At 38.8% G+C, this 51881-nt stretch overlaps 5 protein-coding genes across 6 annotated transcripts; 3 read left to right on the top strand and 2 right to left on the bottom strand.

The window, feature by feature from the left end:
• Nucleotides 1-6154: 6154 nt before the first annotated feature.
• Nucleotides 6155-8490, top strand: LOC133740936 (uncharacterized). Its single transcript, XM_062168870.1, has 6 exons — nucleotides 6155-6372; nucleotides 6459-6563; nucleotides 6669-6700; nucleotides 7638-7723; nucleotides 7810-7841; nucleotides 7927-8490. Exons 1-6 carry the CDS (start codon nucleotides 6271-6273, stop codon nucleotides 8008-8010), a joined length of 441 nt encoding a protein of 146 aa, XP_062024854.1. The 5' UTR covers nucleotides 6155-6270; the 3' UTR covers nucleotides 8011-8490.
• Nucleotides 8491-22062: 13572 nt separating this feature from the next.
• LOC133736221 (protein transport protein Sec61 subunit beta-like) lies at nucleotides 22063-22431 on the bottom strand. Its single transcript, XM_062163664.1, has one exon. It carries the CDS (start codon nucleotides 22402-22404, stop codon nucleotides 22063-22065), a length of 342 nt encoding a protein of 113 aa, XP_062019648.1. The 5' UTR covers nucleotides 22405-22431.
• A 5462-nt stretch (nucleotides 22432-27893) lies between these two features.
• On the top strand, nucleotides 27894-28490 carry LOC133737440 (uncharacterized). Its single transcript, XM_062164988.1, has one exon. It carries the CDS (start codon nucleotides 27894-27896, stop codon nucleotides 28488-28490), a length of 597 nt encoding a protein of 198 aa, XP_062020972.1.
• A 2531-nt stretch (nucleotides 28491-31021) lies between these two features.
• On the top strand, nucleotides 31022-33408 carry LOC133740556 (uncharacterized protein C6C3.02c). The gene is made up of 5 exons (XM_062168512.1): nucleotides 31022-31172; nucleotides 31954-32001; nucleotides 32108-32191; nucleotides 32282-32445; nucleotides 33064-33408. Exons 1-5 carry the CDS (start codon nucleotides 31151-31153, stop codon nucleotides 33157-33159), a joined length of 414 nt encoding a protein of 137 aa, XP_062024496.1. The 5' UTR covers nucleotides 31022-31150; the 3' UTR covers nucleotides 33160-33408.
• Nucleotides 33409-36188: 2780 nt separating this feature from the next.
• On the bottom strand, nucleotides 36189-40686 carry LOC133735430 (uncharacterized). 2 transcript variants are annotated; one of them, XR_009859010.1, is made up of 5 exons: nucleotides 40162-40686; nucleotides 39955-40073; nucleotides 38232-39258; nucleotides 37442-37504; nucleotides 36189-37096 (listed from the first exon to the last, which is right to left on the bottom strand). XR_009859010.1 is itself a non-coding variant. In XM_062162837.1 (5 exons), exons 3-5 carry the CDS (start codon nucleotides 39243-39245, stop codon nucleotides 36785-36787), a joined length of 462 nt encoding a protein of 153 aa, XP_062018821.1. In that variant the 5' UTR covers nucleotides 39246-39258; nucleotides 39955-40073; nucleotides 40162-40686; the 3' UTR covers nucleotides 36189-36784. The 2 variants fall into 2 exon arrangements, 1 of the variants encoding a protein (XP_062018821.1); XM_062162837.1 differs by having other exon boundaries at nucleotides 39159-39258.
• Nucleotides 40687-51881: the final 11195 nt, after the last annotated feature.

Raw genomic sequence — 51881 nt, 5'->3', positions numbered from 1 at the left:
GATCTTGGCCGTGTCGGCGTTGAACGGGCCGATCCTCCCCATTTTTGTGATCTCCTCATCCCCCTGATCATCCCCATGTAAGTCTTTCATCACGATTTTGAGTGTAGAACACTAGATCAAGGTTTGACTGTTTCGACGTCCCTGATTTAATCTGAAATCTGATCGGACGCACAGGATTAATCCGACTTCCAAGCTTGATCTAGGACGATCTAGACCGAATCTCGCTTAGCTCCAGGTATGAAAGTCGATCAACCCTTCATTTTGAACCCGTTTGTAGTTGGTCACTTTGCCATCTGAGGTTGTTGACCGGCGTTGACCGCCGTCTGACCTCCGGGTGTGGCGGCGCGTCGGACCCTTTTTTGAGTTTTCATTATCTAGGCAATGATCTACGCATCCATACGAGCGTTTTGATATATAACAAGGTTATGTTAGAAAAAGTTGATAAATAGTAGACTTACGTTTTTATGTTACTATTTAACGTATTTACGTTTTATCTTCAGTTTACGATCTGCGAAGATCTGACCATCGGTTTTACTTCAAATTTAGATATGTTGATCGTATGACTGTCCCGATGACTTTGTGTGGTCACGGGCGAAGATCTGACCGTTGGATCTTCGTATAATTGAGAAATGGTGATTCGGAAGGCGATTCGTGAGAATCCGACCGTCAGATTTTCGTATAATTTTGAGGAGATGTTTGTTAGAGTGATTCAAGAAGATCTAACCGTTGGATCTTCGTGATAATTTTGGAGGATGATCCTAAGGGCGATCCGTGAGGATCCGACCGTTGGATCATCATATAAATTCGATCTGACCGTTGGATCATCATTAAATTAGAATCCGACCGTTGGATTTCCGTATATGTGTGGTTTATGAATGATTGCTAAGTTAAGATCGTATCTGACTAGGTGATTGACGGTTTGAGTTGGTGGACGATTGTGGATCGTATTTTGAGCTGTTAAGAAGACGCAGCGGGATTAGAGGTGAGTAAATCTCACATGGTTCATATTACGAACCAAATGTCGTTAATTTCTTTATTTATATTGTGATTGAAGTGAAAATGTGTTGGAATTACATTATATCATGTAATTGTTGTTTTTTTTGTGAGAAAACATAAGTGAGTTGAAGTGTAACATTTGAGTCAGATAAGACATTTTTTTTAAATGTTTTGATCTACGGATCTTGTCACAAGTGGTGACTGAGACAAGATTTTCGTAAGCGTGAACCTTGGCCAAGGTGACACATTACGTAAAATTCAGTTAGAGCTCTAGTCTGTCTGCCATAGTATGACATGAATCAGCGAGTTGGACTACTCGGGATTTCATGAATACAGTATGACATGAAAGTAGAGAGTTGAATTACTCTTGATCATGAATACATTTTTGAAAATTTATAGTATGACATGAATCAGCGAGTTGGACTACTCGGGATTTCATGAATACAGTATGACATGAAAGTAGAGAGTTGAATTACTCTTGATCATGAATACATTTTTGAAAATTTCTAGTATGACATGAATCAGCGAGTTGGACTACTCGGGATTTCATGAATACAGTATGACATGAAAGTAGAGAGTTGAATTACTCTTGATCATGAATACATTTTTGAAAATTTCTAGTATGACATGAATCAGCGAGTTGGACTACTCGTGATCATGAATACAGTATGACATGAAAGTAGAGAGTTGAATTACTCTTGATCATGAATACACCTTTATTATTTAAAATGTGTCGAGTGGTGAGTGATGAGATTTGTTGGAAAATGGTTTGGAAATGGAGGTGGAATGATTTGTTTTGAGTTGGGTTGAGTGGTAAGGATTGAGGTTGGGGGTGTTTACTTGAGTTAAAGTATTTGTGAGATAATAAAATCAACCTTTCCTTCTTGTTTACTCATACGAGCTTTGCAAAAAGCTTACCGGGTTTTGTGTTGTTGCAATCCCGGTACACTATTCAAACGGTGTAGCGGGTAATCCTACAGGTCAGGAAAATCAGGAAGGTGATCGAGCTGCGTAGAGTAGCTGCATTTGTGTGAATCTGACTTTCTTTTGTGAGGTGTGTTATGCTCATTTGAGCTACATTTATATTTGGAGAGAGTGTGCTGAAATCAATAAACTCCTTGAGGATTTGGTTATGTAATATTGGGTGGTGTGAGGTGTGTTTGTTCTGAGAAAAAAATTCAGAACGTTATTGTAATAATTATTATTCATGTTTCGGATTTGAATTTGTTATTCAAAATTCGGGGCGTGACATAAACTATCGTTCTCCTCCTCAAATATCTTCTTTAGTGATCATAGTCTCTTCCACACTCTTTTTCTGCCATTTTGGCAAGTGAAAATATGGAGCTGGCTTCACATTCCTACCAACACAACACCTCTAACCCTACCATGATGCTTGGGATTCCCCAATGCGATAGTCAGCACATCATCAGACCCAAATGTGGTGATCTCCCCTTCAACCTCCCTTTTCTTTAAGTTTTCCTAATTGAAAATAATATCATTATACAAACATCTCAATAAGTTTTTAAGAATCAATGAAAAGTTGTAGCAAAGTACAGTTAACCAACTCCAGGAATCAAATATAAAATATTGAATTGATATATTAGATGAACATTCAGTACACATAAATAGTCCAGTAGCATTACATCTCCAACTATATGAGTCACAAAAATAGGTTCACATAAGTGGACTTGTAAATCATAACGTGTAGAAAAAAGTTGTTGTTGTCCTATATGTACTTACAATTTTTTTTGCTGTCTCCTCTACCTCATCTTGTTAGAACTGACCATTCTTATCTTGCCTTGCCTTAATCCACATTATAGCTCTATCCAGTTGTTCTAAAGGAACACTTTCAGACTAAATGGCCACACAAAAAAAAAACCATCAATTAGCTAATCAACTATAGATATATCTACTGATCGATCAAGATGCTCATTAAAAATATTTAGCAAGTTAGTTAGCCATCCAACTAAAACTCACCAGTTCTTCCTGCAAATTTGCACACCTTTTACGTGCCATACGGTGAGGGTATTTATTCTCCTTTCGCTTTATAATTTGGGCCTCACGTACTTCCTGCAAACCAAACCAAAAGTAAATTACGTATTGCAGTGACTTATTGTAGGATTTTAACAACTTACACCAACAAACAGAATTCATTTCATGAACAACAAACCAGAAAACCAGCTGAAAGCCTGTCAACAACAAAGGTTTGCCAATTGTCCTTCGTTATGCTTTGATAATCATACGGTGGAAATTCCAAGAGATCAGATTCATTCATGTAAGGGATAATGTATAACTTGGTCAACTTACTCTTGAACTCTCTCCATTTATTTGCAGCCGATGTGATCACCATTTTCCGACATTCTTTAGGTATGACAAATGCATCCTAAACACAGCAAAAATCATTTTCAAATAAGAGTAAAGGTAGTGGTTCAATAACATTACAACCATGTGTTTTTTAATGTAATTTCTAAAAATTGTGTTATATGATGAGTATAAGTTCCATTATTGATTCCCAGATTTTTTTCTTTTCATTTGGATCGACATCTCTCCAATCCGATATTGAGATTGAGATTTTTGTACGAGCCAACACTCCTATGTAAGACTGCATTTCCTTTGCCACCTTACCAACAGGTTCCCATTTATCATTGATCTTGACAATTAGCTTATTTCCTCGAATAAGTCTATTTGTGATGCGGCTCATAGTTACCATTCATCGCTTCAGCAGCTTTAATCCGCTGGTTTTGTTTTCATCCTCATCATCATGAGCAGGGGCCTTGATTTTTGTGGAAATTGAATTTTTGGACGACTTACTAGATGACACACCTTTCTTCAACTCAGCAATCTTGCTCAGCTTCACTTTTCTTGATGTAGTTTGACGCTTCTTGGGGGAGGAAGCTTTTCTAGTAGTTTTAGACTTCTTAGGGCATGTAGCTTTTTTTGGTGGTGTCACAAACTTCTCGAAAGAGGCAGCTACTTCTGAAACACTTGCATTTGTTGGTGTGGTAGATGTTGACCTTGACCGTTTCATCGTTGCAGTCTTAATGCTTAGTGCTATGGATCTTGCAGATGCTGATGATCTTGTAGACGGTGACATTATCTGAAACACATAGAGCAAATATAGTTAGCTACATGTTAAATAACATGACAAGTATTGTATCAAATCAACAGAAATTAATAGTTAAACAAGAAACAAATACTTGGGGAAAATATAACAAAAGCAATAGTAAAGCAGGAAAGGTAAGAATGAAAGTGGTCTTTATATAACAAAAACTTGATTGCAACTTAACAAACTAAACAAACCTAAACAAAAAAACCCAACCTATAGTAATATGCATACATATCAGATCAATCATCTTTTCCTAATCACTAATCCACCCATATTCCTTCATCGCCATCTCGAATGTAGGAGCTTGGCTCATCACCAACTACATCATCAAATGTCTCGATTGATGGCATTATGGGAATAAATGGATGCTGCGCCACTTCAATATCTTCTACCTCTTCATTGTTAGCCCCTTGGGTCTCGATTGATGGCATTATGGGAATAAATGGGTGCTGCGCCACTTCAATATCTTCTACCTCTTCATTGTTAGCCCCTTGGTACTCTCTATCCGGGCACCGTACTACCACTGACCATTGATCATCAAGGGGGTCTTCTATGTAGAAAATTTGTTTGGCATGCGTGGCTAAGACAAATGGATCATTTAAATGCCCTATCCTATTCAGTTTAACCAAAGTAAAGCCAAGTTCATCTAATTTGTTTGGTATCCTAAACTTGTAGTAGTCACTTCCCAGATTTGTTGTATCATGCCGTAGAAGTCCATATCATTAGTTTTGGGGTTATTATCCTTTGCACTAACAACTTGCATTGCATCTGCAACCAAAAAAATCCCACTGTTTTGAACTGATCTGACTTTGTCCCATGCAATAGTGTTGAAATCAACCCCATTAACATGATATCCACTAAAAGTAGGGACCTCCTTTTCATTTTATCGTTAAAATTATTCAGACAACAGAAAACAACCATTCTGTCATCTGATGAGTTTATTGACATAGTGGGTTGTTATATAAAAGATTGATGCATGTCCGAATGATTGTATGTTGTATTGCAAAGAGCATGGAAATGATATTAGTTGTCACGTTTATGGTACTAGCTGATGGAAAAAGAAGAAGAATGACACTGAAGCTAGTGGAAAATCAAAAGTAGCTAAGATTTTACGTTATTTTCCATTGGGTTCTAGATTGCGATGTTTATATATCTCTCGCCATACTGCAGATTCGATGTCTTTGTTGAGCAAAAATAGTAAATAAATATACTCAACACAATCTCACTCTATTTCATTAACAGAAATAGAGTTTTTATTATGTTAAGTTCGGACCCATTCGAGATAAAGAACATCCCTTAATTACAATCCCTTGCTTCAAGGGAAGACCCTTTGATTCCAAATACGAAGACAGAATTCCATGGAGAGGAGTGTGTTTGTTTTATTTTGCGGCTGCACCCGGAGTGTTTATCAGGCTGCCTACGTACCCCAGAAGGGATCAAGCCACTCGTAGTTCAAATTTTTGGGAAGGTTTGGATGCTTTGATAGGTAAATGACCCACCAAAGAATTTTGGCTAAGTGTTTGGGTGACTTTAGGGTCATTTGAATAAGGAAATTTGGATGACTTTTGTGGTCACAAGGATTTGGTGAATTTGGTCTAGAGAAAACCAGGGATTCGGTTAAGGTCGCGGTTGCATCAAGATTTAAATCTAGACTGCCTACATACCCCGTGAAGGGATCGAACCACTGTAGTTCAACAGGAATTGGTTTTTCGGTTTTGTACCAATTTTTACTCAACGGGTATGTATTTTGAACTCGCCGAGAAAACATATTTTGGTGAACACCCAATTTTAGTAGAGTGTCCACTGATTTGAAATGGGCACCCGAATGTGCCGAGCTTCATAATGGGCCATGGACTCTGCAATGGGCTTTATGCCACCATCTCCTCCTTTCTCTTTACTTCCTGAGGAGCAAATTTAAACGAGCCCAAACTCTTGTCAAGCTGTGCCCCTAACATTCCAGAGTGGGTCTTGCACTACTCGAAATTTAGCTGGTAGGAGATATGAGCCCAAAGGCTTGCAACTCATAGACCTGGACACCCACGAATCTTATATCTGCACCCAGCTCATGTCTTCAAGAATATGAACCCCAACACAAGACGTCATCTCCATTCGATAAGCATCAAATCTCTTTGGCGTGGACATCAGCTTTGACAGAGGTTGAGTTGGAGATGGAGATTACTTCGGTCAGCTTGTTTCGGAGATGGCCCTGTATAGATAAAAGCGATTCCCCTCTTGAATCTGCACTTCACTCAATTGGAGATGTGTACTGGGTAATGACTTCTTGCTCTTGAGCTTCTTTAATTCGAAGAGACAAAAAAAGTCTTGCAACTGATCTTGATTTGCTTTCAATTGCTAGCACTCTTCATTAAAATTTCTGGGCATTTCTGGGGCCTATGTATTTCGTGCCTCTGAACACCTGGTAAGCTGGGATTTCCGTTTGTGCTACTTTCCCGAACACCTGGTGAGTATTAGAATGGGCAATTGTTACCTCATTGCGATTTATGGTCTTGTAGCTACCACATGAGTCTCGAGTGCTTAATTAACAATTTTTGTTCTTTGTGTGCAGGTATATCCAGCTGAACGTGGCTCCTCCAAAAGGTGAGTCGAAATTCAACTCATTATGCTTGTCAGCAGCTCCACCGCTTCGAGGCATATTGACTGCTTTACGTTTCTTTTTCTTAGACAAAGATTTTTGTCATTTTGCCATTTAACTCCCCCTTTCAAAATGAAGCTGCAGCATGCCATAGTTTATAGATTATGCCTTAATTATACATAGCATTTTGTCTTCATATGTCTTGATGACTTTCCACCGCCAAAATCTGTCAACAAAAGATAAGACCGAGAGGAAATGACTTTGTTGTTGCAAGTCTGAAACACCACCACTCGTCTTCTTTTACTTTCTGCCAGGATTTGATTATTACAACATGCAGAGTTCATTTCATGCCACACAATGAGCACTAGAGGAATCTTGTAGCCTTTGAATATTGTTTCTTCTCTTCTTTTGATTGACACGTAGCTGGACTTTGACCCTCTGATTTCAAAAAGAAGCTTGCTGCACATTTGCTTAATTGGATATTTTGAAAGTTTTTGTCTTTAGTCCAAAGGTACAGCAACATCACGGTTTGACAATCATGCTTAATTGCAAATAAATTTTGTCTTGATGTGTGTTAATCATTTCATCAGCATTTAACCGCCAAGCAACATGAATTCTTCACTTTTTCATGGCCTCTTGTATTATTAAACCACTGCCCCATGATCAAAGTTTCATTAAACTCGTTGTTTCATGGTCCTTGTTGCCTGGCTTTTATTCAAGGCAAGCATGTGGCAAACATTTCCTGCTCGGCTTCATTATATATATGTTGTGTTCCTTCCAGCATCTGGGAGCAAGTTTGCAGCAACACACTATGATAATTGTTGTTTCAAGGAGTGTAAAGCTTCGTCTCTGTCATTTTCATGAATGTCTTCTTCTTCTTTAGACCGGGAACAATAAAGTGTCCATGGTCAATCGATCATTCTTTCCGCCATTTTTTGACAGGGCCTTTGCATGTGTACGTGCCGCAGGTGCAAGTGAAGACAGGAACTCTAACATGGCCATTTCCTTGCTGGGATTTGGTGGAGGAAGTGAGTCCGGATTCACATAGAAGTGAAGAGACTTCTGCTTCACGGCTTGGTCTCAGTTTTCTGATTCCTTTCCTTCTCGCCTACAGGTTGTTGGAAGCACTCCAAGAGAACATCGAGGGTAAATTCTTTTCTCCAGACACCAATTTTATGTTTTGTGTGGTTGATGTTCTGGCTGGTGTGTTCTTTGCGTGGCTTATTTTGAGGCCATTTGTTGTGCTGCGGTGGAGAGGAAAGCAGGAGGTAGGAAGCTGCTGGTGGGGACTGCTGTTGAATTTCAGAGTAGATGACATTGTACTCCACCGATTGGTCATACACTCGTTGATACACATGTATCGTATACGAGATTGCGACCGCTCGGGGACCTCCACAGCTCCATGGCGGCACAGGTAAAAGAGACACTGCAAAAAAAAAACAAGAAGTAGCACTGGAGGGTCAAGGAGGTATCAACCTTTTAGCGTCTGTTTCCGGGCTTCTCCTTCGAACAAAGATTGCTGAAAACCTCTTCTCTCCTTTGCAGCAGGGCTTCGCCTTTCCTCTTGATGTCTTTTCTCCGTGTCCCCTAACTCTGGCATTATGCTTGCTTTTATAGGGAGTCTTCGAGATAGGATTGAGTCTTGATTTTGAATTTGAATAAACTTATCTCGAGATAGCCGGTTGTGCATGGCAGTGAGTTTGTTACAATCAAATTGAGTCAAGCCCGCATAATCTGTATCAATTTGGATAACATGACTTGAATTTGAATTTGAATGTTTTGATGTGCTACCATATCACCTTCTGGTTTTACACGGATAATATCTACCGTGTTCAAACTTTTGACAAGCATTTACTTTGACCTTTGTTTGTTACCATTTGAATTTGATGGTTATCTGGAAGCTACTCCCGCTGAAATATCATGGCTTGTATTTTTTTTTTTTTAAAAACAGTTTTGGCATTCAAAACTAAGGACTAAAGATGGGGTATTCCGACATTCTGCTGATTCTCCAGCTTGGGCAAAGTTGGATGAAAAGTATCCAGATTTTGGTAACGAATGTCGTAATGTTTTCCTGGGGTTGGCTACTGACAGATTTAACCCTTTTGGAATGATGAGCTATTCACATAGTACATGGCCTGTTGTGATGTCTGTTTATAATCTACCTCCTTGGTTATGCATGAAGAAACCATACTTTTTCTTGTCATTGCTTTTAACAGGCCCAAAGAGACCCGGTAGCAATATTAATGTGTATTTATAACCATTACTGGAAGAGCTAAAGATGTTGTGGAATGAAGGGATTGAGACATATGATGCATTCAAGAAAGAGACTATGCGAGCTGCTGTGTTGTGGACTATTAATTATTTTCCTGCATATGCTATGTTATTCGGCTATAGCATAAAATGTTACAAAACTTATCCGATGTGTGCTGAAGATACAGAGTCTGTTAGGCTGGTGAATTGTCAAAAGGAATGTTTTATAGGCCATCATCGGTGGTTGAATGATGATCATCGGTACCGTAGATGGAAAAATAATTTTAATGGCGCTGCTGACCAAAGGCCTCGCTTAAAGCCTACGACAGATTCAGAATGTCTAAAAGCAACACATGGTTTGATAATTCAATTTAGGAATGGAAAAAACGATTAAAATTCCTCGAAAACGTAAGCGAACATCTGAATGACCACCCGAGCAGGACTTTGGCAATTGGAGGAAGAGAAGTATATTTTTTGAACTGCCTTACTGGGAGCATCTTTTATTGCGCCATAATCTGGATGTTATACATATCGAGAAGAATGTCATCGATAGTGTTGTTGGCACTTTACTTGGAGTCAAAGGGAAAAACGTAAAAATGCTCGAAACGACATGGTTCTTCTCAATATTAAGCATGATCTTCATCCTGTACCCGTAGGTGATGGCCTAAGATATTGTCATACCCCGTACCCAAAATCTTAACTTGTTACTAATTACTGTTAGTAAAAGACGTTTTTACTTCTTGGGTTTATGTTTTACCGTTTAGAGGATGAAGAGTTGACTTTTTCTTTGACCCAATAATTTAAGAAAATCTTCTTGTGGATGTTATAGAATATGTTAAATCGAGTTTGTAGACACGTAGTTTGCTTAAATCGGAGTTCAGACCGAAAAGTTGTGACCAAAAACCCTAAGTTACTATTCCTAGATGTTGAGTTAAAGTTGGGCTTCTGTTTTTGGGAAGCGGAAAGAAGAGAGAGAAAGTCCTTGGCAGAAAAGTCGGGAAACCCGATCCCTTTTCTTTTCTCCTTCATTTTCGCCGCACGGACTGATTTCCGGCGATTTCTTCGCCGCCAAACCATTGCCGGACTCGCCACCAGCCATAGAAGGATCCTCTCTTCCTCTTCTTTCAATCCATGTAAGTATTTCATGTTGGGTAGCCGTGTTTTGAGCAAATCGAAGTGAGAAAGTCAAATCGAAGTTTTCGCATTTTTGGTTGGGTTTTCGATTTCCGGCGGTTTCCGGCCGGGTTTGGTTGCCTAAGAGATGCTGATAACATTACTAATCATTTTGTAGCTCCATTTGGCCCGAGAAGGAAGAATCGAAGGTGAATAGTAGCTCGCCGGATTTACTTGTTTTCTTGTCGATTTCCTGCCAATTTGTTTGGAATTGATTGTTGGTGCAGGTACAAAAGTTGTTGGGCTTGTTGTGGAGATTATTTTGGTGTAAGGAGGTGGCCAGATTTGGATGTTGGGGATAGGGGAAATTATAAGTAAATTGAGTTGTTACTATTTTGAGGAAGTAATTATTTATTTTACATTGTTCCCCTATTATTATTTATACGTTGTCAAATTGTACAGGACGTACTGAGCCCTCGAGCGAGGAGGACCCCGGCAGGCAGCAGGCATAACTGTGAGGCTTACCAGTGAGTGGACCTTCATTTATGATTTCAACTTGAGATTTAAATTATTTAAGTTGGGGCTTGATAAGGATGCTATCATGGTCGCATGCATGCATTACCTGGTCGGCAGTCCCCTCCAGGTGATAGTCTGGTCAGTAGTCCCCTCCAGACTATATTCCGGTCGACAGTACCCTCCGATGCGTCATCTGGTTGGCAGTCCCCTTCAAATGGCATGTGATAGTTAGTCAACAGTACCTTCTAACATCTGTGGTTAGTCAGCAGCACCCTCTAACCACCGCCTCCTACATTCCGGTCGGTAGCTAGTACCCTCCGATGTGTCATCTGGTCAGCAGTCTCCTCCAGATGGCATGACATCTAGTCAGCAACACCCTCTAGTCATCGAACGTTTTTCACTAAAAGATTGGTTTTAAAGAAGCGGATTTAGAATGTTTCTTAAATTGTGCTGCGATTTAAAGAAGAAAATATTTGTCACGCCCCGAATTTTGAATAAATAAATTCAAATCCGAAACGCGAAAACTTAACAAGCACAAGAAACACCCAAAAAATTTTTCATTTAAACTAAGCAACAAACAAACCAAGCTCACCAATGTCAATACCGACTCGTTCTTTAGAGTCACATATTACATTACAAAGAGTTTACAAATTAAACTGAATAATAATTTAATAAGTAAACGCACCCACAACACTCACTACACAGTGGAAGACTAACAAGTGCATACAATAATTAAGTTCCTAAAATCACGACTGCAACGGCAAGGGACCACTGCACCATCACGTTCACCCTAACCTGCAGGATAGACCCCCTACACCATTGAATAGTGCACCAGGTTGAAACAACAAACCTGGTAAGCTTTTGCAAGCTCGTGTGAGTAAACTCAAAACAAACAACATAAGTACATGCTTAAACCATCTCAACCTTACAAAATCGATATGCAATTATCACAACAAAGATCATCAAGTTCACATCCTAATATCATGCTCACGTAAGTTAACTCATATCTAAAATCCACATTCTCTGACTCTCGACTCATGCCTCCAACTTCATAAAGCTTCAACTAAACAATCAAACTCAAGTGACGTTTATAAATCATTTTTAGTCTGAACGACACAACCACGAAATCACACTCATTTCCTCTCAACATAAAGTATTTGCCAAAATCATGACATCACAACTCATTTCCCACTCACTACAGATCACAAACCACAACTGTACTCACAATAAGAATTAAGCAAAATCAGTAATCTCTGCGTAGAAACTTAGTTCAGGAGATCACCTAAAATCACACAATTCAAACCATAGTAATCCCTGCATATAGTTTAGTTCAGGAGATTACTTAAAAATCAACAATAGAAATGAAAAAGCAAAATAAATAGGGAAATGAACAACTTCCGCCAAAACCAAGAAATCACCCTTCAACTCCAAATAAACGAATCCCACAATGACTCGTTTTCAAAACTCGACAACCTTACCTCATAAAGGTAACATACATCACTAAAGTGACAAAATCATATTAATTTTCAACTCACAATTTAATATGACATCAAGTCCCTCCTCGGACAATTAAAAGAATAATACACCCCAAATTCTCTTTTAAAAACACGTACTCATGAGTCACAAGTAACCTGCTTGTTACCCCTATGACATACAATGGCAGATAGACTAGAGCTCTAACTGAGTCGTAACCATACCCCGGCCAAGGGCATGGTTCCGATAACTACCCTCGATCGCTACTGTGACCCTCGATCCGTAGACCCTCGATCGTAGACCAAAACATTTAAAAAGTCACTCAAGACTCAAAATGTTACATAACCTCAACACTTACTAAAACAACATAATTGACTGCAACAATATTGTTTTCCAAAGTTCAACTCTCAACTCAAAAACAATATAGACATCAATTTTGAAATATTATTTTCACACCACAACCCACCAACACAATTTAACAAGTAACTCTCAATTACGAAACGTCAATAATATAAGTGTTTCCATTCAAAAGAACCAAAACTCATTCATTTCCTTGGACAATTAAATCACAACAATAGCAACATCGAACTCACAAAACATGTTAATTCCGGAAAATTCTAGAATATGTTAACGTATGACATGTATACAATTGCCTTAAAGTGGTAAAATGAGTCCTCAAAATAGTAATATTAGTCCTCAAAGTGGTAACATGAGTCCTTAAAGCGATAAAATTTCTTAGTTACGACATGAGTCCTCAAGTGGTAAAATGAGTCCTTAAAGTGGTAAAATGAGTCCTCAAAGTGATAAAAATAGTTGATGTATGAGAAACATTAACATACCATCGCCTTACCCGTTAATTCCACCTCATTACACAACTGCACCAATATATATTCTACGTAAATATATATATATATATATATATATATATATATATATATATACACACACATAGTCATCCGCTCATGAATGCTACTAATACCAACTATAGTTCACGATCGCAAAACTCGAGAAAATCATTTTTATATTTGAAAACTTATTTTACCATACCTGTGAACCGCAGTCCTATGAACCGTAGTCGATCAAGTTCATATCATTTGAAAACAAATCTTCATTTACGAAAACGATTTCACAATTCATCACATAATTCCGACTATTAAGTAAATCCGTTTATAAATGAACCACGTGAGATTTACCCACCTCAAAATCCCGCTGCGTCTTCTCTTACCGCATAGATAAGGTATCGACAACTCTCCGTCAATCACCTAAGGAATGTACGTCACACTTAGTACACGAATAAAAAACGATTAAGTTTCGAACCCCCGTTTGCACTAAAATGCCGAAAGTCATGCCAATTGAGGCGAAACTATATCTGAGACCACCCGAGGTCTCCGGAATACTTATACGAACAATATATCAAAACTACAAGTCGATCGGACGGTCGAATCTTCACGGATCGAAAACCGATCGAACCGAAAACCCTAAAAATCATAACTTGCTCATACGATCTCCAAAAATTATGTATTGTACATCGATACGAACACATCGATGTGTAGATCGAAAAGAGTAATAGAAACTGTTCCTGAGGTGGCCGGAAGTGACCAGAAACGGCCGCCACATACTGTGGCAGAGCTGCCGTCAACCACCGTGGATGACGGTGAAACCAGGCTGCACCTCTTCGTCTCAACATGGTGAACAACTTTCATAACTAGCACGAAGCCTGAAAACGAAAAGAAGTGATCGAAAAGTACCTTGGAAGCTTCGGGTTTGCCGAAATTTTCCCAGTTTCCGGCGAGCTTGAGTTTTCCGGTCAAAGCTTCACTTCAGGTATGATTCTTCTTGGAGCTTGTTCAGCATTTGGAGGCGAGTTCAGAGAGCCAAGATTCTCAAGAAAAGGTGGCCGGAGTTGAGAGAAAACGCTGTTGACTCGAAAATGAGCTCACATCGGGTTTTGCTTGGTTCTCCGTGTAGCGGCGGAGATAGGCCGCAATGCCACCGCTAGTAGCTGCACAAGGAAGAGGCGAAGCTAACCCAAGAAGTCTTACGTCCAACAGTGGCGGGAGGAGGAAGAAATGGCCGGAAAACCAGAGAGAGAGAGTTTCGAGCTCGGGGAGGAAGAGAGAGAAAAAGTTTCCCTTTTTGGAAACTTTGAAATTTCTGATTTTTTTTTTCCAGATTTTCCCAATATAACCAAAATGGAAACTTTTTACAATGGCCATAACTTCTTCATACGAACTCCGATTGTCACGTTCTGCATGTCCACGAACTCGTATCGACGCGCTCTACAACTTTTGTGAAGGAAGTTTTCATAGAATCCAAACATATAAAAAGTCAACCCTTGAATCGAAGCTTTCCGAGCGAATTATTGTTCAAACTAATTTCTGCTCCATCCTCGAACCACGAAATCGCACTAACGAATACATTATTAATTCCCGGAAATCATTAGGAATTAATAACGAATTTCTGGGGTATTACAATATTGGGAAAGCATTCACTCAGTTTATTTTACTAAATTATTTTATTTTGTCCACTCACTCTAACGGTTTTCAATGCTTTTCCCTGGGCCCTTCGGTTTCTAACTGCCCAAATTTCAGATTGCTGAGGTCGTGCGTTCAGGAACTTAGGGTTTAGGATCCACCGCTTCCGTTTTGACAATAGGTTATTACTTAACCTACCTATGTAAGATATCGGCTTAATTTCTGTAGAATTGCTCTGATAACCAACTTAAGCTGGAGGAACATTTAACGTTTGAGAATTTAGATGTTATGGTTGTGCTAAGGTGAATTTGTATCCAAAATGTAATTTATACCTGGAATGTAAATATTCGGAATGTATATATGGTTGTGAGATTAGTTTAAGTTTCATGTCCAAGTGGGTAGTCCTTTTTAACGGAAGTTCTGCCGAATTTTCGGTAAAATTTTACCGAATGTGGGTCCCATAGGCCCGGTTCGGGTTTCAGGGTGAAAATTTTGGAATCAAAGTATAGACATCGATCAACATTAACAAATAAAAATCAGATTTTCAAAAACCGATGTTAGAATATTTTTTTAAATCGCTTGGAATCTGGACCGATTTAAATGACGTGATGTCTATTAACATTATTCTAGTAGTGTATTAGGACTTAGATTAATTTGCTCATTATTCACATTGGTTAATTTCCTCATTATTCACATGGGTTAGTTCCTCATTATTCACAGGCAAAGTGTTGTATTATTTATACTTGACCCTCTCAATGTAATACTTTGATTCAAGCTACTGTATTCTGATAAAAAAAATTATGGGATCTGAGATGTGTGCTAAATAATTATCTGTCCAATCGAAGATGATTTCCAGTTGAATGATGATGCCTTACCATCACTGCATGACAACGTCCAATTTGATGATAGTGAAACCCAAGATGTTGGCCGTTTGTTTGTGCATGATCCAACAGTTCGTATTGAAAACAGAAACAGTAGAGCTAATGAGGGTAATAAAATAAAAGGAAGAGGGAAAACTGTAATTAAATGGGGCAGGGTGGAATGCGAGAAAGAGTTAAGTGGGAAAAACATGGGGTATCGGTGTCTCTAAGGGAAAATGTGCACAATATTCCCTTTTCATTGGTAGTCTGGCGGCTGACCCTGGATTGTACTCTATTGACGTCAAGGATTAGCGACACTTTGAGGAGGACGACAACCATCGAAGGGCATGAGGACGTATTGAGATATGAAAGCTGATAAGCTAGAATTATATGGATAGGAATATACATATCAGGTTTATTCTAGCTTCTCTCACATTTTCATTTATATGTTTACTTTTATTTCTTTACAACTCATAATCAGAATGTGGTTTTTCTTATTTGTTTAAGTAAGGGAGATATCAGTTGTTACATAATATGACTTATATATCATACGTTGAATGGTTTTGTCATAACCTAGTACCATGAATACAATTGATCTAATACTATATGTTCAGTTCAGTTAGTCCTCTCTTAGGAATACACCCTAATAGATATCTCACCAATAATTTGTTATAGTATACATTCACAAAGCACATATCTAATATGTCATAACATATCTAATTTGGTATAGGGGACAATTGATTGGTTTGATGAAGCAACTGCTGCTAAAAAATTTTGAAATCAAGAAATATGCCTTCGAAAGACTTTCAGATCGCTAGAAGCATCACAAGTCAGACTTGAAGAAATTGTATTGGTTACCCAATCAGGTGACTGATGAACGTTTTCAGAGCCTTGATAATGCCATTGACAGAGATCAATGGATAAGATTTGTTACTCACTTGGATGATGAGGATATTAAGGTAATGGAAAATGTGTGTACATTATATTAAGGGTTAAATACTGTTTACTCCCTGAACTTTTACCCAAAAAACACTTCAGTCCTTGTCATTCTAATTTCACACGTTTACTCCTTGTACTCTCAATTTTAGACCAATAGGTCCATTCCGTTACTCTCCGTCCAAAACTCTGTTAAATAGTTGACGTGGTAGTCCTGCTACAGTAAAATGTCTATTATATCCTCACTTCCTTTTTCTTTTTTTTTTGTACATACCTCCAACAATATGGAGTATTTACTACATCACGAAGCATAAGTAACACCCACTTTGGGACACCCACGAGACATGGCAAGGCCCAACCGCGACATCCATCTTGTAGCCCTATGTTCAAGCTACGCAACGGTATCCGGAAGAGGCAAATCCGTCGCCGGGAAGCCACGTTCCCGCCCTTGCCAAGATGCCCTCACAACTAGGCATTTCTATACTAGAATAGTTGTTTGCTTGTCCCACATCGAAAACCATGTAATGGAGATGGCTTCCTTCACCTATAAAAGGAATGCCTCCTCCCACTTAAACACCATTTCCATTACAACCAATCCCATTATATCTTTTGTAATCCCCTTGGGCCGCAAGGCTCAACACACTAGTGTAACATTCAAGTGGACGTAGTTTCCCGCTAAAGCGGGAGATGAACCACTATACATCTCGTGTCACACACTCTCTCTCTCTCTCTAAAGCTAACTAGAGACCCCTCGGTCACTAACGTTAACATTGGCGCCGTCTGTGGGAAGCCAACACAAAGGCTTCGTCACGTACCATGAACTTTGGCCCGTTGGCATTAGGTCAACGCCCATAAAGCATAGTCAACGCTGATCAAACACCGATCAGCGCCGACCAACTCTAGTCAACATCAGTCAACAGAACAGCATGTCCAGCGGCGACATTTTCCGCTAGCGGGTCCAGGGGCGACATTTTCCGCTAGCGAGTCCGCGGTGACATATTCCTCCAGCGAGGCTAGCATGTCCGGCGGTGACATCTTCCGCTAAGCAAGTCCGGCGGCGACAGCTTCCGCCAGCGTGTCCGCGGCGACATATTCCTCCAGCAAGGCAAGCGAGTCCGCGGCGACATATTCCTCCAGCGAGGCTAGCATGTCCAGTGGCAACATTTTCCGCTAGCGGGTCCAGCGGCGACATTTTCCGCTAGTGAGTCCGCGGCGACATATTCCTCCAGCGAGGCTAGCATGTTCGGCGGTGACATCTTCCGCTAAGCAAGTCCGGCGGCAATAGCTTCCGCCAGCGAGTCCGCGGCGACATATTCCTCTGCTAGCGCGGCTAGGACAACTCCAACATAATTTGAGCACTTAATCAATTCCAACTCCAACTCGCTCCAAATCGATATAAGATAAGTAACTATATCTTCCTTTACGCTCTTTCAATTTGAGCTAGTGCCATGCCAATGCCATGCTTTTACTACTTCTATGCATGCCAACAATATATCACACTTGATATGCTTTTACATGCTTCCATAAACTTTTGAGCATGCCAACAACATTTTGTAGATTTGGCAACACTTTCTAGATCTCACATACTAGATATGCCATGCTTCACATACCGATCTCAAACCATCTCTAGGCATGCCTACAAAAATGCAAAAATCATATTAGCATCCACATTACAAGTACATGCTATACAAAATATGCCATGCTTCTATTTTTAATTGCAACTCAATTAAATAAACATGGGACACTCAAACAAAATATTATTACTTGCTCTATGTGTTTATCATTTTTCATTCAGACCAACCGCCAAGCGGTAAGGCAACGCCTCATAATGACAATGACCGCTACGCGGCATTGCAGTCAAGTTTCTCCTCTGAGAAATAGCAAAGGGACTAGTTAACACAGCCCACGGCAGCCATTGATCCGGCAGTTAACCCCGACGCTTGGGTACCAAAGATTGGGCTCGCTACCCAACACCCTCTGCTCCGCGCAGCTCCCCTCATCAAACAATTTTCCGACCATCCGGAGGTCTATAGCCAGGAATGGGGGACTCCTCGCAGGGCCTAGCAGGGGCCCACCCGAAAGGGCAAAAGCGTTCGCTCCGACCAATTCTAGATGGACGACGCACTCGCACTAATTATGCTAGATATACGGCACAAAGCTACGCTTTGGTATCAACCCGCAAGAACACCCTCCTTGACTAGGGACTTCGGGGACTTGTACATACAGCCCAACATAATTAGCAACGGTCACGCTCATGCCTCAGGGCATCACCTCGAGCTACCCGTTAATGCCTCAGCGGCACCGCCAAGCTTTCGCGTTTGTGTCTCAGCGGCACCGCCGCGCTTTCGCGCTCGTGCCTCAGCAGCACCGCCGCGCTTTCGCGCTCGTGCCTCAGCAGCACCGCCGAGCTTTTCGCGCTCGTGCCTCAGCGGCAACCTTTGAGCTTTTCCGCTCGTGCCTCAGCGGCACCGCCAGGCTTTCGCTCTCGTGCCTCAGCAGCAACCTTTGAGCTTTTCCGCTCGTGCCTCAGCGGCACCGCCAGACTTTCACGCTCGTGCCTCAGCGGCAACCCTTGAGCTTTTCGCGCTCGTGCCTCAGCGGCACCGCCAGGCTTTCGCCCTCGTGACTTCCCGCCACCACGAGCTTCCACTCACGAGCTTACCGCTCACGCCTTCGCGGCACCCCCGAGCTTCTGCTCACGCCTTCGCGGCACCCCCGAGTTCCCGCTCACGAGCTCACCGCTCATGCCTTCTCGGCACCACGAGCTTACCGCTCATGCCTTCGCGGCACCCCGAGCTTCCGCTCATGTCTTCGCCGCAACCTTGAGCTTCCGCTCATGCCTTCCCGGCACCACGAGCTTCCGCTCACGAGCTTACCGCTCATGCCTTCCCGGCAACCCTTGAGCTTCCGCTCAAGAGCTTCCGCTCAAGAGCTTCCCGCTCATGCCTTCCCGGCACCACGAGCTTCCGCTCACGAGCTTACCGCTCATACCTTCGCGGCACCCCGAGCTTCCGCTCATACCTTCCCGGCAACCCTTGAGCTTCCGCTCACGAGCTTACCGCTCATGCCTTCACGGCACCCCGAGCTTCCGCTCATACCTTCCCGGCAACCCTTGAGCTTCCGCTCACGAGCTTACCGCTCATGCCTTCGCGGCACCCCGAGCTTCCGCTCATACCTTCCCGGCAACCCTTGAGCTTCCGCTCACGAGCTTCCCGCTCATGCCTTCCCGGCACCCCGAGCTCCCGCTCATGCCTTCCCAGCAACCCTTGAGCTTCCGCTCACGAGCTTCCCTCTCATGCCTTCCCGGCACCCCGAGCTTCCGCTCATGCCTTCCCGGCACCCCGAGCTTCCGCTCATGCCTTCCCGGCACTCACGAGCTTCCCGCTCATGCCTCCCCGGCAACCCTTGAGCCTCCGCTCATGCCTCCCCGGCAACCCACGAGCTTCCGCTCATGCCTTCCCGGCACCCCGAGCTCCCACTCATGCCTTCCCGGCAACCCTTGAGCTCCCGCTCACGAGCTTCCCGTTCATGCCTTCCCGGCATCCCGAGCTTCCGCTCATGCCTTCCCGGCACCCCGAGCTTCCACTCATGCCTTCCCGGCACCCACGAGCTTCCCGGCACCCCGAGCTTCCGCTCATGCCTTCCCGGCACCCCGAGCTTCCACTCATGCCTTCTCGGCACCCACGAGCTTCCGCTTCATGCCTTCCCGGCACCCCGAGCTTCCGCTCATGCCTTCCCGGCACCCCGAGCTTCCGCTCATGCCTTCCCGGCACCCACGAGCTTCCCGCTCATGCCTCCCCGGCAACCCTTGAGCCTCCGCTCATGCCTCCCCGGCAACCCACGAGCTTCCGCTCATGCCTCCCCGGCAACCCACGAGTTTCCGCTCATGCCTCCCCGGCAACCCTTGAGCTTCCCGCTCATGCCTTCCCGGCAACCCCGAGTTTCCCGCTCACGAGCTTTCCGCTCATGCCTTCCCGGAAATCCTCGAGCTTTACGCTCATGTCTACTCGACACACCACACGTTAATGGAACATTGAATTTTTCTACCATTTGTCGTTTACTGACCGCGACAAATCAAATTCTTTTCGCGTTCCATTAATACGACCGAAAACCAAACAGACACAAACCGTACCCGCGATCATCGTTCATGAGTTACAAATGCATACCTTCGCGGCACTCATGCAACTTACATATCACGAGCGTAACCCCGTCAAACTCGACCTCGTTCGTCTCCTTGCGCGCGTCACACATTTATCATATGCAATCCATATGCTCACACAACCATGTATCACGCACTTCATACATTCGTATATGCCAACGCATATCCATGCAACGAGCATTCTACATATCCGTGTTTTTATCTTTGTTGTGCAGGTTACCGAGTCCCTTCTTGCTTACGGAGTTCGGGGACTTGTGGGGGCTCCGTGCCGCCCGCTTACTTATGCTTGGTGACTTCATGTTTATAACTCCCCAACCAAGAAGCTTCTCTTACTTGGGGACTTCGGGGACTTGTACATACCTCCAACAATATGGAGTATTTACTACATCACCAAGCATAAGTAACACCCACTTTGGGACACCCATGAGACATGGCAAGGCCCAACCGCGACATCCATCTTGTAGCCCTATGTTCAAGCTACGCAACGGTATCCGGAAGAAGCAAATCCGTCGCTGGGAAGCCACGTTCCCGCCCTTGCCAAGATGCCCTCACAACTAGGCATTTCTATACTAGAATAGTTGTTTGCTTGTCCCACATCGAAAACCATGTAATGAAGATGACTTCCTTCACCTATAAAAGGAATGCCTCCTCCCACTTAAACACCATTTCCATTACAACCAATCCCATTACATCTTTTGTAATCCCCTTGGGCCGCAAGGCTCAACACACTAGTGTAACATTCAAGTGGACGTAGTTTCCCGCTAAGGCGGGAGATGAACCACTATACATCTCGTGTCACACACTCTCTCTCTCTCTAAAGCTAACTAGAGACCCCTCGGTCACTAACGTTAACAGTTTTTTTTAATCTATTCTCTCCCCAAACTCAACTCCGATAACTCCATCACCAAACCGACTCCATCTCATCGTTTGTCCCTCAATCTCATCATACTCATTGAACTCAAACACCTCCAAATTAGTTCTCCTTCCTCCACCATCATCCAAATAATTTGTACCAATCATACCATCCTCATTCCGCCTACCATGCTCCAGTCTCTCCCTCTTCGGAACCATTCTGCCCCCTTCCACAATGCCCTTGTCCAAACCATTACAAACCCGAATAGTCTCCGGCCCAACTTTCCTCCTCGGCATCAATAGCTCATCACTCGACCCTGAATCACTCATCACCAACCTCGACCTCTTCTTCTCCTTCTTCAATTCGAAAACCTTCCGAGAACTCGAAGAACCAACACCTCCACTAACCCCATCAGGCTTCTTCCTCACAAAATTAAACACCCCGAAGAATTCCTATTCTTCACCAACACCCCAGAAGGGCCAACAGATCTCACACCTTCGTCCATCTACATCCACCACTCTAAAAAACCCCCAAATTCCAAACCCCACCCTTCAATTCATCCCCAATTCACCAAATCCGACCCGTAGACAAATCCGATCGGATCTTTTAGGAGCTAAAACGAATTATGAAAATCAACAAAAAGAAGATCAAAGCCTCCAAATAGTCGATTGAAATGACTGATTACTCTCCAAATACCTCTAGATCCAGAACGATCCGTGTTAAGATCCGAAATTTAAGCTCCGCCGGTGGATAGGTGGAGGTAGTAGAGCCTGCCGAAGACGTGGAGGGTAGTGATGAAGCCGATGAAGCAGAGGCTCATGACGAGCATGACGGTGGGGGAGATCTTCAAGCCAGGAGCGTCGTCGGTGTAGAACCTGAACCTGAGTATGTTGTTTCCGGCACCAAAGCCACCGCCACTGCCGGCCATGCCTCTAGAGCTAGAGTTGCCGCCTCCACCGATACGACGGCTGCGCATTCCAGCTGTGGCAGCAGCTGAACCACGAGGAGCCATGACGCCGGGGCGTGAGGTCGTGGAAGACGACGTCGCTTGGGACTGAGATGAGCCTCGAGCCATTGTTCCGAATAGGGAGGGAGAGAGAGAGAGAGGAGGTGGAGATAAACAGAAGACAAAAAAAAAAAAAAAAGCATAACTTAAAAAAAAGATAAAAATATAAATTAAGAAAAAGAAAAAAATGAACTGAGGGTATAATAGACATTTTAATGGGATAGGGATTGCCACGTCATCTAGTTAACGAGGCTTTTTGACTGAAAGTAACGAAATGGACCTATTGGTCCAAAATTGAGAGTACAAGGAGTAAATGTGTGAAATTAGAAGGACAAAGACTGAAGTGATTTTTGGGTAAAAGTTCAGGGAGTAAACAGTATTTAACCCTTATATTAAACAATAAAGATGTGAATAGAATCCATATGAACTAGCAAAATATATATATATATATATATATATATATATATATATATATATATATATATATATATATATGTATGTGTTCTTAATAGATCAAGGCTGCCATAAATGTAAGTAATTGATCGCAAAGGGTGATGCATCACAGTACAGGCACAATCAGGACTTTTCCAGCAGTTATTTATCAATGGATGAGTATTGTATTTGTTACAAATTGCCTACTTTGTAATGTTCATTTACCTGTTATGGGGTTGAGGAAGAACCTGATAGGTTGGAAATCTTCAAGTTGACACACCGTAAGAAGAGCAAACAAAATGAGTATGTTGATGTTGCATCTACCAAACCAGTGGTGAGTATTGAAATTGGGATATTTCTATTGTGGTTATGCCTAGTTTTGAATCAAATTATATAATCTTATGCTGTTCTATGTTTGATTTGTTTAGGAATTTCATATAATAGCTTATGTTGGAGAGTATTGGTTTCATATACCGGTAGAATGATCTCTTACTGTACTTGATCATGATTTTTTGTTTTTGGATTCGATCATTAATTTCTTAAACTTGTTCGGATATCTACCTGTAGCTATGCCATCTTTGTGCAAATCTGGATTTTGGTTTCTTCAAATGATTGTAGAACATCCCCAAAAAGATAATTACATTGTTTGCAAATCATCAGGCTTAGGTTACCATGTAGACTAATGCACCAGGTTATTAGTTGTTCACATCAAACTGATCAAATTTTAGGCAGTATGAAACTTGTTGGTTAAACATAGATGCTTTGATGAATCTGGTTTGATAAATATAGAAACATAATACGCATATTGAAATAGATCACGATTAGAGCTTAATGTCCGGGATAGAATGCAGTATATGGATTCATTCATATTAACCTACTGCAACACTAACAAAGATGTTGATATCATAGGCATTGTCTTACACTTGCTGGAAAAAATTTGCTTCTGACCATCACATGTATTGGAATGGAATATTTTTATACATACTTGAATTGTTTATGAATCATATGGTTTACTTATAATTAATTTCATGCTTGAATGCAGCAAGATTTGGAGTAGGATGAAGAGGAGAGAAGGAAGTTAAATGTTGATATTACTCCACAGGTTAGAGACGACATCTATGCAGAGGTTCTTGGGCCAGAGAAGCGTAACCGAGTGAGGGGCTTGGAGCGGGAGTCCGCTGGCATGATGTTCCATATATTCATACCAAGAAAAGATGTATTTCAAGCATTATGGAAGCATTCAAAGCAACAATTGAGGAACAACGCTTGGAGACTGCAAGATTGAGGAGTGAGGCTGAAAATGAGAGACATGAAGCTGCCCAAAGGGAGGAAAGGATTAGGATTGAAGCTACTGAGATGAACAAACATTTCGCCGCACAAACGGATGAATTTAAGAAGCAGCAAGAGACAGCTATGGCAGAGAATGCAAGGAAGGTGAAAGAACTAGCAACACTTAAAATTGGTAAATAGATAAAAGAAGCTGGTTTTTTAGGGATCGAGACTGCACCACAAGTAGATAGTAACCCAATGACACAACTTGCATCAGTCCACGCACAGTGCAATATACTTGTGATTCCAACTCCAGCCATCAATGATGTGTATCGACTCGAAATGCCTCAAACTGTTTCAGATTCGCAGCTGAACTGAAATAGTTAGTTTCACATACTATTATCTAGTTTGATGATTATGTTTTTGTCTACTTTGAGTTAGTCCTCAAAGCATTTTGATGGAAATTATTCTTGGACAAGGATTATGTTGTTCAAGGGGGAAAATCTTAGTGATATTTCACCTTCAACAACAATGTATTCTAGAAAGCAGCCTTATTTTTTGTAATCCAAGAATTTACTTTGGTACAATATGTGTTTTGCCAGGAATGTAAAAAACATCTTGCTGTGAGTGTAAAGTTTAATATTTTAGATTGAGTTGTCGATTTGTTCACTTTATTGTAAATATTTGAAGTATATTTATTGTATAAAAATAAAAGTATTATTCTGTCCAAGTTGCAAATTAATTAGCAGAATTTTTTTTTTTAAATGCTGTCACTCTTACAAAAATCAGTGAGAGTTAGGGTATAGGGATGTCGCACGGAAATCAGTGTCAATAAGGTTTTAGGTTTTGACACAGAAATCAGTATGAGTTGTATTTCACACAGAAATCAGTGTGAGATAGAGTTTACGTATTTGACACATAAATTTGTGTGAAGGAGGAAGTTGTTCACACGGACTGCATTTCATTACAGTCATTTATATTTATGGAAAGATAGTGGGGCCCACAGTATAATATTCACACGGACAAAATAATTGCTACGCTAAAAGTAAGTGTGCAATTTAACCCTGAAAAATGTCATCGTTAGTATATGGTAAATAAGGTTCGTTCAAACTGGGGATTGAGGGTACACCTGTCATTGTAAAACAAATAAAGAATTATTAAAATTATAATTTACAAAAATAAAACAAGAATAAATACAAGTTAACGAAAAAGGGGGTTTTAGGAAAAGGTAATAAAAAATTGCAAAGAAATAAAACAAAAATATAAAATACATGTACAAGATAGGGGGGACGTTAGGTACAAAGATCAAAACCAAATCCATACGATTGAATTCAATTAGAATCCTATAGTTGATAATCTAAGTCATGAGAGAGAAGTTGATCATGTGAAACATTCAAAGCAAACGATTTCCCATATTTTACTTTCCTTAATTAATTAATCTAAGTGAAAGCACCTAAATTAATCCTATTAAATATGCAATCAAAGTCTAAAAAGTTAGCTAATCAAGACATGTTCAACGCAATAAGCATAGAGAAAGGTTATCAACTTGAGTGCACAACCTAGTATGAATAAGTTCATCTACTTGCAATCCTCTTCAATTGATTTCGACTCTTGTCCAAAGCCTTTACTACTTTCGATTTAGGGTTACAAAACTATTAGGTGAATCGTTAACCTAAATCTAGCACCAATTATATGCAAATCCTAAATGTTTCAAACCACGTAAGATTAACACATAAAAGATATCAATCAAGCAAAATCAATTGAACAAACTCACAAAAGCAACATAGAATCACACCTTATAGGAATCGAAATTTTTATTCAAACATAAGAACAGCCTTTAAACTTTGCCCTAAACGTTTATGTTAACTAGATATCAAGTTCATACGAATTCAAAACAAAGAAAACCTAAAAGGTTACAAGGAATAAAATGGAATTACACCGTGAATGGAGAGAGTGGTGGAGAGCTTGAGACGTTGGACTTGAATCTTGAAAGCAAGGCTTCAAAGCTTCATGGCACAAGGTGGATGATGGCGGCTAGGAGGCTTCACGACTTCTTCTTCTCTTCTTCTCTTTGCTTGAAAACGCAGAGACTTGAAACTAGAGAATGGAGAGAGTATTTTTCGTTGGAATTTTTCTAAGGGGGAGAAGGTGTTGTGACATCCAAAGGGTGGAGGCATATATAGGGAACGGCAAAAGCTTCATGAATCTTCTTTTAATTTCCCCAAGAATTATCTGGATGCTCCACACAGCTTCCACCAATCAAATAATGCCACATAAGCCCTGTTGTGTCATCCAACCAATCAAAAGCCTCCAAAATAAAGTCCATAATCCTTCAAAATATATTATTGCCGAATTTTATAAGGATTTTTCTGATTTTTCTCTTCATTTTTGGCCAAAGAAATAGGAATGAATCTGGACAATGAATCTGGACTTGTTTTGGACCTTTTCTTGTTGTACACACTTTGCCATCCCTTAAAACTCTCCCTAGATAATTCCAACGTCATTTTCTTGATCCTTCTCTTGATTTTCACGGAAAAAATGAATATTTATTCCCAAAACATCTCTTTTTACGTCCCAAAGAACCCTAAATAATTAGGTTTCTTTCTTTTGCCGAAAATCACCATCTTCTAGAAGTATCTTGAGCTTTCTTGCGTCATCTTCAAGCCATGTGGTCTCCTATTGCCTTCAGAACTCCTCATATTTAGCCATTTTTCTTCATTTTTCCACCCATTCTTCCTAGTTGACTCAGGAGTCTTGCTTTGACAAAGTTTCCTATTTTGAACATGATTTCCTGGTTGGATCAGGATATCCTGGCTGGACCAGGAAAACTTCATTTCTCCGTTTCAGCTCAATTTTGCAGCCCTTGTGCCTTGCCTTAGCTATTTCCAACGTTTTCTTGCTTCTCTTTCTCCTTTAGGCTCATTTCAGCTCCATTTGCTCCATGGGGCCTAAAAATATAAACTTTTATTACAATTCCTAAAAATAGAAACTTTCTTAAAAAGAAGAATTTATTCAAGGAAATAACTAAGTAAATATGAGGAAATAACATTTAAAACGTCGCATTAAAATGCTCCTATCAATAATCTCTGTGAGATGAGTATTAGCCCCATCCAAACGGCACGGTAATTCAATCTGTGCGTGTACCGTGGCTAAAAGCCTTCACACACTAAAATCCATGTGAAAAAGTCTTATTTCACACAGATTAAATTATGTGGGTAATTGTTGTTTTGCTAGTAGTGTATTGAGTCAAAGTGGATTTAGCTGGGATTCCTCAACACAAATGATAAACGTAGATGAAAATAGTGTATGAGAAGAATACGTGAAGGTATGTAACTTTTATTAATTTTTTTTTTCCATAATATTGTTTGTCTATTCTACTAACTTTTCCTTATGCAACTTTTATTATTTGTTTGCATTCTCATGATGAAGCTATAAGCTTTCAGTTTAAAAGAATCCCACATTAGGATGATATAGTTGATTTGTGTGGCAAAGATAGAGCCACCAGAGAGGGTGCTGAAACAGGTTTCGACGCCATTGAGGTTATGACTCCTCTTGTTAATGAAGATAATCATGTTGATTTGGAAGGTGATGACCAAGCATCAGAAGATATTCACATCATTGAAGACAATTCACCGAACCAAGCTCAGAAAAAGAAAAATGAAGCAACAGTCTCTTCTAGTGTACCTCCTCCAAAGAAAAGATTTACAACTAAAGATGTCTTGGGTACTTCGGTGGATAAGAATGGCTTCATCTTTTGAAGAACTCATTCGTGCTACTACAAAAAGTCTTGCCCCAAAAGATGTATGGACATAAATAATGACAATACTAGATATTTCTAAAGAAGAACAAATAAAAGCATGCGCTTGGTTTATGAACAAATAAGCGAAGCTGAGATGATTTTTGGTATGCCCCTGGGACTTAGGAATGTACCGGATAAACTTGTTTGGCACTTTACCAAGAATGGGACGTATAGTGTGAAGTCCGGATACTGGGTTGCTAGGGACATGATGTCTCGGCAACATGCTGATAGGGCAAGGTCTAGTACCAACGGATGTAAGGAGGTTTGGGAGAAAATATGGGGAATTAATGCACCACACAAAATTAAGGTGTTTATGTGGAGGGCGGTGAAAGGTTTCTTGCCATGTGCAACTAACCTAAAACAAAAGAAGATTCTAGAGGATTCTAGATGTTGGCAATGTGGGTGGAATAATGAGTCGGTGATGCATGTACTCTGGGATTGTCTGAAAGTTAAGAAAATATGGAAAAAGACTTTTCTGCAGGGAGTCTGTAGAGTATGGCAGGAACCCACCTTTCTCGACTTGGTGCATCACATATGTTCCACAGCTACTAGATCTGAACTGGAAACATTTTGCTTCACCGCTTGGTGGATTTGGAGGAACAGAAATCTGCACCGGTACGAGGAAAAGAGCTTGGAGCCTGAAGAGGTTGCCTGATTAGCTACGGAGTGGCAGAATGAGTTTGTGCGTTTGGGAGTTTCGACACACAAGTTGCCTATTGCTGCAGTACACGGCCAAATTAGTTGGAAACCTCCACAGACGGGGTACATTAAAATGAACTTTGATGGGGCTCATGATGCAAGAAAAGGAGTTTGCGGCCTGGGGTTGTTTTTAGAGACAATCATGGAGTATTGAAAGGAGCTATGACAGTCCCACAGGTTGGTAACCTCGCCCCAAGATCTATTGAAGCTTTGGCATTGCTGCATGGCCTCAGATTTGCGATTCATGTTGGATTCTCCAATCTTGAAGTTGAAGGGGATGCCCTCTCAGTCATCAATGCTTTACAAGAGAGTTCGGAGGATTATAGCTCTGAGGGTCATTTAATTGACGAAGTTAAGTCTTTATTTCAGTCTTTTCACAATTGTAGTAGTCGATCACTTTGTGAAACGAGAAGGCAACAAGGTTGCTCATCGTTTGGCAAAAGAGGCATTCAAAGTTTGTCAACCTTTACTTTGTCTGGAGTCGGGGCCTAGTTGGCTCCATCAGTGTGTCAGTATAGATTTCCAGTATGAAGTCTAGTGTGGTCTTTCTTTGCAGCAACTACTAGTTTGTTTGTTGCAAAGTATTGTTCCATCTTTCTATGTTTGCAGTTCATTAATATTAATGAAGTTCTCTTTGATCAAAAAAAAAAAATCACTTTAAAATGTAATTTAATAAGCAATTGAATGCAAACGCCGTTTGAATAAGGACGTCACTTCATCTGTCTTCTACTTTTTTCGTTTATGATAGTCTTCCTATTCGTCTGACTCGCTGAAATAATCAAGCCGCATAAGAGTATCTCTTTCGTAATTTAAGTTGTGGTTGTTGTTGGTAATTTTTTCGCAACTGCAACTGCAACTGCATCGCCTTATTCTTCTTCTTCTTGTTCCTTATTCTTTCCTTTAGTTTTTAGTTCGCTGATGCTTTGAATAATGACTTGCGTTTTCTATGGAATCACAACCCAGCATTAGGTGAGTTCTTTTTTCTTCCAATCGACATGAATTGGGTTCTTGTATGAGTGAGGAGGTAAATTAACAGAAGGGATAAAAAAAGAAAAGAAAGATTCGGTGCAAGAGAGATTCAGAGACTTGGAGAGTTGGAGTTGTACTAAAATTAAAGAGGGAGAAAGAAGAGTATGATAGAGAGATGAAGTCTCGTCCAAGTACAAACCCAACAAAAACTCACAAAGAGTTGTGATATGAATCTTTTAAAGCCCAGCAAAAACCCTATGGGAATTTCACATATTGCTCCCCACAAAGAGTTCAATTGTGAAAGAACACACCCAACATCAAACCCAATCTATTGATTAATCCCTTAAATATATTGATGTTGATCCATCCTCGCTTTGGAAGAGGGAGGGTTTGATTTTGGTGAAGCTTGGGATTGTCGGCTCTCCATGACTCGATCATCTCTGAGTTTGAGCTTCCAATTGAAAGAAAGATGAGAGAGGAATTAGAGAATTGATTCAATGGAAGATGAAGGATTCAAATCTGTAGGGCCCTGTTTGGATAGGGGGATTTGGAGTTGAGGATTTGGATTTGGGTGACCTAAATCCAAATCAACCCGTTTGGAAACTTCATTTGATGGCCATTTGGATTTTCCCAAAATCCTCCCTGAGATTTCAAACTTGAAAATTTGATGCTAGTTATTTGAAATCTCCACGTCTTACCTCTTGACGAAAAAGAAAAAAAAAAGTTGTCACCTCGCTTCCTCTGTTCAGTCTCGATGACAGAAAGACTTTTGTTTATTCTCTCTCACATCTCTTGATTCTACTCTCTTTTGCACCTCTCAGTTTCTTTCTTCTCTCTCATTCTTTCATTATTCCCTCTGATGATTGGTCTGCCACATGGAAATCGCTGTTCATGGAGGTGAAGCTCTAGTTGGGGATCTAAGATACATTGGAGATTGATTCGGCAGAGTTGGAGAGGACAACACCAGATCTGGGTTCTAATGGTAAAGGAAGAAATTTAAATCTTCAATCCCAAATCTTCATATTGATAGTTGTAATCCAAACAGTGAAATTTTAAATGCTTAGATTTCAATTACACGTATTTTAAATACATTTGATTTGAAATCAAAATCCAAATTCAAATATCGTTTCCAAACGGGGGGGCCTAGGGGATGAAGACGGGAAAGATTTAAGTTCCGTTAACAATAAAATCCTAAAACTTTGTATTACACATTTTGCTGATGTGGCATATTAATGGCCCTTAGATATTTCATGTACGGCTGAGATTAAAGCTTGATTGGAGGATCCGGATCCTTTAATTTTTTTTTCTTTTTTTGGTTCCAATCAACTAACTTGTCCACAACTAGTCTTCCAAAAAAAAAAAAAAAACTTGTCCACAACTACGGCCATGATTTCGTAATCAATCAATCAAAGACCAATGGAACTTTACAAAAATAGAAAGAGCACCGACGAGCTTTAACATTTATCCAGTTACAAACCGACACGTTTATTAATACCCTACGCATGCGCGCACCTGATCCTAAACTTCCAAGTATAAAAGACCATTTGAGGTCTTCCGGGAGGCCAGATAGGTTTTTCCGGACTCCTCATATTTTTATCGTTCATCCTCTCAAATCTCTACGCCGCCTTAAGTCCTGAATCTTATACCATGGCTCGCAGAAGCTCAGGAGGTCAGTGCTCTCCCTAGATCTCTCTACCCTCCATATTAAACCCCCTGCCTCCCATGTATTTGATTTATTTTCATTTCGTTAATTTCTAGGGTTTTTCATTTTCTGAGACAACCCTATAAGTTCCTGGATCTTGTTATTCAGTTAGGGTTTGGGGTTTATCTTTTACATGGAAATTGAAATTGTATGGTTTGAATTTTTCGTATAGGTATTGATCTTTTCTTATTAATATTGGGGGTCTTTGTGTTGCTGTGCACTCGATTCGTAATTTTTGATGTGCCCAAAATATTTGGTGCTACTAGTTTCTGATGAAATAGTTAGTTTCTGTAGCCATGGATGGTTTTCTTAGCTCTACTCCTTTTCCTTTTGTTATTTTTTTCCCCCGCAGTTGAATAGCTGTGACTTTAGACTTTGGAGTTTTAACAGAAAGTCAGTTTATGCTGTTGGCATATTTTCCTATATGCTGTTGATCATCCGGTTACATAGCTAAGATAGAAACTGAAGATTAATTTTGTACCCTTTAAGCTCGTGTCAATTTGCAGTTCTGGAAGTTTCAATTTTAGACTTGAAACCTAGATTGTTTCATTATCACAAATTTAACAAGGAATTTGCCTTGATGGTTATAATAGTAGCTTTTCCATTGAGCACGAATGTTTTTGGATCTCTTCATGTCCGTGTTATATCAGATAATATCCATTCTGTAATTTTTTTTCTTTCTTGAAAGGTCATTCTGTTTAATTTATAGTTGGTTAATGTGGTTCCTACTCAAATTTTTTTTTTTCAGGTCGATCTGCCCGCCCAGCTCCTCGTCGGGCTCCAGCACCAGCACCAGGTACTTATATTTGGCGTTATATTAATTTGTAATATGGTATTTTTGTTTGCTAATTTCATAATGACCTGTTGACCTCTAATTACTTTACTTGTCTTTTTTCATGCAGTTCGTCAGGCTCCTCCCCCGGCTCCTGCACAAAGTGGAAGTGGTGGATCCATGCTTGGAGGGATCGGATCAACCATAGCCCAGGGTAATGAACCATATCTAGTTGCTCAGAAATGCATGTGCAGTCATTGAATTATGTTCAGGATTTAATATTGTTTCCCATTTCCTTTTGCAGGAATGGCTTTTGGAGGTGGAAGTGCTGTTGCACACAGGGCCGTGGATGCTGTGATGGGTCCTCGCACCATTCAACATGAAACGGTAGCCTCTGAGGCCTCTGCTGCTCCAGCATCCATGGCTAGCTCTGATGCATGCAGTATTCACTCTAAGGCTTTCCAAGATGTATGCAATACTCTTCTACTTCCTTTATCTTTTATTTTCTTGCAACTGTAGTGATTTTTCAAAGTGTTGACATCTTCTTTGCTCTGTATGAATTAACTATTAGGGATCAGTAGATGAATTTCCTTGGTGCCTAAATTAATCCTTTCCTTCCCCTATTCGTGTCTTGCGTGTATGTGTTTTGCCAGTTGGTTTTAACTTGCCACCAGTCCTCAGTAAAGTTGATTTATTCTTGTTATTTGCAATTTGCTGTGATTCCTATGAGTGTTGGTGCTCATGATAAAATTCCATTCTAATTTTTTCGTTTCTGCCTCAAACTTTTCTATGTCTTGGATATGTATCATTGTGAGTAGTGAGAAGTTCCTTTTTCCTCATGTCCTAAAACCATCTCTCCTGGTGATGTTCTCCGTTTTAACTTCGTTTAGATGGTGGTTGTGGTGAAGGTATAATGGTATTTAAATACCTACTTGTCAGGTGGATACCATGTAGTAAGATAATGATGGTGAAACCCTGTTACTTTAAAATGTTGTCTGCAATGGATTTGAATGACGTGTGTTGGAAGTAAAGTGATAGAAAGATTGGCTTTAAAATTTACATTTGGGTTTGTGGCTCTTATTGCAGTGTGTCAGCAACTTTGGAAGTGAGATCAGCAAGTGCCAGTTCTACATGGATATGCTGTCCGAGTGCAGGAAGAACTCTGGCATGTTGAGTGCCTAGTGACCATCTCTTTGGCTTTGGCTTTGCGAAGCAATGAGACCTGATTTGAACTTTTCGGCTATGTCATCTTATAATGTGCTAGTCATGATGGTTATTAGTAGTGCCCTTTGGGTTAATCCTTTCTGAATGGTGCTAAAACATTATGCACGGCATATTATGGTTATTGAACTGGATCCTGGTGCTTGTTTCAAGCATCCATCTGTGGAATGATTTCTTTATAAATAAATTAATTGGAAGTTATGGGTACTACGTTTTGGTGCAATGTGTTGATTGGAATGGATACTTGATCTCTTGGGTATACTGGCTGAAGTATAATTTCATGAATGCAGTATTCGGGATATAGGGTGAGGGAGAGTTGGTATGGGTCGATGTCTGTGTGCATAAATGAGATGAATTATACGGTTTATACCGTTAATTGTTGTGCTGACTGCGGGCACCCGTAGGAAATGCTAGATTACTAGCAGACTCTGATTGGTGTCAAACTGGAACTGGTCAGATTCTCAAGTTAGGGCCAACTTTAAACGTCAGTACACAATTTACATTATTTTTTTTGAGAATGAAAATTTACATTGAGTGCAAGAGAAAAAACCAAAAATATTAGACAAAAAAAATTCAAAACAATATGGTGTGTGTGTATGTATAGTGTGTGTATCCGAAGAATTATTCAGTAGTCGGCCTTATGATGGTTGGGATGATGCTTCTGGTGATTTTGATCGCAACTTAGGCACAGATTTTTTGGCCCTAATGTGCTTGCCATTTATGCTCAAGTACACCTTGCTTTTTCCATCAAGAATCACTGGAATCAAGGATGCCGAACGAACCACTAGTTGAGCAAAAAGAGGCTGCTGATACTTTTCCTTAATTTCTTGCATGTAGATACGATCAATAATATCACCAAATTCCCTAGTGAAACACTCTCGGACTTCATTTTCCGAAAGGGGGAACCCTTTAGAGAATGTTAGGAAAAGAGTCCTCTCTTGTTCATCACACTCATTATCACTCAACGTCAAATTCCTACAAGTCTCCCCCGCTTCTTTATTCTCGATCTGGCTCTCTTGATGAAAAATGGTGCTAGTTTCTTCAATAAGCTTCGCCTTGGCATGGTAGTATGGTTGATAAGGGAAGTCCTGAAAAGCTCTCAAGCAAACATCTTTGAGAAATTTGATGACTGCGCAAATGATCACATGGCGGTTGTCATGGAAGAACTTGAGGGTGACAGGACTTTCACTTATGGCTTGGAGCTTAGGGATTTCCGTGTCACTCTGGATATCATCAATCTTAATGTAATTCAAGGCTATTACCGTCTCGTCGGCCATGGCATTGAGCTCAGTGTCGGGTAGAGTCAATGCCTTGTTCACCAAGTTGTTAAACTCCTTGCTGGTGTGCTCCAGCGACATCCACAATGCCATGACCCCTGCTGATTCATCCAGGTCACGTCTCAGATCGTAGATTAAACGAGTGAAGAGCCTCCGATCAATGTTGTGAAATTTGTTAAACTCTTCTAGAGACTGCTCATATTTCCTACCGGAAACAATAAACCTATTAATGTGGAATGTCATCTTCTGGTTTCCACCAAGGACACGTGCAACCAAAGAAGCATATCGAAACACAATGTAGGCACAAAAAGGTCGCTCCCCAGGTTGGAAACTTTCCATACGGATGGCAGCAATAACATGATGATGATCCATAACTGTAATTTGATTCCCAGTAGTACAATATATATACCAAGTAAAGAAGTCTCTAAGTTCACGTTCCGGAATAGGGTCTACAGTAGAGAATGTTATGACGATAGTCCGATCTTCTTCGGGCTCTAGTGGAGGAATGCCAGAGTTAATAGCATTGTGCACCAAAGCAGCATTGGTGCTCATTATCGTATTCCAATTGTCTTGAACAAGTGTTGGGAACAGTGTGTGGGAAGTATCGTATGTCATAAGAGGTACGATTGCCATTGATGGATCTTGTCTGAAGATAAACTCTTAACTCTCTCAATCGATCTCTTAAAAGGAATAACCCTACTAAAGGGCCTGAGGGCGTATTATAAGGGTGACAATTATTTTGCTCCAGTTGTTAGTAGGAAGTTTTTGGTTTCCAATATCTAGTAGGAACAGGAAAACTTTACTTGTCAAAAAAAAAAAAAATCAATTAATTAATTAATGAAATTTATACGTTTTACCTAGTTGAGCATGGAGAAGACAAACGTAAATACTTCCAGTTTCTTGTTGGAGTGTTTTTTTATATTTTTTTTTCTTTTGCAAGATACAATTATTAATTAAGAAGCATTCCTTGGCGAATCTAGGTCACAAAATTGATGTTGCTAGTTGGCATGATCATCCTTCTTCTGTCCTTCCTGCTTTACGTTTATATCTTTTACAACCAAAATTTCTTTGTAATTTTCTTTCTTCATCAAAAAGAAAAAGAAAAAAAGCATTTGATTAATATTAAGGTATTGCGAATTGCACTCCTCTTAATTAAGGTATTGAGAAATGAAGGTATAGCAGAGTGGGAAAATTCTAGTTTGTTGACGTATGCCATACATCAAGTTTTTTGAATATTTTAGACCGTTGGATTTAAGTAAAAGTTGAATATATCTAATGGTCTAGAATATTCAATAGTGGTAACTTGCTTACCCATTAACCTGTATCAATTTTTTTTTTTTTTTTCTTTTTCAATATTCCCAATTACATATTGAAAATAAAATTTAGAAAACCCTAAATTGAAAAGGAAAAGAAGAAGATTAAAAGAGGAATATTGTCCCCGTCCAGATTACTCGTCCATCTTTTACAATAGTCATTCAGTTTTTGTCTAATTTTGTTCTAAGAAAAAACCCTAATTTGAAGAGGAGAAGACGAGAGGAAGGAGGAAGAGCTTGATCGAGGAAGGATATGTCACAGCACAGCTGGTAAGTTTTCTTCAATTAACCTTGTTTGCTTCCTGTCATCCTTAAATTATCCTTGTTTGCTTCAATTTGGTATTCAATTGCCCACCTGTCATGCACCGCAATTCCTATTCTTTAAGTTATCCTTGCACTACAAGAAAAAACATATTTAACAACATGCAATTCACGTTGTCAATAACTTTTGACAACGTTTGCCGCATGTTGTAGATGCCAAAGTCATTAAAAGTCCCCGAGTCCTTAACATCGAGCTTTGAACGTTGTCGAAAAGAGGCGAAGCATGTTGTTGTAATTATTCAACAATGAGCTATGCACGTTGTCATAAATTTTCGATAACGTTTCAAGCGCATGTTGTAAGTTTTAACAACATTCTCTGCACGTTGTCATAAATTTTAGACAGCATACACGGTACGTTGTCATATTAATGGATACGTTGTTATAAAATTTCAGTACATACTATTGCACCCAATTTGCTGGGTTATGCTTTCCTGTACCTCTAAACATTCACCATTACTTAAACTCATTCACATGCCAATATTAGTACACACTAACCATGTATGAAAAATTTACATTTCATTAGGAGTGCCACATTCTCTTATACATATGTTCTTTACAAAACAAGCATGACAAAGTACTGGATTCTTTGTTCATCAGCATTGACAAAACATGCATGGTACTCCCTCACCTACATAAATTCTCTAGTAAAGCAAAATGTACCTGCTACTTCAACTACTAAGGGAGCATTTTAATGGAGCTTTTGGGCCATGCAAGAGTGCTTCCTACAGCTTCACCAAGTTGTTTGGCATCCATGGTTGCTCTATACACTTCCATAGTCTGATACTCATCAAACACCACGTCAACCCAAACCTTCCAACAATCTCGTCCAAGAGGCACACAATGAACTTTTGTACTTGGATTTGTTGAAGAGATCTTCCCTTCAGCCACCACTTCATCTTCTTCATAATTGTTCCAATTCAAAAGTGCACATCTTCTATTTTCAAGATCATTGCTTGGAGCATTGATTGGTCTACTTGATTGTTGTGACTACAAATATAAGAAATTAAGAGAGAGAAATATTGGTTTAAACATCTAACTGTAATATTGCTCACACAGTTTCTGGAAGTAATAGCTATTGTATCAGTAGATTAAGAGGATAAAACTTAAAACTGAACATGTACCGTACAGTACCTAGTTGCTTACCAAGAGCAATTCTATTTTATTCTTCAAAGCATAGCCCTACTCTAAAATGATAATTAGACTGTAATGACTAATGATTGTTGTCCAGGAACCTCAAAGCAGAAATTCCTCTCTTGTTATAGCATGACAATAGGTGAATTTTGTTTCACCTAAAATTCATAAATCTTACCAATTATAGCAGAGATTACATACCTGAGAAGTAGTTGCATGTGCATTTATCATTTTCTCTAAGTTTATGTTCTGTTGAGAAGGTCCCTGAATTTAGTTCAAGACACATTAGATTATGCTTCTTCATTCCCAATGGATTTGTTAAGCACAAGCCAGAAACTGCATATCAGATCTATCTTAATTCGTAGTTCACAACATGACCACAGGTCCACAAGTAAAGTAATACCTATAGTCATATGCAGTAAGTCTTGCAACTGAACAACTCATCGCATACCAGAACTCGTTTTTTTTTATTTTAACTCAAAAACACAGTAGTTTCACATTTCCAACTTGAAGATGATATCCCATAAAAAAAAAAAGGAAAAAAAAAAACTTGAAGATGGTATGAAGGCATATCGAATACCAGACTATTCCGCCCACTCATGTTTAATACATAATTTTGTATACCACGTACCAACTACTATCAGATCAATAACTTGATCCCCTAAACAATATAAGTCATATTTTAATAGTAAACTACAATGTCATACACAATTATGTAGCAGAAGATGTCAATGGCTATTTGCAGTCGAGAATACAGGAGCTTTTGAGATGAAGTGTACAAATGAATTCAATTGCAAGAGGTGGTATAGAATCGTTCTAGATAATTGGCAGTTTCTGTGTTTTGTTTCAGAATCCGAAGAGTAATAATGCATTCAAGTTTCAAGAGCAGATTTGTACCTCCTGAGTGGCCTCTTAATAGAAGTTCTGTAACAGATCATGAATGATGCAATACCATGTGTCCAAAAAGCATTTAATAGAAGGAGAAATTTACCCGAAACTCAGGACCAAGTTTGTATTTCACAAAGTTGTCCCATTCTATCTGAGATTTCACATTTGCTGGCTTGACCTTGTCAATTGCACGTTTCTTGGTAGGAAAATCCACAACCAGGCAACTTAAGGCATCACAGAAGGTTGAGACAGAAGGTTTAATCCAAGAGATGCTTACCTCAATTCAGAGATCCTTTGCAAGTTTTGCCTCACTTATTTTATTGATTATAAAATTCTAAACTCTCATCCTAAACGAGCATGAGACATAACTCCCATTATAACATTTACGCCCATACAAGTGAGAAGTGAGATGTGATACCATATGTGTCAAGAAAACCAGATGCCTTGTTTTTTCATAAATGTTGCAAAGGGAGATAAATGCAAACAATCTTTCATTAATACATCAGAATCACTGAAAAATGAGGAAGGAGAAACTCAAGATAAACTGACGGAATTTAGAAAAAGCCTTGACAGTTTAATTGGAATGATAGTCTGATCGCCTTTGCTAGATAGTATCAGCAGTTTGCTGTGGGATTTATTGTATCTTTATTTACTTGTTGTAGTGTATGGCACTTTGGTTGCTTTTGATAAAGAAATAAAATGGATTGTAAAATTGCACGAATGAAAAGAGAAAAAAAAAAGGATAATAAGTCGATATATGTAGACTATAAAAAAATCTCATCATAGATGAAAAACAGGATAAAAAAAAAGTGCAGTGAATGAGTACCTACACTGAGAAAAGAATGAAGCTCGGAAGGAAAAAACAAATTAATCAACTCAAGAGCATTAGATTGTTCAGTAGACTGTAGTAGACAAATAGCACTGAGACAAATGGCTGCTAACAATAATCAAAATAAACATAAGATAAGAGCACTGGCACCTGACAAAAATAATGATGTCAAAGAAAATTTCAACATGACAGATGACAAACCTTATTTTCTTGGTCACGATCAAGCTTCAAGAATATAATATCGTGATATTTCTGTGACAATTCTATATATTTTGGAGCTATAATCATTCAAGGACCACACCTGCGGATGAAGATCAAAGGAAGGAATGACAAATCAAGAGTAACTAATCTTAAGATATTAAGATATACCAAGAAGCATGAGCCGGGTGAGAAACCAAAACAGATTTAGTCATTATAGCAAAGTGGTGCAGGTAATGCAATTGCAGCCTAGGTCCAAGTTATGGTTTCGGTTAGCTAAATTCATGTCCAGTTTCAACTTCATGTTTAATTCTTCTGGCTTTTAAGAATCAATGAAAGATTAAAATGCTACTTTGTTAAAGCCACCGTGTTCTTCCCCCTCTTGACCCTACAAGCAGAAATTGCAGTCCTCACTAAACAATGAATTGAATCGAAAGGAGAAGCTAAAGGCAAATTCTCACACTAAACTTAGCCTATTCCAATTTGCCTCATATATTTTTGAAACTAAACAATTTGCAGAACTATAAATGTCAAAATTCCGTGCTATTCTACTCTACCTATTTTCTCAAAATGCAGAAAACTAGTCATAGATTGCAGCTAACTAAACTTTCTTAATCAATTGCAGATACAATAAGAGAAGCCCATTCAATTCCACAAAGCCATATACTCAATTGCCCATTCAATTCCACAAAGCCATATACTCAATTTCCCATTCAATTGAGTATATGGCTATGTGGAATTTCCGAAAATTTTCGAACCAAACACTACCATGAACGAACAATAAGTCAAAAAAAAGTACCTGTAATCAGAATCGGAGAAGCATTGCAGGAATCGAAGGGAGCTGATCTTGAGAAAGAGCTTGAGCTTGAGCTTCAGAAGGGAACCAAAGACAGAGAAGCTGAGCTGAGCTGAGAGACGCTGCGAGTGAGAGAGAGAGAGAGAGAGAGAGATCTGAGCTTTTGAGAGAATTTGAAATTGAAAACTGAGAATGAAGAGCGATTGGTACCTGGAGACGAGTTGATGGCGGGAGGGAAGGACTGCTTGAAGTCTGAAACGACTAGGTGGCTCCGAGCCCGTCGAACATTATGAAGGTCACCGTCGACTGAGGCGAGAGCTTTTGGTGGCGGGAAATGAGTTTTGGCTTCGACTAGGGCGTTTAGTGGCTTTGTAAAAGGTAGGTCAACCAAATTTCAAATTTCTCCTAAAATTTAGAATAAAACGGACAGCTCCCCTCACCAATTTTTTTTTTTTTATCTCAAAGTTTTGACAGCGTTCGCCACATGTTGTCATTCTGAAAAATTTTCAACAACGTGCACACCTGCTTGTTGATAACTTAATTGACAACTTGCAGATAACAACACACAAAGTAGATTGTTGATAACCAAATTAACAACGTGCAAATGACGCGTGTGGTATTAAATGATTTACTACAACGCACATTATTTGCTCGTTGTCGAATACTGTAAGTAACAACGAACATTTAGAGCATGTTGTTATTGTGATGTTGTGGTAGACTACTTTTCTTGTAGTGTTGTTTGCTTCGTCTGTTTCCCAAAGAAGTAAAAAGCAAGCAATGTTACTTGCTATATCCAACAATCCCAACTCTAATCTTGGGAAATTAGAAAAATTTAAACTTCTATCGATCGATCGAATTTCTTGAACAATTTAAACTTCTATTGTCTAATACTTCCAAGGAATAGGCTGTGAATGTTGATGGTGGTGGTGGTCCTCGTACTGCCAGTGGGTATAGCATGCAAATAGACATGTCAATGTCTCATATATGCTGATATTCTGTTCTATAATCTCCTGCGGCAAAGACGGTGAAGAATGATGAGTAGGCTAATCATGGTTTTACTTAATTTAGTCTCTGACACATATATGAGTAGGCGATCAATCTTGTAGGTGCACCCAGATTCATGATTAATATTATCATATTTGGGGCCTCTATCTAGGTGGAATTTCGAAGTTCATGGCTAAGTGTGTTATATAGGTTTTTGGTGCTTGGAAAACAACACAATATGCAGGGGTAGTTATGTGGTAGTTTCTTGAACAACAATATAGGTGGAAGGAATCCTAGCTCTAGCATGTCAACAACAAAACTTGTCAGATTTAATAAGGGAAAGTTGTCCTCGGTGTGCATGATACAGAAAGTTTTCAGTAATTAACTATTTTCAATCCGCACTCACATGATTGTTTTGGTATTTGATATTCGAAAACATATCCGGTAGATGTAGTGAAAATCAACGATAATTTTTTTCATATGCGTCATCATGCAGCACTGGTGTTATAGATGTCAGGTGTTGATCCTTTGGACTTCGAAAAACCACCCATTTCCACTTCCTTTGGAGTAATTGTCTCACCACCCTGCTTATATGCAAAGTTTAATGAGAGTTGTTTCAAATTTTAAAAGAAATTAAGAAGACAATGGTACCAGACTAATAAAGGTTTCCGGATTTGGGTTTATAGGTTATGTTTGATGACTTGAAGTAAAATCTTTAAGAACTACTAAACATACAGCAGCACTGAAGACAATTTTCTGCTTTTTTACATAGAAAGTAGCTGTTATCGATGAATAGTGTGAGCATGTATTGTAGTCCAATTTGATGGTAAAAATTGTTTTGGATATTCAAGATTAAATATGACATCTGGGTGCAACTTATTTGTTGGCTTGCAGGTGGAAACTGAGGCATCTTATTTGTTATTCTCAAGTGCATCTCATCCCACTTGAGTTGAACTAATGTAAACATTATTGAAAAGAAAAGAAAAAAAAAAGGCCTAGCTGCTGATTCATTTATTATCATGGAAGGAGACAATAAACTAAAATCTTTTTGCTTTGATCTTTCATATAAATCAGGAACTAGCGCTTTCGTTTCACCATCATCTACTCCACAATCCAAAACACCCAAAAGACTCCATTTTACAAATCCCAAACCCCGTTTCTACTTAAATTGGTCTACTATGTACGTACATATTGTTCCCAGTACAATAATTTTTTTTTAATAATCCTAAAGGTTTTAATTTGATATAGATAATCCATCTAATAATATGTTGCATATTAGTTTGTAATCTTAATTTCTGTATTTTTTTCTTTATTTCAGGCATGGATGGATCATATGAACCTTCAATGTTTAATGGAAGTGACGTAATGAAATGCAATATAAGGGAGTTAGAAGATGAATTAGCAGCAGCCGCCACCGCAACTTTGGCTGCCTCACGCTCCCTGTTATCAAGCTGAATGAGATTCTGGGTAGCTAAAATCGCTTGCGGCACCAAATCATGAGATGCCCTGGCATACAATCTCCTCACCGCAATTGAAGCAGCGTCCTTAACCTCCTGAGAATTCAACGGAAAAAGAACAACCTTAAGGAATCAACTTCATTTGCAGAAACTAGGCCAAGAGAGGCAGAACATTACAATAATATTAATTTATGAAACTCATAGTGCTAATGAGGTACAGTAATGGATATTAAACTAACTTAAAGCACCAAAATTAAACTGATTTAGTTCTGATGGGAAACCTAACAAAATGCTAGGCAGCGTATATAAATGGCTTACGGAACACATTGTTCTTAGGCAAACCAATAAGCAGTCAAAGAACACATCTAGAGAAAGATTCTTAAAGTACTTGTATCTATCTTGAAAAGCAATCAAAGAAAGAGGAATTCAATATGCAAGTGATGAGAAACTAATAAACTAATTAAGATGCTAGTTTAGTTTCTGTTGGTGAAGTTGGAGTGCTAATTCGAAGTTTATGATAATTCTGAAACCAAACAAATAATTATTACAAATATGAAGAAGAGAGCATGAAGAAGAGAGCATGATTTTATTATTACAAATTAACTCCAATGGTCTCTACCAACAATAATTATTATTGGAAATATGAAGAAGAGAGCATGATTTTATATTACAAATTAAAAAAAAGGAGTAGCACCTGGGTCTCAAGATCAGTCGTTTGTGCCTGTTTTCTTCTTCTAGTGCGTCTAGCTGACGCTGTCAAATCCTGAGCACCGTCAACATGTCAATTGATAAAGACCTATGTTTTTAGATTCACCAAATATGGTATTAACTCGCATATGGAGAGTAGTATCTGTTGAATTCCTGATATCAGAGATGACAATTTTTACAACAAACCTGTTGTCAACCAAATTCATCAGGTGAAAGTTCATGTAACAGACACCATCCCCACACACATAATAGTAGGAAACTGTAGGCAACCAACATGAAACTACAATCCATAGAATCAACATGAAGTGACTCACCTTCTCGCGCGCTTCACATCAGTGGGATCCATAGTCTCAGTAATTTCAATGTCTCCTTCCAAGTCAGCATCATCCGAGTCATCTTTCGACGATCCACTGGTTGGTTGAGCTTTTTTCTGAATAGCAGGCAAAGCCGGAATGCCAAGCGGGCTAGTATCAGCCTCACTTTTGTGGCAAACCATAATCCGCAGCTAGCACATTCCCAATCAAAATGGTCTATCTATGTTAAACACAAACATATCTAACACTAACATTACTAAATTGCTGTGAGCATTGTCACTACTACAAAAATCGAAACACACAACACTCATCACACAACAGAACTAAAATCTGCTGTTGTGTGTTAACACAAACTCTATCATACAACGGTACAATTATGTTTCTGTTGTGTGAATATAAGTAAATTGAAAACTTTTTTTTTAAGAAGATATTGCACAACTGAATTGAGAAGTTTCCGTTGTGTGAATGTGAGGCCTAGATGGAGGGAAATGAGCACATAATTCCCTCCCAGAAGGAGCTCAATTTGAATTATCCACACAACAGTTTTTTTGATATCTGTTGTATAATGAAATGTTGCATGAACTTTGAGAAATCCTCTAGGTACACCTAGTACAAGTTGCACAAATTTGTACAACAGATTGTGATGGTGCTGTTGTCTGAGTATGGAAACAAATTGCACAGCGCGGCAAAATTTCACTCAAATGAAACCTATAATCACAGGCGGCAAATTTTCCCTCTCAGCCTGCTTTGTAATTATATGCTCATACAACGGTGCTTTAATTTTCTGTTGTTGGAGAAACTTGGAAGTCCCCCACGTACTAAACAACTTAAGTAGTCTTTATTGAAATCAATAGTCTCGATTGGGGTTTACTCCACATTTCTTCTGCCAGCTCCCGTTCTTCTTCTTCTTCTACTACCTTTCTTCCGTTCCCATTATCCCTCTCTCTCTCTCTCTCCCTCTCTCTCTCTCTCTCTCTCTCTCTCTCTCCAAATCTCTCCCAAACTTTCGATCTTTGGCCTAAAGCTTCGACCTATCTTGAATCAACCATGGATCTGGCCCCAGAAGAACTTGAGTTTCTCTGAATCCCAGACATTCTTCGAGAATCGACCTCTCCCCCCAAACAGTCCCCCAAGGCCTTCTACCTCATAACCCTAACCCTAATTTTCCCTCTCTCCTTCGCAATCCTAGCCCACTCTCTCTGAAGGTAGTGTTCAGTTGGAGGGTTTTTCCCTGGAGGTTTAGCAATGGCGTATTCTCATTAATCTGATAGATGTATCTTTCATGTTAATGCTGGGTTTTTCCAATTCCACACTTAATTTCAACCCCAACCTCCCATCATCATAGACCCCCTAAATCCCTAAATCCCTAAATCCTGCACCTTCACGGGGAACCAACTACGATGGCCTCGCTTCTCAAGCCGTCCAAGTGGGTGATTCTCAATCCCTAAACCTCGCTTCTTCTATGTCAATCTCGCCAACTCGATCTCTCTCTCGCTCTCTGCTAGTCTGAGTTGCAACAGGAGCTAATACGCAGCGTCTATGGAGGAGGTTCTTTCATTCTCGTAAGTAGCTTTTTGTTTTATGCAGAATCAATTTGGCTCAAGCTGATTTTGCTTCTATGTTCACTATTCAATTTCTACTACAAATTAGGTATTGAATTTTTATTTTTGTTGCTGCAGTTTTGAGCAGTAGAGCTGAGAAGGCAGGCAATTTTCTGGATGCAGAGTCGATCTATTTTTGGTCCGGTATTTAATTTAACTAATTTTTCCCCTTAATTTCTTCCCTTTGTTATATTTCTGCTTGATCTGAATTGAAGTAGTTGTTCGCGTAGTGAAGAAAGCTCTGTATCCAATCGGCAATTTCCCTTAAAGTTTTGATCTTTATCATTCTCATTAGGCAAAGCATTCTTCTTTGATAATTTTCAGGTACAATTGACCCTGGAGAATAGTGTACAAGAAATGAAGAGTCCGCTCTCACATATTCTCCATCTCCAGTTTCGATGGAGGCTTAAGGTTTTTTTTTTTCCCAGTTATCTAGTCATATTCATATTCTTTTGGTTGATCATCTAGGACATCACCTTTTCAGGTACTACTTTTCATGATATGGGGATTTAATTGTTGCAAGGTCAGTGTTAATTCTTTTGATCTTAATCACATTTGTTATGGATGCTTTTGAAGCATTGGTCTGGTAGATATATGATAAATTTTGTCAATATGCTGATACCTAAGTTGTTCTTTTGAAACAGATTGGATGGGATTCTGCCATGAGAATGAGTGCGAATTTGCGTAATTTATTCTTATATGAGGCCTTTTTGTATTATAACCCACCTCTCATCATGGTGAGGCTTGATTGTTGGTGTTTTTTTTTTTTTTTAGTCTTATAACATTCTTGACTTTGTAGCAGCTTATCTTTTTAATTTTCTTTTGTTGCAGACTTTGATGGTTTGGCTTTAGGGAGTGAACTTATGGGTATTTTTGCAGGCCAACATTGGCTATGCAAAAATATTTGATCTTGATCAAAATCATCTCACTCACAAAGAAGTATGGAAGATACTGATGGTTCATTCGATTTTTCATTGTCCTCCCCTCCCCCCATCATCTCTGTAAGTCTCTTATCTCTATTAAAATTTATGATGTCGAGGTTTAAATGTGACTACTGCACTCAAACCATAATCATGTGATAGCCTTTCTTGAGGTTTTGTATGCAACAAAAAGTTTGTAATTTCACAGGCACAGTAATGTGCCAGCACATTAGATGGACTGCTGGCACATTAATCCGTCTCTCATGATATATGATGTTGTAAATTTCACAGGACATATAGACAGGTTCAACTCTATATGAATGTCCATCTGTTTCAGTGTTTGTACATGTTTCTAATACTGTATTTTTATATATGTAATGTAATTCGTGGATCACAAATGCTATACCATGTCAGTGCACATTTGAGCCAACCAAGGCCTTGCTAAATTGCAATCTCAAGTCTCATATGGTCTAAAGCCATCTGTTAGACCTCTTCTACTTGCACCATTCATATGTTTTATTATTTATTAGTGTCTGGAATAGCATTTCCCTGAAAATACATTTAAGTGATTATTGTATTATAGCAACTTCTGTTTTTTGTCATTCTCTTTCATCTATTCATGGTTTGATATTTACTGCCAATTCTTGTTATTATGTTAAAGAAGTTGCTTCTACTTGTATGTTTTTCCTAGCAACCTCGTTCATTCAGAATGCCTATTCCTTTTCTTTTCTCCTAATTATCTGGCATTTTATATGCAGTGTAGCACTTGGATGATCATCATTGTCCCTACTAGCTGTTCAATCAGTAATCTTGGAGATATTTTATGGGCATCCGTTGGAGATATTTTATACTAATGTTTCTAGGCCACTTGGTAGTTTATTTAGTAGGAAACCATACCACATTCTTTAGACATCAATGTACTCCCAGAAAAAAAGTTCAAAAATAAAGGTCGCTTTTAGCGTATACATCTTGGACATGCATATAGTAGGATCTTTACCCCAAGCATCGTTACACGCTCACAAGGCTGTACCCTTTTAGTTTTTTGAGGTTTCTTTTCGTAGATTCTTCAACTTGATTTTCTTTTCTACTAAAGTTACATGTATAGTTGTATAAGACGATTATAATATTCTATCTACCCTAAAATCATAATGCCTGTACCTGTTTGGTGTTTCTAGGTAGTGGCCTGCTCATATGGGTTATCTACTCTAGAAAGAGTAATGTAGATATAAAAAGATATGATAAAGAAATTTGTGGTTAAACAAAGGCAGAGTTGATGACCTCTCAAGAGTTGTTTTACTCCAGCTTAATTTAGATGAATGTAAGAAACAAATTTTAGCTCACAATTCTCATTTGGTGCTGATAGGTATGTGACTATGGGAGCAGCTTGGTTCAATGGTGCTTTTAGCAAGGTGGCAAAGGCAGGGCAGGCTGCAGGCACGAAAACCAGAGAAAAGTTCCATATGGCTGTGTCAAACTTGACTGCAAAGGTTGGCTTGCTTCACTTTGCATTATTTATGCAAAACAAAGTTACATGTGTGTATCCACCCTCTAATAATCAACTGTGCTACAAATTTCAGAGAGCTATTTTTTGTTTGTTAGTTTGGAAGAATGTGCTAGCTGTCATTATTTTCTTTTAAATTGAGAACTCCCCTTGTTTTCTTACTAGAGTTTTATACAAGTTGAATTTGTTAAGTTTGGGTATTGATTTTGGTGGTTCAGTTTTCAGCAATTGGTTGGTTAAGATTTTTCTATATTGCTTTTGCCTTGTTATATTTTGCTTTATTGATAGTTAGCTTTGTTGCGTATGCTGGTACCATAGCTTTTCTTTTGGTTGATTGCACTCCAAGTTTCTTTTCTTCTTTGGAGATTGGACTTTCATTGTGGACATTTTATTTATTACAAAGGTAATGCTTACAGACTTTGGCTACATGAAGAAAAGAAGAGGGAAGAAAGGGGAAGGAACAAAGATAGAAGAAAAGAAGGGGGAAGAAAGGGAAGGAGAAGGGAGAGGTGTAGAGATTGGGTCTCTCAAGGGCTGCGACACGAGTTATTGGGAAGACAATGAGAAAGTGTTCAGCGAAGTTCGATTTGTTGTTCAAGGAGGGTTGTGTTAGCAATTGGCCATTTGGGTAGTTTTGATTTCAGAAGAGAAGGGTTTCTTTTCAAAAGCTTAGCATCTTTTATTGTTTTACTACTGTGAGTGACTTTGTTATACTTCTCAGTTTTTATTTTTTCTTGTTGGTTTTACTTTGGCTTATTTAGAATCTGTTAAAGCTTTTGAAGTGTTAACTAATTGGTTGAGATTGGTGTTTGATGACATGAATTTTGGAGTTATTTGACACTGCCACAAAGAAAGTGTCTTCCTAATATGCTCTGTGACATTGCCAAGCTTGTTGAGACTGGCCAGGAAGCTACAGCTTGGATTCGGGCAATTTCTCTTTTTTCATTTGGGTTAATTTACTCGCATAGTATCGAGAACAAGTTCTTAGTTTTTGGTTAGTAATTATTTGGTATATGTATTTCAGGTAGAGCATATTATTAGAGAAGAGAATATGATGGCAGCTCAGGAGACCATCGAGCTATATATTTGCTGAGCTTATTTCTATTCACAGATTGAGGTCTGCTGATTACTTCTTCTAAATATATTGCAAAGAAACTGGGGCCTTGTGTGCAGTGAAGGAAGTTGATCTCCTTCCTGATGATCCTAAATCTGTAAAAAGTATAAAGCAATTGGAGCAGGTCCTTCCAGGTTTCATTGAAGCCAAAGGCAGCTGAAGGATAAGAGCCATTGAGAATACGAATGTTTTTGATTCATGTATAGCTAGGAATGCTCTTGTTTGGTACATTATCTTGTTACTTGAATGTATAGATGTTTGAATAATGGTACTTGAATTATATGGATTATAGTACTGTTTATATGGTAATATATCGAGCATTATTTCTGTGAATATTCTTCTTGTTGTCCAAGGTTCAGTCATACAACACAATGCAGAATAATGTGTTGTATGACTGTAAAAGAGTTCAAAATTAAGCCTCCTCCTACAACAGTTACTGGATGTTAGCAAATTCGATTATAATATTCACACCACAGTTAAGACAATATAGCTGTTGTGTGAACCAACAACCAACAATAGAAAATAACAAAATTTTGTTGTGTGAGATTCATAACACACAACAGAAATAAAATTATCCCTGTTGTCTGAATCAATCAACAGACAACAGATATCATTTCATTGGGTTGTCTGTTATTTATCTCAGACAACAAAGAAAAAATTCTGTCTGTTGTGTGTTATGAATCTCAGACAACAGATAAACAATATAATTGTTGTGTGTTATGAATCTCAGACAACAGCTAAATTTCATTTTCTGTTGTCTGAATGGCCATGCCAATGCCGAGGCATCCCCGCGCATGCCATGCCAGGCACATGCCTGCGCAGAATTCGCACAACAGAACTAAATATCTGTTGAGGAAATGAATATTGCACAACAACAATTTCACCGTTGTGTGATTTTTCAATCACACAACACTCGTTTAGACCACAGTGAGGCTGGTCATCACACAACTCCAAATCTCCGTCGTCTGATTCACTTATTGTAGTAGTGTGTGATCACTAAGCATTAACCATAAAGAACAAACCTTTATTATTAAGTCCAGAGGTCAATTGCGAAGGCTGTGGCAATATAGATTGAGACTCAGTTCGAGAGGAAAAAAAAAGACTAACCATGTTCTCTTTTGATTTTACGATAATAGAGGTCAATAGTAGTAATTAAGGTTGTAATTTTGATAATGCTTCGATATTCCAACCCTAAGTTATAAAATTGATGATAGAACGAATTATTGTAAAAAGTGGTAGTCAAGTTGCAATTAGTGTTAATATTTCACTATAACAAAGTTTGAGAACCGTTTTACTAATAAAACAACGAATTGTGGTAAAAAGTGGTAATTTAGTTGTAATAAGTGTTAATACTTCACTATTACAAGTTTTCAGAATCACTTTACTAATAAAACAACGAATGTGTTGCTATAATGGTAAAACTTCACATATTTAAGTAAATTTGCGGTGAGTCCTTTATGGTGTAATAAGGTTGTCTATTTTGTAACTATCGTCGTTTAAGAGTTATTTACTTATTTGACAATGTTTTTTTTAGATTTTACGGCAATTGAGGTACAAAGTAATAACCAAGGTTGTATTTGTGGTAATTCTTCAATATTACAATTTTGAGAACCATTTGACCGATGAGACAACAAATTATTGTAGAAGTAGTAATCAAGCTCTTATTTGTGGTAATTTTTTATATTACAAGTCTGAGAACCATTTTACTAATGTGACAATGAATTGCTGTCAAAGTGGTAAAACTTTATGTATATATTGTAAATGAGGCGCGAGTCCTTAATTGTGTATTAAAGTTCTCTATTTTGTAATTTAATACTTTTTTTGTGTAAATCTCATCATCCATGAGATAATTACTCGTTTGACAATGCATTTTACTATAAATTACAACCATTGAGGTATAACGTGGTAATTATGGTTGTTTTAATGATAATTACTTGAAATATGATTTCATTTACAAAAAAAAAACGATCACTTTACCAGTTCTACAACAAATGTTTTGTTTATATGGTAAATAATCATTTTAGACCTAAAATTTTTCAAGTCCTTATTCTTGTAATCCAGTTATTCTTTTTGTAACTAGAGTCCTTTCTTTTGTAAATTATATCATCGATGAGACATTTTACAACAAACGACCACATTGGACGTATATTTAGTGATAATTATAGTTGTAATCAAAGTAATTACTATATTTACGATCTGCATTACAAGTTTTTGAACGATTTACGTATAAAATAATAAATGAGTACTTAGAATGGTAATTTTTTTTTAAGTACACATGTCAAATTATAAGTGGATAACCTATTGACCTGTACAATAGGTTTCACCAACTAATTTAATTTAATATATATTTATTAAAAAGTTGATGTATGACAAACATCAACACACCTTAGACTTCCCCAGCAGAGTGAAACTATTCTGACATTATTTTGTATTCTAATTTTACAAAAATTCTAAACTATAGTTAACTTCTATTGAAGAGACAAATCTCAGATACTGTATTATAATATTCTAGACCTTCAAGAAGTAGTTTACACTCCATCTTACATGTCTATATATATTTACTGTTTTTGAATAACATCACGTCCATGAAGGCGTAGTTGAAAACGTAGCATGAGATTTGAGGCATGAATATATATATATATATATATATATATATATATATATATATATATATATATATATATATATATATATTTGGTTCTATTGGTGTACATTTTTGTGAGAAAGGAGGTAAGTACTCTTTATTGAACTTTAGAAAACTTACACATTACAGACTTCAGCAGCCTGTAAAATCGGAGCAGAAAAGTAAAAATGTCATCAGCAATTGAATTACAATAAGCTACTAAGATGTGAACCACCTTATTTGCATTCCTTTTAGTATGTACCGACCCGCAAAATACATTTCTTATTAATTTGGAATCTATGAACTCTATCAGTAACCAAGGGGGGTGTATTGTATTTGGATTTGTGCAGACTTTTTTTAAATGACAAATTTTTTGAAAAGTCCACAGACTCTTTAAAAAGTTGATAGACTGTTATGGATTTCTTAAAACCATTGATTTTAGCAACAGACTTTTATTGATTCATGAAAATCTATATACTTTATTATGAATGACTTCTACAGATTTCCTAGGATGTACAAAATATAAAAAAAAAAAAAGCAAATGTAGCCCAAACACAAAACAAAATAATAACTTGTTGTCTCTTCAATGCTCCAGTATCTTCTAATAGAAATTAACTCAAATAAATGATTGTTAGTCTGTCTAGCGAGTTAATTTGTTCTCATTCCTAATCTCCCAACAACATAAATATACAATATAGATCACTTGAT

The sequence above is a fragment of the Rosa rugosa genome, chromosome 3, assembly GCF_958449725.1.
Source record: "Rosa rugosa chromosome 3, drRosRugo1.1, whole genome shotgun sequence".
NCBI classification, from domain to species: domain Eukaryota; kingdom Viridiplantae; phylum Streptophyta; class Magnoliopsida; order Rosales; family Rosaceae; genus Rosa; species Rosa rugosa.
The sequence above is the reverse complement of the archived record's forward strand: the minus strand, read 5'-3'. Positions and strand labels throughout refer to the sequence as shown.

Excerpts from the sequence above, each read along its gene's own strand:
- LOC133740936 (XM_062168870.1), top strand. The coding sequence starts at position 6,271 with ATGGAGATTACTTCGGTCAGCTTGTTTCGGAGATGGCCCTGTATAGAT. Across the intron at positions 6,564-6,668 it reads GCTACTTTCCCGAACACCTG|GTATATCCAGCTGAACGTGG; the intron begins GTGAGTATTAGA and ends CTTTGTGTGCAG. Across the intron at positions 7,724-7,809 it reads GCTGGGATTTGGTGGAGGAA|GTTGTTGGAAGCACTCCAAG; the intron begins GTGAGTCCGGAT and ends TCTCGCCTACAG.
- LOC133736221 (XM_062163664.1), bottom strand. The coding sequence starts at position 22,404 with ATGGCTCGAGGCTCATCTCAGTCCCAAGCGACGTCGTCTTCCACGACC.
- LOC133737440 (XM_062164988.1), top strand. The coding sequence starts at position 27,894 with ATGCGCTTGGTTTATGAACAAATAAGCGAAGCTGAGATGATTTTTGGT.
- LOC133740556 (XM_062168512.1), top strand. The coding sequence starts at position 31,151 with ATGGCTCGCAGAAGCTCAGGAG. Across the intron at positions 32,002-32,107 it reads GGCTCCAGCACCAGCACCAG|TTCGTCAGGCTCCTCCCCCG; the intron begins GTACTTATATTT and ends TTTTTCATGCAG. Across the intron at positions 32,446-33,063 it reads ACTCTAAGGCTTTCCAAGAT|TGTGTCAGCAACTTTGGAAG; the intron begins GTATGCAATACT and ends CTCTTATTGCAG.
- LOC133735430 (XM_062162837.1), bottom strand. The coding sequence starts at position 39,245 with ATGATTATAGCTCCAAAATATATAGAATTGTCACAGAAATATCACGAT. Across the intron at positions 37,505-39,158 it reads ATCGTGACCAAGAAAATAAG|GGACCTTCTCAACAGAACAT; the intron begins GTTTGTCATCTG and ends AACTAAATTCAG. Across the intron at positions 37,097-37,441 it reads CACATGCAACTACTTCTCAG|TCACAACAATCAAGTAGACC; the intron begins GTATGTAATCTC and ends TTATATTTGTAG.